Source organism: Psammomys obesus, unplaced genomic scaffold (genome assembly GCF_907164565.1).
Source record: "Psammomys obesus unplaced genomic scaffold, mPsaObe1.curated_primary_1811, whole genome shotgun sequence".
Lineage (NCBI taxonomy): Eukaryota > Metazoa > Chordata > Mammalia > Rodentia > Muridae > Psammomys > Psammomys obesus.
In genome coordinates, this window is record NW_026596129.1 from 1088348 (window position 1) to 1152821 (window position 64474).

Here is a 64474-nt window from a genome sequence, read left to right on the forward strand (position 1 = left end):
GCTCACAATCTAATAGTTTTGGGGAAGCTGAGAAAAGGGGAGGAAAAGGCAAGTACACAAACAACTCTAGTGCAAGGGTGATTATAGTGAGTGCCATAAAACAGACAGGAGACTCTGACTGGGGAAGAACAAGAACGCCCAAAACTTTATACAAACTGGGGCAGGACAAAACTACTATTCTCAGAAATATGCAAGTAGCACTGAGGATCAAATTCTACGATATCATTTCTATTTTTGAAAGTAAGTACCAAAACCAATGTAATGTGAACTACAGAATGCAAGTACACCAGGAATAGAGGTGTCACCAACCTCCTAATCTAGTGGGTCTGCTGGAAATAGTAATACACTTCTAAAATAGAGTAGAGTGAACTACAATGAGCTCATCTTATGAGTCAAATGCTGTTCAAAACAGGAACTACAGTCATATAGAAGATCATGGGTTAAACCCAGAGACTAAAAGGCATAGGTTTCCACCCACCTCAGTGGATGGAGTACAGTACCACATTTAGGCAGGCGTTCATGTCAATCAACTGGAATTGAAGCCAGGAATGCTGGGTGGATAGAATGTGAGGGAAGCCAGCAATGTGAGCCTTCTTAGGAAGCAGCCCAATTGTCAAAGGCAATTGGCTCTTGACAAATTTAAAAAGCACAGACCCACTCAAGCTAGCTCAAGGCAGTGGGGAGGAAGTCTATGCTGGGGAAGCACACAGACTGATGAAGGCAGCTGCCAGCCATCCAGGGACATACTGCCAAGTCTCCATTAGGAGGGGATCCAAGTAGCTCTAGACAGGCCAGCAAGAACACGTAGACCTCCACTCTGGTTCTATTTACAGAGGCAACTTCTTGAAATATCTTGTGCCTCCCTCAATGCCTCCAATACCAACCAGAAGCTTCAGTTTCTTCTTTTGCATTTCATAGTCCTAAAAGGCCAAGTCCATCTTTCCTAATCAGCTGGTTGCTGCCTTTGGGTCAGGTGTATGGGTTAGTTTAATTAATGTGGTCCAGAAGTAGGGTGGCAAGTCACATGGGACACAACAGGGCCACAGCCCAGGACTGTAGGCAGGGCAGGTGTCATGCCACTTCAAGCTCAAAATCAAGCACACAGAATGCAACTTCATGGGAGAAAGATGCCCACACTGTGATCTGGTGGGAATTATTCTTTAAATTCAAGAGTAGGTATGATACAATGAATTGATATAGTTAACCATAATAAGCAGCAAATTGGTAAACATTTGCTTTTTAAAAATTTTCAGCAAGTATTCAGACACTAATAAAAGCCACAGAGGATTTCTTTCCTAATATAGTAAAGAGATGGATCTCTATAGAGAGTTAGAATTCTATGTAATCTGGCTAGTCTCTATTCCCTTGCAAGAAGAGTATATGTGGTTAGAAAGAAAAGAACAATGAGGTAGATACACGAATGCACACACTGCAAGAAGCTTGTTCATGTTTGCATTGGACATAGCAGTACACCTAAAGGATCCAAGGAAATCCACCCCCGCATTACCCAAGGCAAGGAATGCAACTATGGGCCACATATTAAAGCCATACACTGACTGTGTTTGGACAGAGTGGCGATTTCACCACTAAATACCATTTAAAAGCTGATCCAACAACAGTCATGGAAAAGACAGTGATTTTTAGTGTTAACCCTAAAAAAAGGACTTGTTCAAGAGAAAAAAAAATTACAGAACCCAAACTAGAAAAACGTAAGGGGGCAGGATGGAATGTGAAGAAATGCCATGCCCCAGCTGGACAGTGACCACTTTGCTACCTTCCGAGTTAGTGTTATTCTAGATATTCAATAGTATTTTTTTTGTCAACCATAATAAATGATGGATGAGCAAGAAATGGCATCTCTTCAAGGTAAAGGTACCAGATTTTCTTCCTTGTAGACGTCAACATTCCTTACTCAATGACAGCTATATAAAATATGTCCTAACAACTCGCAATGAGAAAATTAATTATAAAGATGTGGGCTCACATCAGTTCACAAGAAACCACCAGAACTGAGCCCACAGAACGATAGGAGTTGCTGTGTAGCAACTGTTGTTTGCTTCTCTCCAGCATGGAGAACGCCTACAGGGCCACTTTGGTGTCCTGGGGCAGGGGACATTAGAGAGGCCTTAAGACCATGATCATACATGTCATTGTCAGTCAGACATTGCTTTCCAGGATGGGGCTGGAAGCCATTTTAGGCTATGTGCCACAGAGAGCCCAACCTCCCTCACAAGGTGCCATAAGGGCACATTTTCTGATCCTCCAACATCCCTCAGGGCACAACTAGAAACCCAGGCAACAGCCATGGTGTGGCCACATTCCTCACCTGCTGTTTTTTCTGAAGCAACAGCCCTACTGCAGGGTGATCAGTTTCAATTTCTGTGCCACACGGACTGTCGAGTGGCTTCTTGCCTTCTGATCTTGCTTTATTGCTCCCTTGGATATGGTTACTCCAAGCCCTGGACCAGACCTGGTGCATTCAGTTTCTGTGGCATGGCATGCAGGTTACTGGAGGAATACAGCTCCATTTCTCTCCAGGCCTATGCTGTCATCCCTCTTAGATGTGGCTGTAGGTAGTGATGCCAGAACACAGGCAAATTTCTCATTCTAGTTGCCCAAAGCATAAGCCACAAAACTTATTTCTCTCTCATTCCAGAGTCACTTGCTGGGAGGAGAATGGAGGTCACACATCGCCAGTCAGGTGAATCTTCTGTGTCTGAGAGGTTTCTTAGGTGGAGCTGCTGTTCAGTCACTCAGTTAAAAATAGTCAAGGTTCCTGATAGCTTGAAGGGTGGCTGGCTGTTGCCAGATCACATTTGGACCATTCTGTTGGTCTAGGTGAGGCTGAGCCCTGTTGCTGGTGGGTGGGGCTCTACTGAGCAGTCATAGAGTGCTCTGAGCAATATGTGACAGACATGTCTCTAGAGCGCCCCAGTGACCAGTTTGTATAGTCAAGTGTTGCCCATAGAGATTTACAGAGTCTGTATCTTAGATGAGGTTTGGGCCTGCCTTTCTGGCCCACTCCCAATCCAACCTGCCCATCTTGTATGTTTGCTTTCTTGGCAGGCAGGGGATTTAAGTTTTCTTTTGTGAGTAAATCCTCAAAGAAAATGTCATCATATTTAAGTACTGAAGCAATGAAAGTCACAAGTTAACAGAGAAAAAAAGAATTCAAGGATATGTAAAAACCTAAAGCCTGCACAACAAAATCTAATAAAAGTATTAAAAAACAAAGCAATAAAAATTGGAAAATAATAGCAAATTGATATAGAAATAACTACTAAATAAAGTCAATATAGCCGAAGATAACTTGATAACTAGTCAAAGGAGATGAACAAATAATTTGCATGCAAGAAAAGAGAAGAAATACTATTGAAGTCATTACATAAAAGATGAGACTAAGCAGTCAGGAGGCCTGATGGGGCCATCCCTGTTTCCGGTACTAATGAGCTGTGGGATGCCAACAAGTGGCCTTCACTGAGTATACAAATCTCCTTGCCAGGCAGTGTTCTTGCAGGCGAGGCACACTCCTTACAACAACCTTAGGAGGTCGGGATTGTGACTCCTCCCCGCTTCAAAGCTGCAAACGGAGGGCTGGAGAACTACCATTTATGTCTGATATCAGATAAGGATATTACAAGAAGGTAAAGTTGTCACTTAACCACCTTTAGGTCCTGAAGATGTCCCTCTCATTTGGGGATGTTCTCTCACTTTTTTTTTTTTTTTTTTAACAAAATGATACTGTGTGAGGACAAACCCCAACTGATGTTTGCTTTAGGTGCTCACAGGGGTCACTGGATTGAACTGGCTTAACAAAATGAGAGCCAAACCATGTTTATCTCTAGCCCAGAAGTTTGACTAGGAGTATGACCTGGAAATGATGTTTGAAAAGGGGGAAAAAAAAAAGCCTTTTTAAAGGCGATTTGAAAAAGCACCACTTTCAGTGGTTTTGTTGTAGGTACAGTACTATATAAAATAGACACAGAAAGTAATGGTTCTAATGTTATATTACTATGTTCTTATGGCTTTGGAGGAAACTTCTGGTGAGAGCCTTATGCAGGGATTGTCACAGTGCTACCATAGCTCAGATAGAGGTGACTGATGTTGGTGAGGTAAAAAAATGCACATTGAGAGTTAGAAACAAATGGAGTATGGTGGAAAAGTAGTATTCTCTAAATTAATATATTATTTCACATAATGTAATTTATATGTATGTATTACTAAATTAATAAATTAAATATTATGGCATTTGAGCATTCTATTTACATCCCTAAAATTTTATAAATTCAAGTAGGCCAAAACCTTAGGGCAATTTTTCCTTAAAGAAAGGTATCATCATATTGATGCCATTGAACAGGGCTATATTTCCCTTAGAGGTGGAGCTTGGAAAGGACCTCCCAGCTCCCTACTAGACCCCATATGCAGATTTCTCTTCTCATTTTGGATATGAGGATTGAAATACCTTGACAGTACTTTCTGCCAGGAAAAGTAGCCAAGCTATGTTCAAATGGTAAAAGTTACCCTCAATAGGTGTAATGGGAAACATTGACGTTTATAAATTGCTGGTGGCAGTACAATCATTTCAACCTCTCACACAATAAAATAGATAAGCACTGCAAAACTGTTTATCTCCTTTGACTGGGTCATGGACTCTGCGGACCCCTGCTCTGGGTCCCAGGGCAGTGTTTACTCCTGATGGGAGGGCTGGTGTTTTAGCAGCGCTGTGCGCCTCTTGAACACGCGGCCACACTCACTGCACTCACAGCGCCTGGCCCCACTGTGGATCCTACGGTGGCGGCTCAGACCTGAGCTCCTCCGGAAGGCCTTGCCACACTTTTCGCACTCATAGGGCTTCAGTCCACTGTGGATGCGCCGATGCTTGATGAGGTCAGAAGGCCCCCGGAAAGCCTTGCTGCACTCACCACACGCATAAGGCCGCTCACCACTGTGGATGCGTGCATGCTCCAGCAGGCTAGAGCTCTGGCGGAAGGCCTTGCCACACTGGCCACACTCATAGGGCTTCTCACCAGTGTGGATCCTCCGGTGCTTGGTGAGCTCTGAGCTCCTCCGGAACATCTTGCCGCAATGAGGACAGCCAAAGGGTTTGGCCCCGCTGTGGATGCGCTGGTGTTCTGCCAGGCCGTTGACAGCACGGAAGGACTTGCCGCAGTCATCACAGTCGAAGGGCAGGTGGCCCATGTGCATCCGCTGGTGCTTGAGAAGTTCTTGGCGGTCCAGGAAATCCCTGCTGCACGCCTTGCACGCAAAGGGCTTTTCCGAAGTGTGAAGCTTCTGATGTCGAAAGAGGTGGGTGTTGGCTTTGAAGGACTGCCCACACTCCTCACAATCAAAGGGCTTCTCTCTGCTGTGCACCCTCAGGTGCTGACTAAGGCCTGCATTCTTCTTAAACCTTTTCCCGCACTCCTCACACTCAAAGGGCTTCGCCTCCCTCTCCATTTGCTCCCTCTTTTCCAAGGCATCTTCCAGAGCCCAACTGGGACCAGGCAGAGACTGAGTGGCCACAGCTGCATGGCTCTTCCTGTGCTCATTAAATTCTGACACCCCCCTGAAGACCTTCCTGCAATCGCCACACTCCCAGCCCTTTTCCTCACTGTGAACCCTTTGGTGCTGAACAAGGAGCACTTTAAGGCGGAAGGTGTCCCCACACTCTTTACATGCAAAATGGTGTTCTATGGGCAGATTTTGTGGGCTCCCTCCCCTTCCCCCAGAGTCCCCATTCTGTTTGACCTCAGCGTTGGGGTCATTGGCCCTCGGGGAGCTTGTAGACACCATCTCTTGCAGCTGGGCTTCTTCACCCATCTTCTGGTAGGAAGTCACAGAGGTGCTTTCTACAATGATAAATGAGACACAACAGTCTACAGAGGGCCCAGGAGAAAGGATGCTCTCCATTGTCAATAATCTCCTCTACCTAAACTGCTGAGAACCAGGAAGCCATCAGAAGTAAGCACCAGAGGGAAGGGTAGAAGTTCCTGATAGTGGACATTGTTTATAAAAGGACCTGTGAAGAGAGCTTTGCTTTTTGCAAAGGGACAGTCACACCCTAGCCCCAGAGCTTCAGCTTGGCTCCCAGTCTCTAATCCTAGACCCCACAAGCTTAGCTAGTCTTTGTGAATGTAACTTCAACTCTAAGAGCTGAGTAGCTTCCTCCAGCTCAAATCAGAGCCTGCCCCCAAATTTCCTCATGCTTCTTCATGTTTCCTTTATGCTCACCAGGATGCTTAGTGTGATCTGTGCTGAGGGATGGAGCTGATACCAACAGAACTTGTCCTTGTGACAGCTGAGAGACCAAAACAGGATTCACAACAGGAACTCCTGTTAATGAAAGAAGGCAGCTACTGATGATATCAGTATGGAGGGATGGGAGTGGGGGAGCTATCAAAGGAGACCCCATCCAAATCCCTTGTGCCGTCTATGACCTTGTTATATAAGTCTTATATACAATTCAAACGTACTTTTCAAGAGTTAGATCCTTCTGGGGAGTGTAGAAAGACAGACTCTGGACCCCCTTTGCAGAGGTTCCAGGAACACATCTTACCTAAGCATCTTAGCCAGATAAACTTACCTCACTGTCTGCTCCCTACTACCCAAGTTCTTCCCAGACCTCTACAACTCTAAATCAAACCCTCAACAGTTCCTTCTTCTAAATATTCCCCACCCCATGCAAACACCTAACGGATAGATAGCTCACAACAATGAGCCCCAATCAACTGGCCACATGATTGGTATAATCTGTATGTGTGTTTGTGTGTGTGTGTATGTGTGTGGCGTATGTGCATGCATGAGTGTGCATATATAATGCACTATATTATATATGGTATATATACATGTATATACACAATGTATTACACATATATTGTGTATGTATTTGTAAAATATATTGTCTCAGTCTTATGCTATGCTCAGCATAGCATCTGTTCTGATCAATTTCATGTCTGACATATTCTTTATCTGAAGACAATATATTAAATTTCAAAAGTATTCTATGGGTTTGCTCTAATTTCTATTTTTACATTTATTTCTTTATTGTGTATGTAACTGTGTGGGCATGTTCATGCCATGGTGTGCTTGTAGAAGTCTGAGGACAACTTGCAGAAATTGATTGCTTCCTCCTACCTTATGGGTTCCTGGGGTTGGACTTGGTCAGCAGGTGCTGTGACAAGCACCTTTACATGCTCAGCCATCTAATCAACTACTGTTCTAATTTCTTTCAAGTGAAAAACTTGAATGGAGATCTTTCCATGTAATGAGGAGTTTGCAGAGCTGTTGCTGAGTATTCTCAATACAGAAGGGGAAAGCTAGATTGTATGGGGGTGACCATATATATTCTTAACTCCACTTTCAGTAGACAGTGAGTCTGAAGAAATTCTGGGGGTATCCTTACCAACAGAGGTCACAGCCCTGAAATATGTCAGCGCCTGCTGCTCCAGGTTCAGACTCAAATTCAGCCACTCCTGTTCTATGACGTGTCACGGTACAGTATCAAATGACACCAAATCCTGAAAGAAATCACACTGATAATCAGTCTTTTTACCTACTATGTAATGAGGTAGGGTGGTACCAGTGATGTCAGAAGTAAGAGGTCAGGGTCTGAAGTATTCACCTCTCTATGTATGTTCCTAATGTGGATATCTAACCACCATCCCAAGAAGTCCTAGAAAGAAAACATGATCACGTACAAAGAGACCCGGGCTGTCTGGGACTCCCACTGTCTTCCCAAAGGACCAAAATTCAGCTCTCTTCTGTCTACAGTGGGAATCATAAACACACTGGGCATTCATTCCTGATCATCCTGAGAAAAAGAAGCAGAGGACAGGTTCACACCCTGCTGTACGTCCTGCTGGTTGAGAGGCAGAGGCTGAGGTCAATATCAAGGAGCAGTGACAAAATCTCCAGCAAGGCAAGAGGGAAGCACAGCTCACTTGGGCCTCCAGCATCTTAAGAGGGACTGCCAGGACTTGGTTTCCTGGGACACTGTCTAAGGAAAGGCAAGACCCTAGGGAGCAGGTGGAGCTAAGGAAAGTGAAAAAAAGCTGTGAGTGACAACAGCCTTGTTTTTTGGTACCCTGGAATGACATTAGTGATTTCCTATTCCTTTCTTTTCAATTTTACAGTCTTGGCTCCAAGGCTGGCTCAGTGACAAGGCGGAACATGAATATGCCTGAGAAAACATATTTGAAACAGTAAAAAAGTAGGCTAGAAAAGAATTAATATAGAGGTAGACCAGAAAGAGGGAAGATAAGACAAACATATGCTAGCCCAGGTAGAGTCAGAGACAGCTACAGAGAGCTACTGGCAGGAAGGCTAGCTGTTAGAGACTTGCTGGGTATAGAGTTCTATGAACTTGATACTCATACTACAGAGAGAGGAAGCACACTAAAGAGAGTAGCAGAAGAACTGATGCAGAGATGGAGGACCTTTTTAATGGACACTTAAAACTCATCGGGACACTGAAAGGAGGAGAGGTGATAAAGAACAAAAACAACCTGGACTTCTTCACCAGCAGTGGGGTCTTTAAAAGCACACCCTAGATATTTTGGTTCTGTTGTTCTCCTTGTGGAGCTTCTGTTTCCTAAGATTCCCGGCACTCTCTCCAAAGTTTGGTTATGAGTCTCAGCATCTGCTTTGATACACTGCTGGGTAGAGTCTTTCAGAGGCCCTCTGTGGTAGGCTCCTGTCCTGTTCCCTGTTTTCTCCTTCTTCCAATGTCCATCCTGTTTTTCTTTCTGAGTCAAGATTGATCATCTTACCTAGGGTCCTCCTTCTTGCTTAGCTTCTTTAGGTGTACAGATTTTAGAATGATTATCCTATATTATATGTCTAATACCCACTTACAAGTGGATATCTGGGCATAGGGGTATTTTCTGAGACTGATACTCCAACCAAGGACTATTCATGGATATAACCTAGAATAGAACCCCTGCTCAGATGTAGCCCATGGCAGCTCAGTATCCAAGTGGATTCCTTAGTAATGGAAACAAGGACTGTCTCTGACATGAACTCAGTGGCTAGCTCTTTGACCACCTCCCCTTAAGGGGGGAGCAGCCTTGCCAGGACACAGAAGAAGACAATGCAGCCAGTCCTGATAAGACCTGATAAGTTAGAGTCAGATGGAAGGGGAGGAGGACCTCCCCTACCAGTGGACTTCGGGAGAGGCATGGGAGGAGATGAGGGAGGGAGGGCGGGAGGGAATGAGAGAGGGGGCTACAGCTGAGATACAAAGTGAATAAACTGTAATTAATATAAAAAATAGAATAAATAAAAATTTAAAAAGCATACCCTAGTATAACAAGTCATTGGGTGAAAACCATGAAGAACCCTCTCTTATATTACTCAACAAAATGGAAGGTTGGAAAGCCAGCAGGAAAAAAAAAAATGCTTCAAAGAAAAGATCTTCAAACATTACATTGATAAAGAAAAGATAAGAAATGTGTGTGTGTGTGTGTGTGTGTGTGTGTGTGTGTGTGTTACCTTTTTCTCCATATTGCAAAGTCAGTGAGCTACTGCAAGATCTTACCACAGATGTCTATATATTACAGGTCTCCCACTTTAGTAAAATCAAAGAAACTGCCACATAGTTCATGTTCTTTTGTCAACTCAATTCAACTCATAAATAAGTGAAAAAGAAGCATTTTAGCACTAGCTCAAGGACTACAGAAACCCAGGTACTCCAGAAAAACTTAAACATGCTATCCTAGAAGGGGTGAGTGGAAATTCCCATGTATGGCCATGATGGAGTAACAAGGAAAAGATCTAACATCATTCACAAACAAGTTGTAAACCCGTGTTCAATAATAGTTTTTAATACTAGGACAGTAAAACACAGGACCAAGATTCCCAGAAAAACAAATGAGGTGAGTCCTGTTATTGATTTAGTGCTCTGCCTGGAGACAATGTGCACATTAAAGGTATAGCAGGATGAAACCAAAAGAACAGAGCTTAGCAACCTCACCAGAAGCTTCTCAGGCTAGCATTCAAGGTGGTAGCAGCAAATGAAGGTTGCAGAGCAGATTTCAGAAAGCACTGTGCTATGTAGGAAAAAGAAATAAAAAAGATATGTGTAATGCTTTCCTTGAATCTTTTCTGACTACAGGTATTGAATGAAACTCCCAAGGACTGTAAGATGAACACTTCCCAGGACACATAAAGGTAGGGAGGTGTTCAAAGTCTGATTAACTCATATAGAGTTCTTATGACCCCTCCCCCAAGACATTCAGAAGCCAATACAGAAGGAACATTCCTCCATAGTATATCCTTACAGCCAAACTACAAAAGAGCCAAAGGCTCCAAAGACAATCTAACTGACCTACAAATAATTACTCATACCCAAAGTCTGTACACTCAAGGAAAAATCATTATAAGATCTAATTTCCAAAAAAAAAAAAATAATTATTGCACTGCCAAGAAACACAAAAATGTGACTTTGAACAAAGAGAATAAGCAGTCAATAGAAGAATCCAGAAATGAGTACTAGAACTATTAGCTAAGGAAAAAAAAGATCATTTAACTATGCCTCAGTACTGAAAGAAAAACAGAGACACCAGGGGAAATATAGGATATAAAAAGAACCAAGTAAATTTTTTACATATTAAATATATATATAAATAAATTTAAAAATTTATTTTTTAATTTATAAATAAAAATAAATAACTTCACTGGGTGTGATTAGATATGACAAAGATAGTTGAAACCATGAAGATCTAGACAATTAAGTATTATAATAAGAGACTGTCAACCAAGAATTCTATAGTCAGAAAAAAAATCCATTAAAAATGAAGGCAATCTGCCAGTAGCAGCTCTGTACCCATAAAATAGACCAAAGGAAATGAAATCAGACTTAGAGCTACACAAAGGCATAAAGAACACCAGGAATGTAAGGGAAGACATAAGACTTCCACCTTCTGTATTTCAAAATCTTTAAAATTTAGCTGACCATTTCAAGAAAAAGCAGTTGCTAAACATGAGCATGTGTTTTTTTTTTTTTTTTTTTACCAAGTTACCAAGACTCTGCTGAGCGCTAATATTCCAAAAGAGGAAAAGTAAGGGAAAAAGAAAAGATGGGACCAAATAGAAATAAATAGCAGGATGGCAAATGTAAACTCCATCACATAGATAGTTAAATTAAATATAAATGGACTAAACATTTCAATCAGAAGGTAGAGATTGTTAGATTGTATTAAAAAGGAAAACTATGTACTTTCTAAAACAGTGCTAATGATGCAGACATATTAAAAGTAAAAGCAAATAAGAGTACAGTGTAACCAATAGGAAGAGTTTAGTATAAATATACTGAGAAACAAATCTATGTGGAAAGAGAGCAAATGTCCAATATGCATCAGAGTTCTGAAGTTTCTAGTGAAAGGTTCTAGACCTCAAAGCAAGAAGAAAACTTGAAGGTTTCAATATACAAATCAACAGGTGCCCAGAATGAGGATAACATTTCAGCAGATTACAAAAATGCAAATTCTTCACAGAAGAAACAAAAGGATAAAATTTGATTGAAAACCCGAAGAGGAGAAAACAAATACACATATAGTCACATTTTCATAAAAAGAAGGAAAAAAAAATGAGTGACCAGCAGTCAAAACAAGCATACTGATTCAACATTTGTATAGCTATACAGGGAGAGAGACAAGATCTGGAAAGATTCATTTTCAGTTTCTTTAATGTGTGGATTTTTACCCACCAAGCTGAATTTCATCAGTATCAGAAAAGACCAATTTCAGACATCCTTTGATAGGGAAACCTGGAAAAAGACAGATGCTTAGCATGCCAGAGAACAGGGCTGAGATGGAGGAAACAGCAGGAAAAAGGCTCTTTTTGAAAATGTATTCATTTAATTTTATTAATTACAATTTATTCAATTTGTATCCCAGTTGTAGCTCCCCTCAACCCCTCCCAATCCCCCCTTCCTCCCTCTTTTCCTCCCATGCCCCTCCTCCAGTCAACTGATAGAGGTGGTCTTCCTCCCCTTCCATCTGACCCTAGCCTTTCTAGTCTCATCAGAGATTTCACCTGACACCCATCAGAATGGCTAAGATCAAAAACTCAAGTGACAACACATGCTGGAGAGGTTCTGGAGAAAGCAGAACCCTCCTCCGTTGCTGGTGGGAATGTAAAAGTGTACATTCACTTTGGAAATCAATCTGGTGCTTTCTTAGAAAATTAGGAATGGTGCTACCTCAAGATCCAGCTATACCACTCCTAGGCATATATCCAAAATATGCTCAAGTATACAACAAGGATATTTGCTCAACCATGTTTGTAGCAGCTTTATTCATAATAGCCAGAATCTGGAAACAACCAAGATGTTCCTCAATGGAGGAATAGATGCAAAAATTGTGGTACATTTACACAATGGAATACTATGCAGCAATTAAAAACAAGGAAATCATGAAATTTGCAGGTAAATAGTGGGAACTAGAAAAAAAAATCATCCTGAGTGAGGTATCCCAGAAGCAGAAAGACACACACGGTATATACTCACTTATAAGTGGATATTAGACATATAATATAGGATAAATATACTAAAATTTGTACACGTAAACAAGCTAAGCAAGAAGGAGGACCCTGGGTAAGATGCTCAATCCTCATTCAGAAAGGCAAATGGGACGAACATGGGAAGGGAGAGAAAACAGGGTACATGACAGGGGCTTACCACAGAGGGCCTCTGAAAGATTCTGCTTAGCAGGGCATTAAAGCGGATGTTGAGACTCATAGCCAGACTTTGGGCAGAGTGCAGGCAATTTTATGAAAGAAGGAGGAGATAGAAAGACTTGGAGGGGACAGGAGCTCCACAAGGAGAGCAACAGAAACAAAAAATCTGGGCACAGGGGTCTTTCCTGAGATTAATACTCCAACCAAGGACCATGTATGGAGATAACCTAGGACCCCTGCACAGATGTAGCTTGTGGCAGCTCAGTGTCCAAGTGGGTGCCCTAGTAATGGGAACAGCTGCTATCTCTGACATAAACTCAGTGGCTGGCTCTTTGATCACCTCCCCCTGAATGGGCAGCAGCCTTACCAGGCCACAGAGGAAGACAATGCAGCCATTCCTGAGGAGAAAGGCTCTTGAGGACACGTAAAAAGACCTGTATTTCTTGGATAGCCATATGTGAAAAACAAGCAAAAAGAAGGACCAATGTGAGATTATGGGCAGTCTATGAAAGGGGTGAGCAGAAAGTCTTAAGTACAGACTTCTTGGACCCCTTTCCTTAAGGTATCAGCAGAGGATCTAATGTGACCCCAAAGTTCTTGCAAGCCCTCCTACCCATTTTAGCTGACTGCCTAGCAAAAGCACTTCTCCAAATGTGTGAGGTCACCCCTAGTTATTCAGTGGACAAACCCTCTCTTTGTTCCACTGTGACCAAAGCAGGGTTTCTCTGGCTTAATGGATTCTTCCTGGTATGTGTTCAATGTCTAGTTTGATTTCGGCTTCCTATATTAACATAATGACCTGGTCATAAATTTATTACATGATTTTTTTTTTAAAATGCAATTCACTTCTATTTAATATTGGTGTTACCAAATAAAAGGGAGAGAGGTAAATCACATCATATATGCACTTCCAGTAATAAGCTTTAGCCTAGCACACAACTGCATATCCTACCACCCTTCCAAAATCCTTCACCACATCCGGACACAATGGCCTTCATGCAGATATTCAGATGCCAATGCCGTGACCCTCAAAGCTTGTGAATCTGCTAAGAATACCATCTCTTATCACAGGGGGTTCCTTCTAATAATTCAAGCCTTCATTCAAATGTCACTTCCTTAGAACCTCTTTATTCTCCAACCCTGGCAGTTTCCTCTAAACATTTTCACTAATGATAAATTGTCCTTTGAAGTTGCTTGTTTTTCTCAGGAAAAAAAAAATCTGATCCAATAGGACAGGGCCTTCTCTCCACTGGTTACCCCTAAATTCCTGGTCTACATAAGCAGATCCTGGCACCATGTAGGACAAGATGTATTGTGGAACTACAGAATCAATGTGAGCCAGAGTAGTGTGTTAAACGGAGCAAGCTTCTTTTTATAGAGCATGTGGAATGAATGTTTGGAGCTGTGTTTCCTGTCACATAATTTCACTATCACAACTAGAACTGGTTTTTATCACCACCATTTTCCAGAAAACAAAGAATGTACAACCCTATGTACCCAGGCCAGAGCCAGAAGATCAGCTGATAGTGACCACTGGACAGGCTTCATGGATATACATTGTTAGCTACCTTTAAATCAAACCATCAACATGCCATTGTAGAAACTCATTGCACACACACACACACACACACACACACACACACACACACAAAGATTATAAGCAAATTATCTACCTTTAGCAAATCCCACTGAAGTGTTTTCTCTTAATTGGCATGATTAACTGTTAAAGTCCTGGAACTACAATCCCAAAAGAATTGATAACTATCCTTCCTATATAGCAATAGGCATAGCCTTTCCTATACTAATTCATCCCAGGGATTTGGCTTGAGACCACTTTAGGTCCTAGTAGCTATGTGATGGCTACCCACAGTAACAGAGCACTTGAATACATAGAGATAATTTAGAAGGTACTCATTAAAACGAGAGGGAAAAAGTGAAGCCTGCCCAATTAGCTAAGTGTATCCTAAGTATAGGAAAATCATTTTAAAATGGTAACACACACACATTAAAAATAAAACTACCACTGATACTGAAGGCAACTGGATCACTTAGTGTCTGTGTTGCACAGCTAGTCCACTTTAGAATGGTGGAATTAATCTAGAAAAGAAGCTGGATGCTGTGATAACAGTGATAATCGCAGGTGTCCATTGCCTTCTGAAATGGATCTTTGGAGATAAGGTCTAAGCAATTCCATACAGGACATGAAAGTCATTGTAATACACCCAATGGGCACAGAGGGTAATGGTAACCTTGAACATAAGTCACTTTCATTCAGGACAGAAAAGCATACCCTGAACCCTAAACAATCTCCCATAGTATACTTGTACCTCTAACTAGGAAAGAAAGCTGAGAGAGCCACTGTAGAAAAACAAACCTCCAACTTTTAAGGCAAACAACACTTTCTTTCTATGGGAAACAAAGGCTAAGACTATGTGCACCCAGAACACAAAGGCTTTGTCAAGGTTAACTGCCAAATTTCATATTGGCTCTAGCCAAGTCCACGTATGCTGCACCTGTTTAATAAAAATCTGCTGTGAGAATACATGGGCAGCAATCATGTCAGTGTCAATTGCAAGGATGAGCAAGTGTGGATTCTAAAACACCAAAGCTCATTGTGGTGAGCAAATCTTCCTGCTTCAAGGCAATGTGTAAAAATTTTTTATAAAAGATATTGATGTATAGTCATTGATACTTTCACATAAGTGTTTACTGCAGTCCTATTTATAGATTCAGCCTAAGTATCCATCAACAGATAAGTAATATGGTATTCAGAAACAATAGTTTTATTCAGTCATTGCCTAAGTTTTTACTAAGCAACTTATTTGAATTTACTGTATGGGAGTATAAACAGTAAGGGAGCCAATATAATCATTTAATTTTTTGCCTCCCACAAAAAAAAAAAAAAAAAAAAGAGAAATTGAGAGTTGAATTCAACAGAGGCACAAAACAACCATTACCATAAAAACTGGTGGATACTTTTGTGCCTTTTGTACTTCCCTGGACAGATATTATCTTTCTGTGGCAGCAAGGCAGGAAGAGGCAGCAATGCCACTCAAGTAAGACCCACCTAGGCTGCCTCAAGTATTGAAACAAGAACCAGCAGTAGGAGTACCTTCATTACATGTGCTGGTTTAGGTTTTATCACCAACTTGACATAAACCTAGAATCACCTAAGAAGAGGGACCCTTAATCAAAATGTCCTGGGGCCATGTTTGGGAGAGATTTTCTTGGTTGATGGTTGACATTAGAGGGGATCATCCTTCAGCAGGAGGGCCTGAGCTACATAAAAATGTAGCTAAGCAGTGAATCAGAGTAAATTAGTAAGTAGTGCTCCTCAATGGTTCTTGCCCCTGGCTTTCCTCAGTGATGGATTATGACCTGGAAGTATAAGCCCAACAAGCTCTTTCCTCCACAGAACACAAAGCTTGTTCTGTACAATTCCCTTTAGGGCCAAGGCAAATGTACTTTAAGGTTACGAACACTTGAAAGAGATCTGATCCCAATCGGTGCCTTCAGCACCCTCTCACACACAGTGGTCTCCATATTTTCTTGCCAGGCATCTTCTTTCCCTGGTACTGTGTGTTTAAAATTGCCAGAATTGTTTCTGGGCAGGTAGTTCAGCAACAGTAACATATACAAGCTTCCAGAACCCAAATACTTCTTCACTATCTTTTACCCTACCCATGGGTCTTCCAGCAGCACAGCCTGCTTTACCATCAGCAGCCACATTATGCAAACACCTAGACTTACCTAAAAAAGACACATGGATGGCTCATCTCATTTTAGAACAGTGCCAAGAGATCAGTCCAGTAGTGAAGGTCTCACCTGTTGGGTTGAAATAACTTGGGTGAACAAAAGCAGGCTTATATGTGTACCTTCCAGAAACCCGTCCTTTTGGTGTTGAGTACTTAGGGTTAGGAAAAACTGTGTAACTAAACTGGTACTGCCAAGGTCTGGATGTGTCTCAGTGAGTCCTGGGGCTATAGGTACTCCTGGCCTTTATGTTCCCCAAAGAACCCCGCAGGCCAGGAGGTAGGCAGGAGGCCCATAGGCCCATCTTGTACTGTGAAACTTGGCTACTACTCAAAAACACAGAATCCTAAAAAGCTAAAAGAGATGATTGTCTTACGAGAAAAGTCTGTTACTCTTGGGATATTTGTGTCTGTGTCTATCTTTTTCTGTATGTGTGGGTGGGAAGGCATCTGTTTTCTCTCTCACTTTGCCTGAGCACCTGTCTCTGTTTAAGTTTTCCCTCTTTATTCCATCCTATAAAAAGCCAAAGGGTTGACCAGAAGGGAATTTTATAGTGTTTGTTATGTTTAATGGAGGAAAGATTTATGTCCCCATTTCTCCAAGAATACAGCACTGACATCTTTCTAAAAATCAAAATAAATTCTAAGTATAGAGCCATTGAGGTTACCCCGTCTGGATATTAAGAGTTTCCAAACTATGTGGCTGGTAGTAAGACTTCTGAGAAATCACACTACTTATATTTTTCTAAGGGGGTATATCATTAATAGAAAGCTAGAAAATCACTGTTCCATGGGATTCTAAATACAGATTCAGGACCATTTGGAGCAATGGACCAGGAGACTGTGTCAGACACTGTGAATCTCATTTCTATAACAATGTCTAGTGGGAGAGGGGGTAAGGCAATTGGTTCTACCTAGGAGAGGTACTATTCCACTGGTCCTATCTGAAATTTACTCCTAAAGGAAAATGTAGGGACTGAGGTTTAAAAGAAAATGTAGCACTAACCAAGGAGACTGGAGGAGTGATTGCCTCTAAGTCTAAGGCAGGCCAGAGGGTGTCAGCTGGCACAGGGTGGGCCCTCTGGGAAGAGGGCCAGGAATGAGGGGGAGGCGCTGAAAAGGACAATGGGCTTTGGGCAGCAGGCAAGTGGGAGTATGCTTGTGTGTAAAAAGACATGTAATTAATCACCCAAATGTAAACTGGAGGAACCAGCAAAGGAGTTTAGGAAAGGGAGCAATGGAGTGGTGACTAGAAAATGTGGTTCCCAGGAGGGCCACAGTAGAAGCTCTCCTCCTCCAGCAAGGATTCCCTTCTGCACTGCCAACTCTCTGCCCTAAGCAACATACCTGCTCCTATGCAACCACCCCTCAAATGGAAAGGCAGTTCTTCCCAGGCCAGAACCTTCCTCTGGGCCCTAGAGGTGCAACCCCTCCCCCACTCTGGGGAAAAGTCTCTCCAGCATTATGCCAAACCCACGGCCTCCAAGTGGCTAGAGGCTGTGTGTATGGGATCACCCCCAGCTCCTGACCAGTTCCCAATCCTTAGCATCCTCTAAAGAGTAGCACAGGCCTCAACAGATTCCCGCCTTTGACCACTACCCCCAGCCTTGCACGAGAAGGCCCCAGGGCCTTGCTGTGTCCACCCAATACCAGAGACCTGTCCCCTTTGGCTCCTGGCTTGCCCCAAGGCTGAGCAGCTCCCAACTCTGAGAAACTCCCCCTCCCCCGCATATTATCCCGCGGTCCATGTACTCACTCAGGCCCCCAGCACAGCCTCCCGCCACCCAGCACGCTCCCTCAGGCCGCACATCCTTGCTCCCGCGCGCGCGTGCGCGCGCGCGCGCATCTTTCAAGATCACTCGAGCTGCACATCCCTCCACACGCTCACCCGGCCCACGGTGACTCTGGGCCTTCGCAGAAGTGGAGCTGGCGTGGAACAAGCAGGCCCGGCGGGGCAGGAAGCGCCACGGAGCCGCGAGCGCCTGCCTGAGCCCTGGAGCCTGGAGGCGCGTTTCCAGAGCTGGGGCCAACGCCTGGGGTACTGAATCCGAAGCCCCGCCCCGGCCTTGGTCCCGCCCGGCCTGTCAGCTATGATTGGCTTGAAAGAGGGGTGGAACAGAAGGGGGCGTGTCTGGGGCGGGGTGAGAGGGGGAGATGGGATAGGTGAGACTGGGGGAGCAAAACTCATGGATCCTGGGTGATGGGTGTGGAATGAATGTAAAAATAAATCATGAATTGATTAGTGGTGGAAACAGTGAAGAAACTGACAAAGCTAGGACCTTCAGAATGATAGTAGGGCAGGAGGGCACTCAAAAAAAGTGTACATCGGTCAGAATCCCTCATGTGTGAGCCCTCGCTGTGCTAGACACCCAGAATACAACTGTGAACAAAACTAGACCCTCATGTCTATCCTAAGAACCACACATCAGGCACCTCAGAGCTCCTGTGAGAGTACTGTATGTGTATCAGGGGGGACCAATAAATAAACAGTAACCTGAATTTCAGAATAGCAGTTTATACCATGAATCCCCACGCAAGTGTCTTGGTTCAGAGGTGCTGCTGCAAGCAGTTGCCAGTTCACCATGACGTTTTTGGTCAACTTCACTGCTCTGCATTTGTATACGTACTTGTATTGCTATTGTATTTGCTTGTATTTATTTTACTGATGTACTTCAAAATAAGGTGCAGTTGCACTTTATTGCTTAAGTAATACACTTTATTACGAAGTGCTTCATCAAGTGCAGCATTAACTAGAGGTCAACTTTTTTATTGTCCTTCTATTTTTTTGAAGCCAAATTTGCATTCAGTGAAATGCACAAATCTATATGGAAAGTTTGGACAAATATCTTTCCTAAACCCCTCTCCAGACACAAACTATTATGAGAAGTCTGGAAATTTCTCATGCGTCCTATTCCAGCACATTTCCAGCACAATTCCATAGGGGAAGCCACTATTCTAAATTTTCTTACCATTGACAGCCTATTTGAGTCATTCCTATTGCAGGCGAATGGAATCAGATAGTATGTATTATTTTCTGCCATTTTGTGTCTGAATTCTTTCTTTTCCTCTGATATATTGGAGTTTTCTCTACATTTTTGAAATATGTTCCATTTCCTTTCATTGCTGAGTCATTTTTTTTTTTCATCGAATGGCTAGTTGATTCATTCAGTACTTATGATATAGGCTGTTTCCGGTGTAGGTTGCTTTTAGGAATATGAATCATTGTGTATGTTTTTGAGTGAACATATGCTTTCATTTTTCCTGAGTAAAAACCTGGGATCTCATACGGTAGTTGTATGTGTTATTAGCAACTTCCAGAATGCTTTTCAACATGGGTATGCAATTGAGACTCCTAACAGAATGTGTGAGGGTTCATTTTCCTTCTCATCCTAATCAACTGTTATTTTTATCCATTCAAGTGGGTGTAAAGTGATTTCTGTGATCATTTCCTTGATGACTAATTATATTAAATTGGTTTTATGTTTGAAGTGCTCATTTCTGTACCTTCTTTTATAATGTGCTTGCTCAAATCAGTTGCCCAACTCTACATAGTTGTCTTTTTCTTACGTGTTTTTGAAAATAAATCCGTATGTGTTGGAATTTAACATACAATAAGTTACATGTTTAAACTGTGGTAATTAAAATGTGATTCAAGCACCATATTTTGGTAAGGTTTCATAAACTTCATAACAAGTATGAAGTCTTCACCTAAACGAACTCAGTAGCATATCTATTACCCTCAAAGTTTCTTCAGCCCCTGCTAATCTATTTCTCCTCTTCCCCTATGGCCAGGTAGTCAGTGATTTGCTTAGTGTTGCCAAAGTTGTATGTATTTCCTAGAATTGTACATTGCTTCCTGTTTGGTGGCTTTCACTCAACAATTTGGTGATATTATTAGTCAGTTGTGCTTCTACAATAAAATAATTGAGGCTAAGTGCTATGATTTAAATGTGTACCTTCCAAGTCTAGGAATTGTCAATCGGATCATATTAAGAAATGAAAACTTCAAGAGATGCTACATGGGTCAAAGATGTTTGTTTGTTGTTAATTTTTCTTGCCATAATCTTCAGTAAAATATTGAGTAGAAGGTTGTAAGAGTAGACAACCATTTCTTGGTCCTGATTTTAGAAAGAAAGCACCCACTGTCAGATCTTAAGCGTAACATGACTTGTAGGTTTCTCACTGATAGCCATCATCAGGTTAAGAGGGCCGTCTTATTTCCTGGGAATTTAAAATAATTCTTTAAAAAATTCTGCAGTGGATTTTGAGTTTCTCAAATGCTTGTGTTGCAACTACTGTGTTAATTACCCAGTTTTTCCTTTGTTTGTTTATATGTTAACTTACATTAAGACTTGCATTTCCTTGAACAACTCTGGTCATGTATGCTATCTTTTAACATTTTTAAAGTCATATTGCTAAAATGTTTTTAGAGTGTTTTATGTATGTGTTCATAAACCATACTGATTTATAGTTTTCTTTTTTTCACTTTTTGGGACAGAGGCTCACTACCAAGATTAGCAAAAAAGAAAAAGAATAGTAAAGTAAATGCAAAATAAGTGCAAGGAAGGAGGTAGCAGAGACAAGAGCAGAAATCAATGAAATAGAAGAAGACAAACTAAGGAAAATGAGAAAATCATACATATATTCAAAACTAGCAAGATTTATAACCCTTGGAAGGTTTATTAAGGAAAAGGTGATATATTTAATCATTAGTATCAGGAATGAAAAAAATATTACCACAGATCATATAGGTGTTAAGAGAAGAATGACGGCATATAATGAGCAGCTTAACACCAATCATTTAAGAAGTTAGATAAAATCAACACTAGTCGAATTTCCGAACCCAGAAGCAAAATAAATTAAAATATGAATAGCCCTGGAGTTTGTAAACAAACTTAATTTTCTGTCAGAAAAACTTTCTAGAGGATCTGGGGAGATGGTTCACTGGGTAAAAGCACTAACTGCCTGTAGTGGCTACTCTTGGTTTTCAACTTGACTACATCTGGAATTAACTAAATTCCAGTTGCCTGGGTTCACCTGTGAGGAATTTTTTCTTAATTAAATCGTTTGAAGTGGGAAGGGCCATTTGTCATCTGTATCTTTTGAGCTGAGAAGGCCCACCTTGACTCTGGGCCACTCCTTCTGTTGTCAGCCTATACAAAGGACAGGAAAGAGGAACTGTATTTCCTTTACTTGCTCTCTTTCTTGCTGGCAAGTGCATTCCTTTACTGGCGTTAGAATCTATTTCTTCAGGATTCCAGTGTATATTGAAGACCAGCGGAGACACCCAGCCTCATGGACTGAACAACTACAAGATTCTTGGGCTTTCCCTTGGTAGACAGCCACTGTTGGACTAGCCGGACCACAGTCTGTAAGACATTCTAATAAACCTTTTATATATAGTATATATTTTTATATATAATAATCTTTTATCTATAATACTATGTTATAATATTATATATAAAGTCCTTTTCCTCTAGAGAATCCTGACTAATACACTGCCCATGTGTGAGACCTGAGTTTGTTACCCAGCACCTACCTCAAAGCATACCCAGTAGCATGAACATCTGTAATCTCAACAAGTCTAGGGAGAAGATGTAAAGCAGAGCAGAATTGCTGGAACCTTGTGAACTAGTTAACCTGGCTGTTCTCTACAGTGCCGAGAATTATTTGTGATTGGCATACTTTCTATTAAGAAATGTCTTTACTAAGTATATAACAAGAAAATTTAAAAGAATAAATAGGTAGTAGCATATAGAATATCTGACAGACAGCAGAACATCATCAAATCTGGTACCCACAACAACCAGGGGAGATGAGTGGAATAGGCTTTTTGAGAAAACATACAAAAAAGATCACCAAAATGGGGATTACAAACAATCTGCTTGGGGAAGTCCCATTGAGCCAGCCTCCGGAGTTCACCTTCAACAAGGTTACACACCACATGACAGTTTGCCAATATAACAAATGTTGCACTGGTATATACAGCCAGCAAACAAACAAACAAACCAAAAACCAACAATAATGAGACTCTGTTTCAAACAAGGAATTAGGTGAAAATGACAATGAGTTTGTCCTCTGGTGCCTATGTGTTCATGGAATCACATGTAAACATGCACACACATATGTGAGTGCATACACACACATATACGGTGCATTGTAGTGCTAGTTGTTAAAACTATTTGGGGTATGTAGGCCTCAACCTCCTCTCAACCCCCCAGCCCTCGGTAGGAGAGAGAAGGTTAGTGGGGAGAGGAGACACAGACCCCTTTACTTCTTCCAGCTATTTAGGGTCAAGGGGTTCTTTGAGGACTCTGTACCAATTCTTCGCCAATAGTAAACACAGCTAGCACTCTCCTCCACACCACTGTACCTGGAGTGTTTCTCTCTGCCTGTCTGCTCAAAACCACCACACCAAACTGCTACACACCACATGCCAACACTGCACGCCACCCTTTCTCTTTCTGGGCTCTCAAATTCATTTCCTTGGAGCTGTAGACCACACCGCTCTCTGTGCTGCTCCAGGCAGGGTGTTATCAGCACTACAAATCAGTAAGTATTAACCCAGCCACTCCACATTACCACAACATTGGTGGGATGCAGTTGAGCTTTTCTCATAGTTATAGCAAAATACCTGACAAAAGCAACCTAAGGAAGACAGAGCCAATTTTGATTCACAGAGTAGGAGGCAACTGGTCACATTGCATCTAAGTCAGGAGGAAGTGGGAAGCAGTCTCTTCACAGGAATAGAACCCAAACAAAGACAGGGCATAAGGTCATGATAACCATGAGTTCTGCACTTTTTGGTGCCATACATATCTGTAGTACCCCAAGCATCCATGGGAGGTTGTGTTCCTGTGGCCCAGCTCACATAGCCCACAGACTGTTCTTGCCTTCCATCTGTTCTTGGGTATGGCTGGTGGTCAATGCCATGCTGGCCAGGGTTAGGTTTCTTTTTGGCCTCTCCTGGGCAGTCACGCTGCATAGTGTCTTGTGGACACTATGTCTATACCCATTGTCCTGTTCTCAGTCAGAAGGCTTGACTCACATGTGGCACCCCTTTAACACAGAATGACAATTAAGATGACCAGCTTCTGCTGAAAATGGAGATAAAAGGAAGGTGATAAGCAGATCTGTTCAGCTCAGCTGTCCTGATTCCTGTTCTTGAAAATCCACCATTCAGAGGGTTCCAATCTCTGCATACCTGAACTTGGAGCACCCCATGATATCGTCATTCTGCATTCTGTATCATGGGACATTCATTCCCCAAACCCCAGCTCTCCAGTGGAGTCTGAGGGGGAAGCCAAAAGAGGCACTACACAAAACTGTAGTCAAAAAGATGGTCCTGCGTGTGTAGAGAAGAGGTGAGATGAAGCTGCATAAGAAGGCAAGGGCACCCCTGTCCCATGAAGGGCTGGTCAGTGGAGTCTGACCTTAGCCCAGTATGCATCTGACCATGTCCACCCAGAGTACTCAGTGTTCATCTTTGGCCAAGTACCTGAGAATATCCCACATAGTAGCAGAGCTGCCTATCCAGGTGACTTGCATGCATTCATGTGTCTCTGTCAGGTAGTAGTATCCTACCACCCAGCCTCAGTTAACAGCAACTATATGCTCTACTCTAAGGAGCCCAATCCTCAGCACCACTTGGTGTTCCCAGGCTGATACTTCCTGGGCTCAAACCAACCTGTTAGTGAAGGCCCTCACCCTTGTTGGGTGGCAGTCTGCAAAGGATTTATTTGGCTTCCAGGTGATATAATCCATCATAAAGGGAAGTCAGGGGAGGAACAAAATACAAAAAACCTGGAGGAATTAAAGCAGAAGCACGGAGAAGCCATGCTTACTGGCTTACTCTTCATGGCTCACACGGCTTGTTTTTTATTTTTATTTTTTTTTTCAAGACAGGGTTTCTCTGGGTAGCCTTGGTTGTCCTGAACTTACTTTGTAGATCAGGTTGGCCTTGAACTCACAGATATCTGTCTGCCTCTGCCCCCCAAATGATGGGATTACAGGTGTGCGCCACTGCACCCAGCTCACAGGTATTTTGTTTTTAAAATACCGCCTGTCCAGTGCGGTATTTCTCAAAGTGGAGTGGACCCTCCTACATCAAACATTAATCAATAAAATGCCCCCACAGACTTGCCTACAGGGAAATTTGATGGAAGCATTTTTGCAGTCGATGTTCCTTTTCTCAGGATGACTCTAGCTTGTTTCAAGTTGACAAAAAACAAACAAACAAACAAACAAAAAACTAACTAGCACAGGTGGTGATGGGCACTGGACAAGACTGAGAGCAACACTGAAGGCACAAAACTCACTTAGAGGTCTCAAAGGGTCATTGAGAAGACTGTTTTCGAGACTGAAAACAGAGACTCAGCCAGCCTCAAAGTGTGAAGCAAGAGTGGGGGGAAATGTCTCCAGCACTATGATCAGCACGCAGGTATAGAGGCCTGGGTGCAAAGAGCAAAGAGAGAAAGTGACAGTGAGGCACCAGGCTGGAAATGCACACAGGCAAATAAAACTGAAAGGTTTTGCACAGCACATGGGGGGGTGTCTTTAAATAAGCTGTGGAGGCATATTCAGTGGAAAAGTACACTAGAGTGGTCTGCATTAGAAAATAGGTTGCCAGCTCCAGCTGTTGCTAAGGGAACCACAGCAATCATAAGCTGAAAGCTGCTAGGAAGCAATTTAGAAGAGGTAAGAGTTGTCGATAATAGATCAGAGAATAACCTTCTACAAAATGGAATATATAGTCTCCAGATATGGACGTTTCCAGAGACACAGCATGGCCTGATATTACAGTCATGCCTATGAGGCTGTGTGCCAGAGGGGATTTGGCAGATGTGAAAGAGGTTGGCAGTTATCCTTAAACTTATGGAGATGATCTTTCTTTGCCTGGTAGGAAGTAAGTGGGAACAAAAGAGAATATCATAATGGTTAGATGTGGGAGAACACTCAGCTCAAAAATTGCTGACTGGGAATGGGAAGAGGCACACAGAAAGGCTGAAGGGCTACTCCCAGGCAACAGTTGGCAAGGAAGTGGGGATGGAAGTCCTACAACTGGAGGAACTGAGTACTCATACTCTGAATGAAGCTGGAAGCAGATTCCGCCCCCCACCCCAGGCCTTCCAATCAGAGTTCAGCCAGCAACACCCTAACTGCAGCTTTGTGAGCCCAGAACTCAAGGAACCTAAATAAGCCAGGCTGCACTCTTGACTTGGGGCAAGTTGAAATTAATAAATAGGTACTGTGTTAAGCTTCAAAGTTGAGAGTGATTGGTTATGCCAGGCTGTATTAGGTAGGTGACATGTTGTTCCCTTTAAAGTGAGGACTCTTCTAACACATGTTTTTCTTATTACTGCTAAGGTCATGAGGTGTATAGGGCTCAGTGTACCATAGTATCCAACTGGGTTCCTAGCTGAACTCTCTGGCATGGCTGCAACAATCCTTGCTTGGTCTTTTATTAATCTAAATTTATAAAATGAACACATTTGTCCCTAGCAACATTTTTTTTGTCATTGCAAGCTACAGTCAGAAGATTTTAAAATGTTAGAAGCGCCTTTTTTCTTCCTCTTCCATATTTTTTCCAAGTCTCTGGCACAAAGATGTTTGAATTGGTTCTAAAACTCTCAGGTCTATATTATTCTCCTTATCCTCTGTGCTTTTAGCAGAGCCGTCTTTAAACAATGTGAAGTCCTGTCTCAGCACAGCATATTCTATTTAATCAGCTTCAAACTGACCAAAGAGCTTCAGAACATGACCTTGGTCTCTGAAAACTTTCATACATTTACTGGCAAAACACACCACAACAAGCATTTGTAAGCTTTTCCTCTGGGAATCTTTTTTGGTTCTTCATTACCATGGATGGAAGTATTAAATTTGCTTCCTCAATTAAAGCCCATAATTTTCTCTTTCTTCTTTTTCCTTTATAAATGCTTCAACTTTGTTATGAGTTGAGTTGGATTTTACTTAAAAATATGTTAGAATCTTAACCCTGAGTACCTCAGAGTCTAATATTTACAAACCCATTCTTAACAGGATTATCAAGTTACTTTGAGGTCCTTAAGGTGGTCCTGAACACAGTAGGATTAGTGTCCTTGTAAGGAGAGGAAAAATTGCAAGTGTTTAAACACACACACACACACACACACACACACACACACACACACAGAGAGAGAGAGAGAGAGAGAGAGAGAGAGAGACAGAGACAGAGACAGAGAGACAGAGAGACAGAGACAGAGACAGAGAGAGACACAGAGAGAGAGACAGAGAATACTAAGGTCTGGGACAGATACTTTCAAAGAGCACCCAAAGAAAAATGGCTCTACCAACACTAATTTGGGGCATCAAATTAAGCAGTAGTAACTTAGCAATTCTCAAAACGAACATGCTTCAAAACTTTTGGTCTCATAACTCTTTTTCATTCTTGTTTTGTTGGTGTTAAATTGAGAGAAGATCTCATTATGTAGCCCTGGATGTCTTGAAACTTGCTATACAGAACAGGCTGGGCTTGAACACACAGAGATCTGCCTGTATCTGCCTACTGAGTGCTGGCATTAAAGGCATGCACTATGCCAGACCTAAAAGTATATCCCAGGCTAGCCTCAAATTCCTGATCTTACGCTTCTACTTTTTCAGAATATCTTACTGCCATGTGCAACCATGACTAGCCCCTTTTGCACTCTTATAGATTACTGAGAACCCAAAAGAAGTCTTATTTTATTGTGGGTATATATTCATGTGTGTCTTTAAGTATAGTACAAAATTTACTGCATTGAAGTAAAAAATGAGAAATTTTAAAATATTCATTTAAAGATGTCATTAATAAAATATACTAACACAATGATTTTATAAAGAAACTATATTAAATGAACTTTAGTAAGAAGAATTCTTTACCATTTTGCACGTGTATACGTGTTTGGTGTGCATGTGTGTGTATGTGAGTCCACATATATATGGACACATATGTATGTAGAAGCCCAAGGTTAATGCTTGGAGTCTTCACTTTACCAGCTGAGCCATCTCTTTAATTTTCCCTTTACATTTTTTGAGATTAATTTGATATATGAGAAGATAGTTAGATTTTCATTGCCATTTCTGACCAGGCTACATGATATCATACTTGGATAATCACCAGAACATTCCTTCTTACCCTTGAGAAAGAAGGAGAAAGCAAAAGACAAAACCATCTTAGCCTCACTCTAAAGAAATAATTAGTTTTCTGGTCTCTACCTCCAAAGGTCACAAGGACTGCTCAGGACTCTCCAGAACCCTTTGAGAGCTCCATTTTTACTCTGTACTTCTTAGCTTTTGTGCATACTGCACTGTTCCCAGTAACTGTTATCATTAAGTATGCATTTTGCATTTGTGGATGCTCATTGTTCCATGTGTCCTATATGATACTTCTGATTTGTGAACAATAGGCAGATACGTGGGTAGGTCAACATAATGCTAAAGGCTCAGACTTAAACAGTACTTAATCCAGGGATGTGGAGGAACATGACATTTATTAAACAGTTCTACAAGCTTCTATTTGTTACTGGGCATAAAAGATGAGCAGGACAAGGCAAATTCTCATGGGAAAGCAAGAATTCATCACAGAGACTAGATAAAAACAATACTAAATATTCACAAAAATGGAGATCATTGTCATTATGATAGCAATTAAACATCAAGGTTGCCAGGGAGGATGGCTCAAGGGCAGACTGTCTTGTGTGGGAATATGCGGAGGGTGTTCTTTGGGTGATTAGGGAAAAGAACATTCCAGATATGGAAAGGGGGATATTGTAAAACACGCAGAAAAGCGATGACCTTCACCAACAGGGCCCTGCTGGGTTAGTGTTGATGGTGTGATCAGAGAGGAGTTAGAGATCTGGGAATAGTAGATTATGATCATGCTTGAGCTTTCAGAACTGTGGAATCTTTTCAAGTTGCTATGGTGCGTAGGAAGGCTTTAGAACTTCTGCAGTCCAGCAAGAGTGCCGGACATGGTTGGTGGGCCTTTATTACAGGCCCAGCCTCCCTACCCCAAATTAATAGATTTGTGACCCTAATCAATGCTTTCTAGTTAACCATGTTTAAATGCCCATTTTCACCATCCATAGAATGACCATAATGAAGATGTCTGGTGGATATACATGGACTGTGAGTGGGAAAGTATGTGTAAAACACTCAGGCTGGTCTTCCACATGGAGATTTGTGTTAGTCCTTGTTTAAATTGGAAAGCACTGCCTTTGGTCCCCACAAGGCTTTTCTTGACAGGGAATTGAGAAGCTTGGTTATCCCTTATCACTCTGTGTGCTTGCATGTGAGTTATGGTGTATTTTAGCTCGATGAATACCATTCCCTCCTTTTCTTGGCACCTCACTCTCCACATTTATAGGATGGAAATTATAAAGAAATAGCTCAGTAGTCAGGGTGCTTGCTGTTCATGAATGGGAGTTCATGGGAGTTCACTGGGAGTTCAGACCCCTAGAACATGCATAAAGCCAGACTTGTTAGTATCCATCTATAACACTAGTAGTTGCACAGCAAGATGGAAGGCAGAGAAAGCTCATGGGACGGCCAACCTGGAGAACAAAATGGCAGACAAGAGACCCTGTCTCAAAAAGGTGGAAGGCAAGGATTGACACCCTAGTGTTGTGACTTCCACACATATGCTCATGAGTTCCTATATTCACATAAACATACACACAGATTATATATAATATATAATTTTATATACAATATAATGCCTGTGATATATATTTATCATATATATAAGTGCCTGTTATATATATATAATATATATTATAATAATAATATATATTATTATTATTTCTTCAGACTGCTACGTGCCACAGGCCATCACTGTGTACTACACTTTCTCTTTCTGGGCTCTCATATTTATATCCTCAGAGGCCTAGACCACACCCCTGTCTGCTGCATGTGAGAGGCTGTTACCAGCTGGCAAAGACCACAACCCACAAGAGACAATTAACAGGTATGAACAAACTAAAGCCCAGCTAAAATCCCACACTTGGGATTAAAACAAAAACACATTTACATAAGATAACTGAGTTTACAAAGAACCCAAAACTTCCATTACTGGTCATCAGCTGGCTTCCTACTTGTTTTCTTTTTATTCATTCTGGTTCTCCAGTTCATGGTATGACATGGCTCACATTCAGGGTGAACTTCTGTCCTCCTTTAAACCTCTCTAGAAATAACCCTCACAGATATACCTCCTAGATCATTCAAAATCTAGTCAGCTTGATAATGAAGAGTAACTATCACTCAGTTTGGTGGTTAGAGAACAGCGGGAGAAAGTAGATTCTGAGAAGCCTCTTTGGGTTTCTCAAGAGTTTATGTTGACATACTTGTGGCTGTTCTAAACTGGTAGGACTGGGAACGGATGGCTGTATTCTGTAACAATTTGACTGGTAAATTTGGCAGAAATTTGTCCAGATTGGATGTGTAGAGTGAGAGAGAAGTCAAGGATACCGACACCTCCCATCTATCAACTGCTGCTGATGGGACTAGGCACACACATGAATAATTTTACACTTCTTTTAACCACTTTGAGGTTCTAAGATATGGCTTCTGTTTTGAGGATGAGAAAACTAAGGTCTAGGATCACAAAGCTACAGCACCAAAGAGTCTGATTTTAGCAGCTCCGAACAGGAAAGCTTCAGACATCATCCTTTGCCTCTAGGAAATCAGACAACATGGCAGGCTTGGGATGAAGTAATAAAGAAAATTTAAACAAACTTGGTTTCTAGCAGACATTCTGAAGGAGATGCCTTCTATGGGGCTTGAAATGAAGAGATGGAATAGTTTGAGGCTAAGTACTAAACATTTAAAGTCATCTAAATGGAAGCACAGAGAAATGGCCAAGTGAGGGCAGAGGTGGAGATTAGAATGACACAAATGGATTATGGGTGAAGTGTCAGTACAAGAGTAGTTCTTAGGAGTGGTGCACTGAATAAAACCCTGAACCAACCTTTGGTAGGGTATTCCAAGTAGCAACACAGGACCAACTGAATTCTTTCAAGCTGTCTGATGTAGGAGATCCAGCAGTGACCAAACAAGAAAAAGCTGCTTCTTTGCTTTCCAGAGCTAGCAACACACAGACACAGACAAATAAGCATTAAGAATCAAATCTGAACTAAAACTTTTGGTCAAAAGATACACTCTGAATTAAAAGAATAGCAGAATGAAGAGCTAGGAAACACAAGGTAATGGGCTGCTTTTGCTATACTGTATATAGGGGGACCATGAAAGGTTTCTGAGAACATGACCTATGATCAGAGAACCAGAGAAAAGATGTGTATTAGTGCATATGTAGATTAGTCTATTCAAAGAATAGAACAGACAAAGGTCCTGTTGCAGGAGCCAACTGAAGTGAGAGTGGACTAATGCCTTAACAAGTATATAGCAGTCTTTTGTATTTAGTATTGATGTTCTTAATCTCATCCCCTACTCTTCAATCTCTGGAGCGGGATTTTGAGCAGATAAGCCTACATGTAAACTCCACTTTGTACATTTGTACTGACTATGCCAACTGGATTGCCTATGAAAGAAAACATACAATACAGGTTTGTTCAACAAATTTTAGAATCCCAAAATAAAGAGAGCCTTTTACAACACAGACTTAGGTGTCAACTAGATGACTCAGTACCAGGCACATACCTCTAAGCCTAATGATCTGAGATCAATCTCTGGAATGCACAGGGTGAAAGGAGAGAACTCCAGCATGCTTTCTTATGACTTCTGCATAACTGCTTTAACACACACACACACACACACACACACACACACACACACACACACACAAATGTGCACTCACATGATACATAGTAAACAATTTAATAGAACACAGAGTTAAAGAAGTATATGAAAAATTCTGAGAATTCATAGTCTACATTTAAACACACATAATAAAACTATCATTCCCCCCCCCCCAATCTGATCTAGAAAGAGAGTCCTTGAGTGGAACTTTTCTAGAAGACATAACAAGCTAAGTGAGAAAACAATTTCTTCAAAATGTTACAATTTTCTGAAGGCAGTAAAATCATGAAAGCATTGATTAAGATAGCTTGTTTTTCAGAAAAGCAGAAAATGTGTTATTTAGCCACTGCATGAGAACTAGAGTCTGTGCTTCCAGTGTGCAGCCCAGTGGGGTCCTGCTGAACAACAGTCCCTCACTAGTGTTCAGTCACCCTGATGTTGCCTGGGAGAAATGCCTCAGGGATTAGTAAAGCAAAGCTCTGATAGAGCATGAGACAGTTCAGTCATGTGATCTAATGGGCATTTTAGCCACTTGGTAGATTCATAATTAGGAGGTTTTGAGGAATAAAAGGTGGGGGCTAGTTGGAAGGAGTAGGTAACTGAGGAGGGCTTGTCCCTGCAGGCCATATCCTTGCCCTTTGCCTCTTTTTGCATTCCTTTTTCTGTGTTGTGTTTGGAAGAGATGCCCTCATAAGTTTCAGGCATTTGAATACTTGGTACCTACCCAGTTAGTGGGTCTTTGGGGGAAAGGTTAGGAGATATGGCCTTGCTGGAGGAAATAAGTCACTTGAGGTGGGTTTTGAGATTTCAAAAGACTTGTGCTATTGCAGTGCACTCTCTTTGTGTCTTGTCTGTGGTTCGAGATGTGAGCTCTCAGCTGCTGTTCTATCTGCTTGCTACCTGTTACCTCCTCTCTGCCATCATAGGCTCTAACCCTTTAGAACTGTAAGCATCAAATAAACTCCCTTTTTTCTTCTAAAAGTTTCCTTGGTCATGGTGTTTTATTACAGCAATAGAAAATTAACCAATACAGTCTGCCTCTTGCTCACCACAGTATGAACTGCTCTAGCATGCCTTCCCTGCCATGATGGACTGATACCCCCAAAACAGTAAACTAAAATAAATCTTTTCTTTTTGAAGTTGTATCTGTCAGTCATTTAATCAGAGATACACAAAAGGCACTAATACTGTACAGTACCAGTTCACATTCTCATAAACATTTAAAAGGAATTTTGACAAAATTGATTAACAATTGGTGGTTCATTTAAGAAGTGGCTAACAGATACTACACTATATATTTGGCTGTTCTATTGCCATGATGAAAAATCACTACTATGTATAACAATATATAGCAAAAAAACATTTAATTGAGGGTTTGCTTACAGTTTCAGACAGTGAGTTATTGACCATATGGTAGTGAACATGGCAGCAGACAGGCAGTCATGGTACTGGAGCAGTAGATGAGGGCTCACATTTGATCCACAAGTTGTGGAGAGAGAGAGAGAGAGACAGAGACAGAGAAACAGAGACAAGCAGAGACAGAGAGACAGACCGAGAGACAGAGAGACACAGAGAACACCTGGGCTTTTGAAACCTTAAAGTCTATCCTCAATGACATACCTTCTTCAACAAGGACACTCCTTCTCCGACCAAGCTATACCACTTCCAACAAGGCCACACCTCTTAATTCTTCTCAAACAAATTTACTAACTGGGAACCAAGCATTCAAAAGTATGAGCCTGTGGAGACCATTCTCATTCAAACCACCACATTAGTCTTATGGATGTACTATACAATTTATTTAAAATAGCATCAAAATTCTTCCGTGTACTGGGCACTCTGGACTCAGGGTGAAAAGGTGTGGGTGGGCACTCAGCAGCCTGAGACAGAAAGTTCTATTTGTTTGACATCAGCCTGGGCTATATTGTGAGTTACAGGCCAGCTTGACCTGTGTATTGCAAGACCTCAACTTAGAGAAAAAGAATCCTACCTTACATTTTATTTAAGCCTATAAAAACATGCCTGACACTTCTGCACTACAGAAAAGAACAAAAAACCTTCTCCTCCTTATTTCCTGCCTCCTTCCTCTCCTCTATTTCCATGAGTTAGGTGCACCTTGGCATTTTTCTAAGTTTATAAATGGATTCAAATAGTGATGAGGCACATATATTCTCTTAAAACACTTACAATCCCTCCACAGTTTCATGAGACATGAAAATGCAGGGTTCAGCATTCTTTTCCTTAAATTGAGAAGAGCACATATTCTTGGTCACAATCATTCAGCTATACCATGTGGTTCACAAGCAGTTATCAACAATATACTGGATATCAGTAAAGGCCTGAAATTACAAACAGATAGAAGTCAATAAGATAATCAACTTCTCATCCCCACAGGGAAGGCCATCTTTGGCCTCCTTATTACTTTAATCACATTAATAAGACAAATGCCAATTCTCTCTCTAGATGAAATTTGTTCTCACACATCTTTCCCTGTATCTTAAAAATAAAATCAGACATCTTTAAGTACATCCTAGAGATTTTTTCCCCTCAAACTTCTGTCTCATAAATTCAGCCTGGAGAGACTGAGCCAATACCTTTCCTGTCCATAGTGTATCTAATGCTAATCTCTTTACCCATACATGGCCAATGTGTTTCTACTGATAGAAAAAAATCACAACATGACCCTTTATGTCAGTGTTCTCTAGAGTAACAAAACTTACAGAATGACTCTATATATAATATATGAAATTTATTAAAATGACTAATCAACATTGGCTACTTATGTATGTGGAAGGTCTAAGAATCCAGTAGTTGCTCAGTCCACAGGCTGTATGTCTGAGCTGTTCTTCAGCATACACCAGAATCCCAAAGAAATAGGTTCTAATGCTAGTGAAGGAATGGATTTGCTAGCAAAGGCATAATGAAACAGGCAAATAGAAAAAGTTTCCCTCTTGCATACCCTTATATATGTTTCCAGCAGACGTGACCCAGATTACAGGTGGGTTTTCCCTCCTCAAAAATCTGGGTTAAGGTGTCTCCTCTTACCTCCAACATCTCTGTTAGAAGTGGATCTTCCCACTTCAAATGACCCTGTTAAGCACAAAATCCCTCACAGACGTGTGCAGCCATTTGGGGTTTTAGTTAATTCCGGCATAGTCAAGAACTTAGAATAGCTACCACACTTCTTCTCAGAACAGCAGTATGCTGCCTATTTTTTTATTTTAAATTTTTATTTATTTCCTTTATATCCTGATTGCAACCCCCTCCTCTCCTTCCAGTCCTTCCCTTGCACACCTTTCCTGCATCCTCCCCTCACCTTCTTAGAGAAGGGAGAGGTTCTCCCCCTGGGTACCAACAGACCCTGGTACATTAAGTTGCTGAAGGGCTAGGCACATCCACTCCAGCTGAGGCCAGACAAGGCAGCCCACCTAGGGGAATGGGATCCAAAGGCAGGCAACAGAGTCAGAGAGGGCCTCCGCTCCAATTTTTATGGAACCCAGATGAAGAACAAGCTGAACATATGCTACACATGTGTAAGGCAGCGTAGGTCCAGCCCATGCATGCTCCTTGATTGGTTGTTCAGTCTCTGTGAGCCTCCATGGACCCAGGTTAGTTGACACTTTAGGTGTTCTTGTGGAGTTCTTGACCCCTCCAGCTCCCTCATTCATTCCCCTACTCTTCCATAGGACTCACTGAGCTCTGGGATAAGGAAACCAACTCACCCACAAAACCTTTGACCCAAAGTTAGCTCTCACTACAAGATGTGCAGAGACAAAAAATGGAGCAAAGATTGAGGGAATGGCTAACCAAAGACTTGTCCTACTTGAGGCCCATTCCATGGGAGAGAACCAATCCCTGATACTGTAAATGTTACTCTGCTATGCTTGTAGACAGGAGCCTGGCATAACTCCTCTGAGAGGCTTCACCCAGCTGCTGATGGAAACAGATGCAGAGACTCACAGCCAAACATTAGACAGAGTTTGGGGAGTCATATTAAACAGTATGCTCCATATTTTAATCACTTCTGTTCCATGATGTGGTACTGCCTCTTCCTGAAATCTGAGAGATCATGAAGATTCATGGAACTGTGGCTGATCCTCTCTTTCTGGTTTCTAGAGTTTAAATGGCCATGCAGGGGATTATGGACAAGACATTCACAAGGATGTTGATACAGTAGCATTGTCCTCCTAGTTTGGGTCTGAGATGCCTCCTAAGATGAAGATATATCACTTGGGCCCACAGTCCTAAATTTTCTTCATAGAATTGCTGTTGTCATAGTGCTATACTTACTATGACTTTAAGTTGCATGTATATACTTTTTTCCACTTTTTCATAGGAATATTAGAATCTATGTGGCAAAGTCTTGAGAAGTTTACTGACAGGAATTGTATTGAATCCACAACTCAGTTTTAAGCAGGACTGATATTTTGTTGTGTTGAGCCTCCAATTTTGTACAACTGGTACATTACTATATTTACATATTCTTGGCTTTTGACTTGAACATATTTACCTGCATGGATTTCTTTGTTGGGGTTGGCAGTCTCTCCAGTGTTTATATGGTGCCTGACACTGTGTTAGGTTCTAAGGACCTGGATATGACTAAGGCATTGTTCTTGACCCTGACAACTGACCCAGAGCACAGAGTCATGGCACTGTATTCCCTGCAGGCATTAAGAAAGCCCAACTCATTATCTTCCCCACACCCCAATTACAGTGACACAAATTTCAGTAGGAATCATTGGTCATCTCCATAGTCCATCTCCCAGTTCTGACTAGTGAATTGCCTCTTTGCATCCATCTGATACCCTGCTATTCTATCCTCTACCAGATTGAATTTTAGAATATGAAGCCCCAACTCTGCCACTTTCTTGCTGAAATAAAACAAAATAAAACAAAAACAAAACACTCCAATGTATCTCCTCTACTGCCTTGAGATCAAGTCCATGTTCCTCAATGAGATTTGAGTCTTTTCTGTGAGGCAGGGGTTGTAGCTCAGTTTGTACAATGCTTGACTATCATTCATAAAGGCCCGAGTTCAATTCTCAACCTTAAATAAGCTGGGGGTTGTGGCACATGCCTGTAATCCCAATTTTACGGAGGTAGAAGCAGGAAGATCAGAAGTTCAACATTATCCTTAATTACATAAAGTTACAAGCCAGTCTTTGGAGACCTGTTTCATAATAGAAAAGACAGAAAGAAAAATGAAGAAAATATTTTTTTCTGTTCTCTGCAATGTGATTATGCTTTGAATAAAACTCCTTTCCTGCCTTCACTACCCTCTCTCAAACCCTGTATGTTAATTGAACTTGTGCCTTCATGAATGATAGTCAAGTGTTGTACCAACTGAGCTACATACCCTTTCTCACAGGCTGTCTTCTTTTCACTTTGTATTTTGTGACACAGTCTGTATGTTATCAGGGCTGGTCTGAAACTTACTCTGTAGTCTAGGAAAGCCTTGAATTTATAATCTTCCTGTCTGTCCCAGAGTCCCAGTTAGCTAAGAGTACAGATGTGCACCATCACACTTGACTTGTTTGTTTTTAAATGACCATAGCTCTCCTAGGCACAAATCCAAAGGGTTCCATATCCTCCTACATAGATGCTTTCATGTCTGTGTTCGTCACTGCTTTATGCACAATAGGCGGGAAATGGCATAGATGTCCATGAATGGATGAATTGCATTACATATACACAATAGAATTCTATTCACCTAGAAAGAAAAATAAAATCATGAAACTTGCAAGAAAATTATTATACTGAAAAAATATTATACTGAGTTAAGAAATTCAGATTCAGAAAGACATAAATATCACATTTTCCCTCATATGCAAATCCTATCTTCTAACTGTTAAGTGTGGGCATTTCTATGAGAGTAAGTGTGGGGAGAGGCCAGGTAAGTAGAAAATGCCTTATGAGGTAGGAAAATCGAAAAGAGGCTTTAACTGAAGGGATAGTGAGAGCAAAAGAACAAAAGTACATGGGTTCAGGATATTGGTAGCTGAAAGGTAGGTACATCAGGGAGCGGGGGTAGGGAGATGGTGGGGAGGAATGTGTCAGGAAGTTTCAGAATAACCAACATCATGAATGGGTAAAAACGCCAAGAACTCCTGTAAACCTGTATGCTCAAAAACAAAAAACAAAAACAAAACAACCCCCCCCCCAAAAAAAAAACAACCCAAAATTTCATTGCAGGATCATTTGCAATAGCATAAGATCTGAAACATCTGAATATTGATCATTGAGATAGTAGTTTTATCATCATGGCCATTTCAAAAATGAATTGCTATTCCATGTATGGAAGACTGTGAACATTTTACATGGGTCTGGAAGTAGCAAAATACAGGACTATGTTCATTTCCTGTTAACATTTTCTTGTTTTTTAAATGAAAAAGAATGCATTTGTACAAGCATTGAAATAACACAGGAAATGCTTCTCCTGCATTACTATTCCTTTTACTGCAAGCCTGTACAGCATGAATGGAAAAGACAGCCTTGTTGGACCTCCATTATTCTCTGCTTACCTCATTCATTCTCCTAGGCCACAGTTTATGGCATGCCACGACTAAGGATATTTCACATTCCCAGCTTCCAGCCTAGCTGTTGGCACATTGTAGGCTGCTTTAAAATTGCTTCTTGTGTGAATGAATGAACAGGTCTCTGTTTATATTAAATAGGCTTTCATTTAGATAAACACTAGAATTCTGTAGTGTATCTGAGTGGAATAATTCAATTTACATTTCTACTTCTCCATAGCTTAGGAAAGAAATAGTAGCAATGTTCTTACTTTAAAAATATATTATTTATTTTTATTTTATGTGTATAGATATTTTGGCTACATGTATATCTCTGTACTGTGTATATTCCTGGTGCTTGCAGAAGCCAGAAGAGGGCATCAGATTGCCTAGAAATGGAGTTGTAGACAGATGTGAGACACCATATAGGTGCTGGGAATGAAACCCAGGTCCTCTGCAATACAATAAGTGCTCTCAATTACTGAAACATCTCTCTAATTTTTGTTTCTTCTTTAGAAAATACCAGTTTTCCATCAGTCATGATGTACAGAATGTTTCCAATGAAAGCTTTCTAAGTAAAACACTCATAGTGGTCAGCTGAGCTGGGGAGACAGAGCAGGGTACCCGAAGAGTCACTAGGCTTGCATACCAAGTCTGAATCTCACCTTGGACCTTGGGCCCAACCAAGCCAAGTCACTTTGCTCAGTGAAGTGATTCACAATTCTTTTAAGTAACTTCTAGTAGGTCAATGATGTAAAATAGCAGTCACTGAATTGTGTTATGGAGCTTTATCTAATGTTCCGATTTTTCTCTTTTAGAGGATAGTTGCAAGTCCTGGTCATCTATCTAACCCAGGAGACATAGATCCCTAATTCTCAGATGGCTGCAAAGCAGAAATGTTACTACCAGGTGATTTTAACCAGGTGTCACAATTTTTATTCCTCAGAACCCCATGATTTCTTTTGTCTTTAAGCATGACAAGAAATGCCAGAATGTTAAAAGTGTAAATGTTTAGCTAGCATTTAAAATAATTTAAACTGTGGTACCTATGCTACCATAAAGTTACCGTTTTGATTATGTTCTGATTACCATCACCACCACCCACCTTTAGAGCTTGCTCATCATCAAACACTCCTGCCTGATGCTGTCCCACCCCCTGAAAGCCACTGTGATGGCTGTTTTTGTGTGTCATCTTGACACAAGCTAGAGTCATCAGAGAGGAAGGAGACTTGCTTGAGGAAATGCTTACATGAGATCCAGTTATAGGGCATTTTCTCAATTAGTGATAAATGGGGGAGGGTCCAGCCCGCTGTGGGTAGTGTCATCTCTGGGCTGATGGTCCTGGATTGTATGAAAAGAAAGGCCAAGCCAGCCATGAGGAATAGACCAGTAAGTAGCACCCCTCCATAGCCTCTGCATTACCTCCTACCTCCAGGTTTCTGCTCTGTTTGAGTTCCTGTCCTGACTTCTTTCAGTGGTGGACAGTGCTATGGTGGTGTAAGCCAAATAAATCCTTTCTTCTCTAGCTTGCTTTTTGATTATGGTGTTTTGTTGCAACAATAGAAACCTTTACTAAGACAGTCACCTTTCTACCTTTTGTTCTTATGAGTTTCACTATTTTATGGAACTAATATAAGTGGAATCAGATAGTACTTGTCCATTTGAGAGTGAGTCTTTGAGCTGCACAGTATCCTCGGGGGTGATTCCTGTGGCAGCCTGTGGCAGAGTTCCATTTATTTTGAAGGCTGACTCATCTTCCACTATGTGTATAGATCATATCTGGATCGTTCATTTCTTCATCACTTAGATTGTTTCATCGCTTTTTTTTTTATTGCAAATGATACTGCTAGGATATGGCTGTACATATATCTCTCTGAGTACACATATCAGGTTTTAATCTTTTGAAGTATTTACCTAGAAGTGCACTTGCTGGATCAGGTGGTCTCTATTTAACACTCTGAGGAGTCACAATTCTGTTTTCTCCCTTCTTTAAATAACTAGCCCTTTAAAACTTTGAAATGAAAATAAAATTATTTTAGTAAATTAATAATCCATTGGTTATGTACCCCTGATTTTCTCCCCAGGACTTATAATAATGACTAAGTCTTGTCATGAGAGCAGCATAGAGCTAAATTTCTAGAATGGAACTAAAGTGAAGGCTGATACATAGTAAGGGAGCCTGCAGGTTTGCAGCAGCTTTCAGGTAAGAACACATAGTTTTTGTTTTTTGTTTTTTGTTTTTTTCTATTCTCAGAGAAGTCCATGATCCCAAAGGCTGTAGATGTACTTGGCTAAGGGAAGCTTTGGTTCTCTCTCCTTGATTCCCAAGCACAACTTTCCAGCCTCTGACTATGACCTGCCTTCTGTGTATTCTATGGCCTGGCCTTCTGTTGGGACCACAGCTGCTCATCTGAGGTTCACCGAGCCCATAAGTCTCTCACATTTCTTCCCATCAATGACTTTGGATGTCTAGTCACTACTGCTTGAAAAGAACAAACTTCATTTGTTTGTTTGCCAGCCATTATTTCAGTTCCTGTACATTGTGGAGAAGATATAGTGATGATCCTCTTCTCATTCAACAATACCCCAGTAGTGGGAAAAGGGAATTGTATTGGTTGCGAATTGAACATATTCGCCAATGTGAAAGGTAATCAATCTGTCACTATGTTACTTATGTAGTAATTATAACTAGCAGGTACTTGGGGGATGTTGTAGATTGAATTATGTCCCTTTAAGAAAGATAGCCTAAACCTGCAACCCATATAACTAGAGAGGTCATTATAGAGTAATGGAAAAGCAGGATAGACCTCCATAGAAAGGATAAATAGAATAGATAATTATGGATGGAAGAATGAATAATTACAAAGGGAAAGGAATGTGAAGATAAAATATATACAAGTACGAAGGCCATCTGAATGAAATAGCAAAATAACAGTGGAGACAGCCCCAACTGGACATCTCTCATCACCCAATGAAGCTTCCAGTGCCAGGTATGAGTTACATCTGATCAAACTGTTGGCCAAAGGGGCCCTTGGGAACCTTCAAACAATCCACGTTGTTGTCAAAGCTATTGGTTGCTCTCCACAAACTGACAACAAGGCTCTACAGCTGAGGACAATGCCTATAAAACTCACTGAAACAGAAGAAGTTGACCTGGTGCCTATCTATGTGCTAGTGTTCAGAGTATGTGAAGGTACTCTGCATGCTACCAAAGGAGAAAGGTAAACACCAACCCAGCTACAAACCCTTTCATCTACAACGATGATCAGCCTGCAAGATGTGCCACTACAATAATGGTACAAACCTTGTGGAAGAAACCAACTAATATCTGGCTTTAAGGCCCACTCCATGAAATGGAACCCATTCCCAACACTGCTTGAATGGCCAAGAACCAGAGACAAGGTAGGCCAGGGAATTGGGAGAAAATAAACAGTACTGTTCTGCTAAAGGAATATAACAACAAAATGACTTTTAATGACATTCGGCTATACTCATAGGTCAGTGTTTTGTTCAGCCATCATCAGAGAAGCGTCCTCCTGTAGTTAAGTGGAACAAAGACAGAGACTCACAGATGGACAAGGTACAGAGATTAAGAGAATTTGGGGGTGAGGGCTGGAGCACTGGCTGTTCTTCCAGAGGTCCTGAGTTCAATTCCCAGCCACCACATGGTGGTGGCTCATAACCATCTATAGTGAGATCTGGTGCCCTCTTCTGGCCTGCTGGCTCACATGCAGGCAGAATACTGTATAAATTATAAATAGATAAATTTTAAAAAAAGAAGGATATGATGAAGCTGAGAGTTCTAGAGTTCCAAGGTCCCCCCTGAGCTATGTAATGAATTCCAGGTCAGCCTGAGCTTAAAAGAGAGAGAGAGACAGAGGCAGAGAGAGACAGAGAGAGAAACACACACACACACACACACACACACACACACACACACAGAGAGAGAGAACTTGGGACACTCAGTCCTGAGTGGGATGTCTCCTTCAATTTCCTCCCCTCACAGATCACAGAAACCTACAAAAGAGGAGTCAGAAGGATTGTAAGAGCAAGAGAGGTTGAAGAACAATAAGGAAACAAGGCCCTCTAAACACAGCAGGGCCAGCATACATGTAAACTCATAGAAAGTGTGGCAGCATGCACAGAGCCTGCATGGCTCTGCATAAGGTGGTGTCCCAGCACTAACATACATGAACACAAACCTCTATCCTTAACCCCAAACCTACATCCAATTGATAGCTGCTCACAAATGAAAAACCAGTTCTTTAAAATGGATTCTACAAGCCATCCTTAAGGGCAGGCCACATATCCAGCAGTAAATGGACAACAGAAAATAAACTCAATGACATCTTTGGAGGTTCTTTATCTCATAGTTTTGATGGGCATTTTTTTTTTTTTTTTTTACAAAAATCTTACAGGTTCTTTTTGTATATATTTTGGCTTCCAGTTTTGTGTTTTTAGGACATTCTTTTGTGTACAAACCTGTGTCTCTGCATCTACATAAGTATCTTGTGCTTTTTGTCTCTTTTTCTTCCGTTTGTTTGTTTTATCCTAGTCTATTTTGCTTGGTTTATCCTATTTTATTTTACTGTTTTTCTTTATGATGCCTGCTTATTTTTTAATGAGGGACAGAAAAGGTGTGGATTATGATGGAAGAGAATGTGGGAGGAACTTCAGAGGAGTTGGTGGGGGGAGAGGACACCTCAATCAGAATATATTCTCAAAAAAATCTATTTTCAACAGGAGAAAGGATAAAAGAAGATATGTCTAGTCCCCAATACCTCAGATGCAACCTCACTGAAGATAAGATCTTACTAGAGGTGCTCAAATTCAAGTAATGAAAGTTCTCTGTACTCCAATATGACCAGTGCTTTTATATAAAGGGGACATTTGGGGACAGAAATGCATATGTAGGGAAGATGATATGAACAGATATAAGAGACAGCTAGCTACAAGCTAAGGAAGAGGTCCAGGACATGTTGTTCCCTCACAGTCTCTGAAAGAGTTAGCTTGCCACATCCAAATCTGTCTCCAGAATGCCAGAAAAAAAAAAGCTCTCTGTTGAAGCCTGTGAGCCTGTGGTACTTTGTTATGACAACCTCTGGACATACACAGAGGGAGGGTCTACTGAGAAACATATACATGAGCTGAAAGGTGTTGAAGCTACAGGTTATAACTGTAGCTCTAGCATGTGTTGAATGTGTGGAGAGTGTAAGATATGCACCAAGAAAATCTGATTTTCTTCATTAAATTTTGTAAATGATGGAATAAAGTTTGCAAGGCAGCATATAATAGCAATACCAATAAGACTCAATCTAGTGAAAATGAAAACATTCCCATTCATATACAACTGTTTTTTTATTCTAATTAATCACCCACAGTAACAAGCACATTCTCAGAATTTGTTCAAATGATATTAACGTGGAAAGTACAGTTCCAGGAGCTATGGAGAGACAAATATGGTTAATTTGCTTCATATGGATAAGTAGAAGGCCAACAATCACTCCTTTCAATAGATCCTGTATTAGTTTTTGGTTGCTGCTTGTATTAGTCAGAGCTCTCTGGAAGAACAGATATAGAACAAATAAACATTGCAAAGGGAATTTATTAGATTGGCTTACTTGATACATGCTGGGCCGTCCAATGGTGGCCATCTACACACTGAAGAGGCTGAGAACCTGGTAGCAACAAGGCTAGAATCCTCAGTAGTACCAGTCTGACACTTAAGGCCTGAAGGATTCCTGGAGAACTGCTGATATTTAGTCAACTTTGAAAGACTAAAAAAAAAAAAAAAAAAAAAAAAAAAAGCTGAGTTCCCATGTCAGCAATGAGTGGTCAAGGTGGTGGTGGCAACAGCAGAGTAAATCCACTAGCTAAGCATAAAAGACAGGCAGGCAAAAAAAAAACAGCATCACTTTTTGTCCAGAACCCTTTATTTCTGGAGCACCCCTGGAAGGTGCTACCAAATCTACAGGTCTTTTCCCATAGTAAAATACCCCCACAGACCCAAAGTTGACTTCTTAATTGATTTCAGACTAAATCAAATTGACAACCAAAATTATCCATCATTCTGCTGTAACATAAGAACACAGATTCAGTGTCTAGTCTTAAAATTATGGAGGTCTTAGACCTCTGTTGATGCTATTGGGCTACAAGTGAAGGTGGAAGAAGAGCTGTATTCTTTCTCGAGGCTGAGAACCTGTTCCTTGACTCTTCTAGCTTGTAGATTGCTTTCATTTCCCTTGCCTTATAGCTGCATCATTCCAATCTCTTCTTTTGTGCTTACGGTTTTGTTTATTTTTTTCTGATGTGGAGCTTCCTGCCTTCTCCTTCACTATTTGAAGGCTCTTGTGATGATATTTGTGACTCTTCTACTATGTAAGGTAATACATTGCCAAAATGCCTCCTGCAATGGAAAACAGAATGGTAAGCCTTTAGGTGGGAGAAGTATGATTTGTTTTAGGTAAAGGTGATGGTTTTCAGAAAGAAACAAAACAAAAACTAGCATTTTACCTTTATGTCAGTAATGTTTCTCAAAAAGTGTGATCTTGTATCAAACTTGATTCTTTTGTTTCTTTTTCCCCTTGATTTTCATTAGCATATTGTAATGTGACTTTCTTGGACCACCAGCTCCCAATAATGACACAGAGACCTTTTATATTTCTTATGAAAGCTTGGCCTTATCTTAGGCTTTTCCCCAACTATCTTTTGTCTTAAATTAACCCTTTTATACTAATCTACATTTGGCCATGTGGCCCATGACCTCTTGGTCTTAGTCCTGGTGTTGTTCCTCTGTGTCTGGCTGGTGAGTTTTCCCGGCCTGATTCTTTCCCAGAGTTCCTATCTCTGCCCAGAAGATCCAGCCATGTTCTTCTGCCTTTGCTATAGGCGGTTCAGCTCTTTATTAAAGCAATCAGAAGGTGAGGACAGTGTATGTTTAATCAGCATTTGAATAATACAAAGACAGCCTTTACACAGTGCACAAGAGATTATCCCAACAGCATATTTATTGTGCAAAGCAGTAGGCTTGATTACAATATTTTCACATGTGTATTTCATATTTTTCGATCACATCTCCCACTCCTATTTTCGGATCATGTTCCTAACTCCCCAGACTTAACTCTCCATCTTTGAAAAATAATCTCCAAAGCTTACACATCTTGACAAGGAAGCAAAGCCCCAATGGAGACAATGAGAAAGTGTCCAGCTTTCTGATCTCCCTGCTGAAGACAAGGAACACTGAGAAAGTCAGACGGAAATCATCCGTTATGAAACTGCCATGGCAGAAGAAATGATGATGAAGTGATGCTTCCCTAATCTTGGGGAAATAGTTTCAAGATTTCTGTTGCTTTGCAGGTATAAACAAATGATACTCTTTTTCTATTCTAACTTATTCCCTTTTCTTCTTAAAAAGCAAAACAGAAAGCCCAATTTTGAAACATTTTACATAATATCAATTATTCCAAGTGATTGGTAGTGTCCTGTGATGAAGCCTGGGTTACCCAATGACATTTCTTGCTGATTTTAGTTCTGGTTACCTCTCCTTATGTCCATGACACTCCCATTTTTGAGACATATTTGCCATGCTAAGACTAGCCTTAGAACTCTCAATTCTCCTGCCTCTGCCTCCCAAGTATAGAGATTGCAGCTACATGCAACAAGGCTGGCTCAGTCATTATTTTTAATGCTTAGATGTTTACTTTCTGGGTGATTTCAAGAGGTAATTGTTGTAGTTTAAAAGTGAAATGTCCTCATATGTGGAATACTTAGTCTCCATGTAGTGACCCTATTTTGAGAACTGTTGTAATCTGGTTACTTCCTTGATAGTGTTAGAGGCTGTGGCCTAAAATTGTGATGAGATCCTGATGATGGAACCCTCACGAATGGATTAGTGACCTTGTAGAAGGGACTCTGGATGGCAAGCCTTTATGTCATAAGGCCATAGGTATATGGTGTCATCTATGAGAAAGCAGACTTGCTGCACTTTTGAAATCTACTGACATAATGATTTTGACCTTCTCAAGCCTCCAAACTGTGAGATATATTTCTGTTGTTTCCAGGCCACACTGTTCGTGGTATTTTGTTCTAGTAATCCAAAGTGTGGGAATTGGATACAAGTTAAAATTTTCCCATTTAATTTGTTAATTTTCAAAACAAAATGTTGCTATTCTATCATCTAGTAACTTCCCGAAGTCAACTTTTGTTATGTTGAACTTGTAGACTTACACATGTGTTTGTATATGTAATTAATTGCACTGCAATTCTTATTTAGCTGAGATGGCTCATGTATGAGGAGCTCATTCAGGTTATTACCCAAGACTTCTGAACTAGCCATTGTTGGGAGCTAAAGAGATGGCTCAGCAGTTAAGAGGTTTTATTGTTTTTGCAAACACCTTTAGTTCCCAGCAGCCACATTGTGTCTTATTGTAACTCTAGTACTAGGGGATCCAATTCCCTTTCCTGACCTTGACAGGCACCAGGCATACATGAGATGCACATACATACATGCAGGTAAAACACTCATATCATATGCATAAAACAGATAAATCTAAAGAAAAAAGAACCTAGACATATTTGGGCTTTTGCTTACCTGTTGTTTCTTTTTATTTGTTCCTTGTTTGTTTCTACTTGCTTTCTCTTGTGTTTTCTCCTCCTCCTAATCTGAAACCATTTTCCAGATTAGAGAACACTTTGCTGGATTTTCTTTCAAAAACTTTTTTAAGTAAGGAATATAATTTCTAGAACAATCTGGGTCCTCCAGAGGTTCCTGGGTGCTGTGTTCCTCACTTCTTTTAGGCTTCTATAGTGTTTAGTTCTAGGAATCACAAGCACACTTGAGAGATTAAGCTATCTTATAGCCTCCAGAGAGCCCCTGGTGTGGCCTTACCAGGACACAGAGGAAAAGGATCCAGGCAGTCCTGATGAGACTTAACAAGGTATGGGCAGATAGCAAAGGAGAAGAACGCTCCTTTTCAGTGGCCTAGGGGAAGGGGATGGGGGAAGAGGGAGGGAGGCTGAGACTGGGAGGAGTTGAGGGAGGGGGCTTCAATCAGGATACATAATGAATAAATTGTGAAAAAAGATTAAATTTTAAATTTAAAAAAGAGAAAAAAAATCAGGTCTGCAGAGTAATTCATGTACTTAGCAAATGTGGGAATTAGAATATAACTTACATAAAACTTACAGCAATGAGAACAAAGGTAATTTTCCACCACAGTAATGAAAGGATGCTGTAAACAGTGTTTGCTCGGTTGGCCTTTTCTTGTTCTTTATTCATTCTAGGATGTGTTGTATAGAGCTACTACTCTGCGGCATGTACGGTAAACTTTCTCATTAGCCTGAAACTTGTTGAGTCAAGGAAACATTTACTTTTCCAATCTCCTTCCAGTAATTTTGTTCTCTTGAAGTTTATTCTTGTACAGATTCCTAAGAAAGGTAACACCATTCTGCAAGTTCTTGCATGCCCATGAGGCTTTGCTGCATTCACACTTTGAAGGTGAACTTGGCTGGATTTTAAATCCTTTTCTATGATCATCCCTACCCTGACTGCTTTTTTTTTTTTTAATTCCATTTTGTCCAAGAGCATTGCTTTTGAACACCTTAAGGAGAATTTAGTTTTCTTTCAATTATACACTTAACCTCTTTGGCTACATAGCCAGACTTGTTTTTCTCTAAAGTTCAGCATGTTATACCTGATTCTCAAGACCCCAATAAGATCACCAGGAGTTTAGTCTGTTGCAAAACACTTGAGGGTCTTTATTCACAACTTGAGCTGGGTCTGTCACAGACACCAAGGCATTGGTATCCAGCTGAGAGACCCAGCTCAGGATTGAGGGTGATTAATAAGACTCAGTCCCTCCCAGTGCACCCAAAGCAGGGGGATTTCAGCCTGGCAAGTAACAGGGAGGCTACATTTCAAAACTATTTGCTGTGGGAAGGCGCCCAAAACCAAAGGTTCTGGCTTTCTTTGTTTTCTCTCATTGGGGGAGAGATGAATGGCTGGCCTTGGGCTTCAGTTGGAACACCCTGTCCCGGGCTGGCCTTGGGTATCAGTTGGAATGTCCTGCCCTGGACTGATAGACTATTGCTAAGGAAGAGGTCTAGTTAGTTCAGTTAGTGCTAAGAGCAAGGCCACCCTAGCCTGTTTCCTGGCAACGGTACCTTTAATGAGCAGAAAGGAATGCTTCAAGGTCAGTTCTTCCCTGCATTTGGCACAGGCCAGCTTGGCAGGTTATGTCTTAAACTCTCTAGCTCAGTACCCCCAAAACTTAATTTTTAATTCTATGGTCTCTCAATCACTACAACACAATTGGGTTTTGCTTGTTCTGGGCTAGTTCTCTCAGGTACATTTCTATTTGTGATTTTGAACACCACAGGAAGGTTTCACTGAATTAGACATTTTCACGTTTGTTCTTTTCACTTGCTTTATTTTTTATCTTTGGAGATGTATATTATATGCAGCATAGAAATTTTTTGTCTGCCTTTTATATTTGTCATCTCTCTTGAATCCTCTTCCTCTCTTTGCCATTTTGTTTTAAATGTGCAACCTGGTTTCTTTATCTGTTTCACTGAAGACAACAACATGTGTACAAATGTTTGCCTATATGCATGCCCAGTGCCTACGGTGTCTGGAAGAGGATGTTGGATTCCTCAGAATTGAAGTTACAGATGGCTGTGAGCTCCCCTGTGGGTGCTGGGAAGCAAACCACTCAAAGAGTGACCAATGCTCTTAACCACCAAGCCATCTCTCCAAACCTCTGTTTCTTTTGAGGCATTATATGTTGTGTTTAACCACTGTCTTAGTTTGGCTTTTACTTCAGTGAAGAGATACCATGACCAAGGCAACTCTTGTAAAGGAAAACATTTAATTGGGGCTGGCTTACATTTTCAGAGGTTTAGTCCATTGTCAACATGGTAGGAACATGGCAACACACAGGCAGACATGGTGCTGGAGAAGGAGCTATGAGTTATACATCTTGGTCTACAGGCAACGAGGAAGAGACTGTGTGCCACACTGAGTGTAGCTTGAGCACATATGAGAACTCAAAGCTCACCTACACAGTGATGCACTTCCTCCAGCCACACCTACTCCAATTTATATTCATACCTACTTCCAATTTATATTCAGGACTGCAGAGTAAGTTTATGTACTTAACAAACATGTGGGAATTAGAATATAACTTACATAAGACTTACAACAATAAGTTGTAAAAAGGCCACACCTCCTAATAATGTCACGCCCTATGGGCCAAGCATTCAAACCGCATGAGTCTCCGGGGAAATTCCTACTCAAACCACCACAGTCATGTATGGTTCTTTTTTAAATGTAATCTTTTTTTTTTTTAAGTCCCATCAGTTTAATAACAATAAAAAAAAATGGAAAACTGAGGGCAATGGAAGTGACCCCTAGGCAGGGGCATAGGGATATCTGCTCATGGCACCAGGCCTGGCTGCTGTTGCTACGAGGTTGGGGGCCAGCGATTGTGCTGTGGGAGCCACAGCCATCTGACTCAGGACCTTTACTTCTAGGTGTGTTCAGCTTCTGCATGCCCCGGATCTTGTCCAGCAGGCCAGAAATGAAGGCCTCAGTGGGTTTTTAACAGTCAATTAACAGCTCCTTGACTCTAGCAGCCCAGGTGTCATCACTTTCCATGTCCAAGAGGTCATCCACATCTATCTTGCGCTCAGGATCTCTTCTTCCTGGCAGTCGTAGAGACGTGTGAGCTGGCTGTTCTAAGATCCACTCCTCCACGTTGAGGCGCTTCCGTAGCTCCTTGATGGTGTCCTTCCCTTGTGGTCTCACCAGGCCATCGTCATCTGTGCCCCCTGGGCCTTTGCCTGCGGCCCCAGGGGAACTCTGGAAGTAGATTCGGGGCCCTGTGTTGCCACTGCCCGGCCCGGGGACAGGAGCACCCAACGCCGAGCCCCCCCCCCCCCCGGGGCTGCTGTCCGCCATGGCGGCAGCCGGGGCTACAGGCGTGCTCGGGACCCTCCCTGCGCCGCCGCCTCCAGGCCGCCCAATGGCTGGCTCCTGGCCGCTGTCTCCGGTTAGGTTGTGGGCTCTGCTCCGCGCTGCTCCGCGGCGAGGGCGGCGGCGGGGGTGTGGGGGAGGTGGGGGCAGCTGCAGCATGTGGAGCTCCCGGGCTTGGCCTGGCAGTGCCCTGGCCCTCCCCACCGATCTGCCCGCCCTTTGTTCCCCTGCAGCCGCTTTAAATTTAATCTTATTTACTGAAAATTAAAACAAACAAACAAACAAACAAACAAAACAAACAACTCTTAAATTTCACCAATGTTTACTTTCTAAATCAATCACCCCATTTCTGTGATTTTATAATTCTGATGTGCGGTGTTCCTTCATATCTTGCATTATCTTCCCTTGGTACTTGATAATTGAACCTACAGCCTTACACATGCAAGGCTACCACTGAGCTACTCTCTAGCCCTTTCTTACCCATATTGTATGTTGAGCAAATCTTCCCCTTTCTTACCCGTCTACCTCGTTTGCCTAGACAATTATACTTCTACTTTCTTTAGAAATTGTTTCTCTCAGCTTGGTGTGGTGGCACACGCCTATAATCCCAGCACTCAGGGAGGCAGAGGCAGGCAGATCCCTGTGTGTTTCAGGCCAGCCTGGTCTACAAAGTGAGTTCAGGATAGCCAAGGCTACACGGAGAAATTTCTGTCTTGAAAAAGAAACAAACAAGAAAGAAATTGTTTCTCTCTCTCTCTCTCTCTCTCTCTCTCTCTCTGTGTGTGTGTGTGTGTGTGTGTATGTGTATCTACTCTTTCCTTTTTATTCTTCTCCCAAGGAACATAGACTAATCAGACTAATCAGGTTGTAGGATCTTAGTCTTTTGAAAGCCAAGAATGACATACATGATTGGTTTTATATCTTTTCTCTTTTCTGTCTACTTTCAGCCAATACTGACTCATTGCTCCTTTCTTGGTTCCTACCACCCCCTATTCTAGATATTTTATCTTAATCTTTTCCCAGCCCACTAATAACAAAGTCTTAACATCTGTTTTCATGGTGGTTGTTTTACCTTTTGACTCAATACAAAATAACTAATCCTGTACAGCTACTGTCAATACCCCTTCACATCCTAAGATGACTGATAATTAAGGGGTGTTTGGTTTTTTGTTTTTTTTTTTTCAAACTCTTCCAAAGGCTTTATTGGTGAATATGTTTTAGAAAAGATGATCCATTTGTTCAGTGGAGTAAAGAGCTCTGTCCAGTGATCCATCAATAATGCTGGAAAGGACCTGGTTTTTCTACCAGTATTCATATTCCCAGTCATGAACACAAAGTCAGTTCTTCAGGCTTAAACCATACACTCATATATTTCTTAGCACTTTTAACTGACGTGCTGCCAACCTGAATTTAGAAACCCCCTTGAATGGTGCCTGGCTTAGAAACAACAGGATTGGTCTCTCTCAGCATCAGTCCACCCAGCTTTACCACATTTAGCTCCTCCCATGGCCAACATGGGCCCTAAATTCATGTACTTTACCAGCCTGGGGAGGAAAAGATGGTCTTTTGGGTTAATGTAGTACTGCTTTAGGTGCTCACCAGAAGCCCAAAGGAACATGGCCATAACAAGGAATCCCTTCTGCTTGAAGCCCTTGATGATCTTGTCCACCAGCCAGCACTGTATGCTTTCTGGCTTGATGACAATGGAAGGTGTGGTTGAAGTTGGCCATGGTCCAAAAGCTAGTGGATCAGCCTGTGGTGGCTTTGAGGAGAGACTGGAGCCATCAGTGGGCCAGTGAGGTCAGTAGAAGATGGGCACAGGGCAGGGGTGATTATTACTATACTTTTAATTTTTGAGAAATGCTTTCACTGTTGCCTAGGCAAGCTTTGGGTGTATGATCCTCCTGACTGAGACTCCAGAGTATCTGTGATTACATGTCTGTTATAAGCACACACAATTTGGATTATTCTCTTAATGACTTTATCCTAGTTTAAAACAAGGGAGTCTAGAAAAGTGTTATTCTGCTCTTTCCCCTGTTAGTACTTTGCATAAGATTTGCCTTTGATCATCATTTGTTAGTTCATTTTCACATGAAGTGGAATTTGTTTTCTTGCTCTTGGGGAAGAACTGCATAGCACAGGCTGATTGTTTCCATTCACATATGTGGAGCTCCCTCTTCTGTTGACTTTGAGAACTCTGCCATGCTGATAATTTCCTTTGTGTTCTCCAGTGCTTTTCTCTCTCTCCTTGAGTGGTGGGGTGAGAGGGTGGGGAGTGTGGAGGGGTGGCGATGGGGGGGTGAATGGGTGGGTGGGTGGGGTGTTTTTGTTCTTTGACACTATTCTCAACTCTCTGCATCTTTATTTTATCCAGTGCATTCAGTGAAATCACCAGCATTCCTTCTGAAAGAAAATTTTGAGAATACATTGAATTAAATTCTTCCCAGCCCTTTTAGACCTACTGTGTGTTGACAAACCCCTAAGTTATTTGGAGTGTGGGATGTTCTTATCTGCTGTTTCTCTGTGTCCGAGTCTTTGAGGTCTCCCAGGACATCTTCTATTTATTATGATTCCTGGGTTCTTTCCCTTACCTGCTCTCAGGCTTGCCACTGAAGATTAGCACATAGAAATCAGATTTTCTAATCTAATTTCATTAGAAAACAGATTTGTGGTGTCTAAAAACTGATTTTTCATGCTTCCAAATTTGTTTTGTTTTAGTTCCTGCATCAGTTCTGCTGCCCCTGAGAAAGGATGAACATGATCTTCCCTTTCAAAATCAGGCACTGATTCTTTGTGGTGGGACCTTACTTTGGGGACCAACACTTGACTAGAAACTGCTGGTTGTCAGGATATCCACTGTACTTCCTGGTTTATCATCTGTGGTATTTGTTTTATTAAGTCAGAGTACCATTCTTGTCTCCAGTTAGGTGAATGGTGCCAGGGTGCCCTACTCAGGTCACATCGTCATCTTCTTTAGCCTACAGCCACCAACCTGTTCTAATTTACAGTAAGCTGGACTTCACATCCAAAGGAAACTCAGGCTCCATTAAAAAAAAAATCCAAGTCCCATTATGTTGTTTCCTCTTTGTGTCACATGTCTGCTCTCTGCCAAGTAGGAAGCCTCTGGAGAAAGCTGATGAGGCTGGGAGCCCTTAGTTCATTTCCTTTACCTTCCTCAAGCTTGCAGGGTTATTTTTTCTATACTGTTGTGGATTATTTACATATAAAATCTTTTTTTTTTCTTTTTGCCTTACATTGACCCTTTGAATTTATTCCAAATACGTGAAATGTGTATGCAACACTTCCTGATTCATAGATAAAGAAGTAAAGCTACAAAGAGGCAACCAGCAAGTTAAAGTAGCTAATTACATGCATCTCCAGTATAGTCCTTCCAACTTGTATCTGTTAGCATTTATAAAGAATAAGAAGAGTTGGCATGATTTGCCATGGGAGTAACATTTAATCCTGGTAGGGCCACTGAGCTACCAGGTATCAGCTACCAGCTGGTGTACTATGACTATACTTCTCTCCTAGCAAAGCTTATTGATTGAGTGATGCCAAGATAGAAAGGCTAGTCACTTCATAGCAGATGTAATACAACTTCCTTGATGGCTAGTCCCACTACTGAGAATACAAGCACCTGCACCATGCTTGGTCTTCTGCACAGGTAAGAGCTCACTGCATAGAAAGGAAGGGCAGTAATTAGCATCAAGGCCTAATGTTCACCATTCTCCAGTAAAATAGGAAGGGAACAGATGTCATGAATCCAGAGGCACGGGCAGGAGGACACATGGATATTTATAGGGATTCAGCAGAGAACAAGGGGATTAGTGGACTCAGGTGCTTATAAGGTTGTACTTCAGGGTCCACAGAGGCACTGATTCAGTGGCCTATCTCCAAAACACATCAAGGACTGTGATCCAAGAGGGAGAAACAGGACCATTTGGGAGGTAGGGCAGGCCTGCTTCTCATTAGTACACCCCAGGTGTCAGTAACTCCAAAGAATGAGAGGGCCCCCGGCCAACACCAGAAGTCTGTGATCTCAGAAATGTGAAAAAAGCTGAGATAGTAGTGTCTGCTACTGCAGACACTCAGCCCACGGAATTGGCACATCTTTCTCATTAAGAGGATGTAGTCTCTAGGGGAGTGGAGGATGGCTGAGAATGTAAAGTGCTTCCTGCATGGGGTGAAAACCTGAGTTCATTACGTAGTATTCATTTAAAAGAAAGGCAAACTGACAGGTATGTTTAATCTGTGTGCTGGGGTAACAGAGACAGGAGGATTGAAAGAGCCACCTGGCTACCCCTTCTAGCACAATCAGTGAGCAACACCTTCAGTCTGAAATCCAGTCTCAAAAAGTAGAGAGGAGAATAACTGAAGAAGACACCAGATTTTGACCTATGACATCTGCACACTTGTGCACACATTCAGAGACAGAGAGAGGAGGAAAAGAGGGAGGAAAGGAAGAAGGGAGGGAGAGGGAAAGGGAGGAAGGGAGGGGAGAGAGGGAAGGAGAGGAAAAGATTGTAAAATACAATACACTATGTTCTTTCAAAACAGACTATCTCCAGGGTCACATTCATTTCCTTTCTCTAGCTTCAAAGAACTGCCTCAAAACACACATCTGTTCCTCTCCTTTAATGTGAGCAAAGGGGGAGGTAATGGAGAAAACAGGGGAAGCCAAGCAGACCCCATTCGTAGCACCCTAGAGAGAAGAGGACAGGAAGTATGGGGGAGTCAGAGGCAGGGTGTCCTCAGGAACCTGGCGTGCTGTCTGGATGCATGGGGTCCCTGCAGAGAGTGCGAGGCTGTGCCTAGCTAGCCAGTGCTCCACATAGGGCTGGCAAGGTTCCAGAGAGGTACACCCACGGGACTTGTGTGCACTGGGGCACGGGACAAAGAGGGCTAGGCCTAGCCTGAAGCTGACAGGATCTGTCTGTCTGTAGAATCCATCTAGACATCTGCACTGTCAAACAGGAAAGTAAACATTTATTTCAAGGTAGGGAAAGAAACTTTCAGTGAGGAGCTGTCCCCGCACCCATAGCACACCCCACAGTCTCCCCGATGTTCCTCTTTGGAGGTGCTTCCTGTTTTCTGTCTTGGGAGTTGCAGGAGGTGATGGCTGAAAAAAGGAGCTCCCTTCTAAGGAATGGGTGCAGAAGGGGCCCTGGAAGCCCTGGCTGCTGACCTCTTTCGGGCAGCCTTTAAGATGGTCTTGTTGAATAGCTCTTTCTCACGGTAGTGCACTGGTGGGCCACGGAGGTACTTCTCTTCTGCTTCCTTGTAGCTGAGCTCATCCAGGGCAGCGATAGAGCAGATGATTGCTTCTGGAAGAAGAACCTCCATGGTAAACCGCACGTTGTCTCCTCTTGTCAGCGAGAGCAGGGCCTCGTCTGCTTCCTTGGATATTTCTTGCAAATGCCTGGCCACAAGATGCAATTGATCCTCATCCTCCAGGTAGGTCTCAATGCAGAAGACTTCCCTCCTTGATTTCCAAAGATCGTCCAGCCACTTGGACTGTTTTCTGCCCTTCATGATGTCCCGCAGGTGCTGGTCGGCTCCCTTTCTCTTCACAATGAAGTCCACGAGCTTCTGGTTGGCTCTGTCCCAAGCGGCCCTCATACGGTCGGGTAAGAGTTTCTTGTGGGGCCTCTTTCCACCCAGGGCCGTCTCCTCCTCCCAGTCTTCCAGATCGGCATAGCTCACCTTGGGGAAATCAATATGTAGTTCCCCCTCCTGGATGCCTCTCCTTAGTGGGTAACTGGCTTGGGCAGTGTAGTAGTCCATGAAGGAGCCCAGGAAGGAGCCACAGGCCAAGCCCTCTCTGTAGTGGTCGATCACGGAGAAGCACCAGCTGATGCCCTGTCTGTACTCTCTGCTGGCTCTTTTCATGAGCGATATTTTCTCTCCACAGTCCAGATGTTTCAGCTTGTGGAGAGGGACACGGACACCCCTGTGCTCAAACTGCATGTTGCCTTCAATCAACAGGACCCTCGCCGCCTTGTCTTTTTGGCTGACACTCTTCACCACTGCTGGCCAGAAAGGAAGGTCCTGAAATTTGAACCAGACCAGCATTCCTTCTTCAATAGTATTTGGCGGCTGGGCAGAAACCACCTTGGTGGCTTGGCCTCCTTCCTGAATCCCGGTCCCCCTCCCCTTGAACTTGGTGTTAGTCGCCTTTGAGTGCACCTGAGGTTGCATTTCTGGGAACCTGCACTGTGGACATGGCACATGGATATTCCTTTTCTTGCTAGCAATGCGGAGGGATCTTCGCAGCCTCGGGATTGGAGGCATGCAAGCTGTTGTTGCCCTGTTTGCAGCTGGCCTCAGGGTTCCTGGGCCGGGGTCTTCCTTGTTCTCTGGGAGGGTGGTCTTCCCTTGGACTCCAGTAGCCCAGATCTCTAGGCCAGCACACCCTGTTTGTTGCTTGAGGGCTTTGGACGAGGTTGAGAGGCACCTTGGTGGCCTAGAGGCAGCCTGCTGCTCATTCTTAGCCTGGACACCCTCCCGGGAGGTTGGGGCACTCAAAGGCCTGAGCTTAGATGTGCTCAGCTTTCTCATTCCTAAATTATAACCAGCATTTCCTGCAGTTGCTGAGTATCTTGACCCCTCTTTGATGCCTCTTAGCACATTCCCTTGCATCTCAAAATGTGGGGGCCCAACAGCAGTGTGTGCCTGGGCTTTCCCCCCTTGCACGGCGGGCACTTTCTGTGAGCCCATCCGCAACACAGGACCCTGGCAGTGGTCCTGCTTTCCAGGACTCCTCTGGGAGAGCTTTTGGTCTTTCTGGTTGTTCCCTTGGAGCTGCAGGCACTGGCGTAGGCTGGAGCTGGCCTGCTCTTTCGGAACCTTTGGAGAAGTCGTGCTGGTTCTCCGGCCACCTGCCCTTCCTCCTTGTAACAAAGAGGCTCCCTCGCCCAGAATATCTAGTGCCACCTTGAGTGCTCTCCTGTATGCCCTGGTCTGCCCTGGAAAGCTACTGCCCTGTGACTCCTTCCCTGCTGAGGAGGCGATGGTCACAATTTCAGACTTGGTTAGGGGCCTTACCTCGGTGCTCCTCACTCTTATCTTCTCACCCATAAGCAGGATTTGTACCTCCAGGAAAGGGGCCCCTCTCCTCTTACTATGGGCCGAGGTCCCGGGTCTGGACAACACCCTTGCAGGCCATAGCTGACCCTTCCAGCCACAGAGCACATACTCTGCGGAGCCCATGGTGACAGGACTCTGGAGCTGTGCTGATCACAACAGGGTGACCTGACCGCCTTGGTTGTGGTGGGCACTGTGACTGCCTGCTGGTCGTCTCTGGCCAGGCTTTCCTGCCCTGTGGTGCTGGACTCCCTCCAGAATCTGATAGAGAAGCTCCAACTGATTTCCCTTAGGGTTATGTGGGCGTATCCTGTAAGATGGGAGAAGGAAGCAGAGCTGCATTAGGAAGGAAATAAATAGGCTTTAGCAGGCATGGAAGCCTTAAATCGGTGATGTGAGGCAAGAGAAATGAAGGAAGCTCACAAAGTCTGTTCTACAGATGTGGGAGAAGATATGCAAAGGTTCCAGAGCAGACATGACACACTTGTAACAATGTTGTTCTCCACCCAGAGGCTGGGGTGTGGAACTTCCTCCCAGAGAGGTGGGTATCTTTACAAGGGCTGTGCATTTTCTTGCCCACCCAGTAAGTACCTTGGGGATCCCTGGGAAGCCTCATTTTTCTCTTCCCTAGGGAGGTAATCCCAGGAAGTCTGTGGACAACCTAGTACATGAGCCTTCCACACTTGTGTGATTCCAGGTTGAGCAGCGAGGAGGTGGAAAACTCTTCATGGTGATTCACATAACATGGCAATCAAGGATGGCTGCTCATAGCTTCTGGCCACTCCCCCAGCCCCCCACCAATCTTTTAGCTCAGATCTGTTTGTTCCCAAATCCATTTTGGACCTCGCTATGGGATCAAGTGTCCACAGGACACACGTGGCGAGAGCCCCAAAAAGAAGACACTTCTTCACTGTGGAGATATGCTTACTAATTGGCAGACTCAGTGATGTCAGATGGTGAGCAACAGGGTGATAAGTCTGACAGGGTGACAAATGTCTCTGTTAGAACTGTGCACCATCCTGCTGCAATGTCAAGGCTGTAGTAGACCCTGCACACCCACATCTGCCTGTGATGGGCACTGATCCTCCAACAGATCCGAGACCACTTACCTCTCCTGGCTACAACTACTGTGCCCTGATTTTAATCCATAAAGTCTTAGACAGTTGGGAAATTAAAGCAGCTATTTGATGACAAGGGTGGTCACTTGCCCATCCCTATGTCTAGTAGTATCCAATATCATCGGTAGCATAGCTCTCCCATTCATGTTCCTCCATATTGTGCCTCTCAACATAGTCCCTTCCCCTTAGGCTTCTCAGTGCAATCTCATACCTTTCTTCTCCTCTCTCTGTCTCTTTCTCTGTCCCTGTCTGTGTGTGTGTGTGTTTAGGGTGGTGGCTACTCTGTTCCTGACTGCTTCTGCCTTGAGCCAGCCAGTTTCCTATCAGCTGTGTGCATGTCACCCATGCCCGAGGGGAACCACATCTGTCTGATCCCCAAAAAAGTTTCGCTGTGCTTGCCAAGAGGACTATAATGCAGAGGAAGATCCATGAAGGGCTCACATGCCATCATTGCTCACTGTTCACACCAGGATGCAATTTTGATTCCTGTCATTACCCTGGCACCACAAGGCACAGTGAGACAGTGCACTGTGGACTCTTCTTGGGAACTCCCATTAACCTGCGTACCCTCTGTGAGTATGGGCACACAGAGCATAGGGACCTCAGACCTTATCCTAGGAATTCCTAACCTTACAGAACTGTGGGGGGCAAGTGAGATTCTCCTCAATCCCTCAGTCTTTCCCTTCCCACCCTCTGTATCCATAAATAGCTAGTGATATATCTAGTCCCCCTATTCACTATGCAAATGTGCAGAATCTCTCCTCTTGCATTCCCATCCAAGCCTTACTGACTTCAAATCTGATTTCACAATGCATAAACTGGCTATCTACATAAAGGAGGCTAGCTGTGTGTCAGGCCACACCTGCTGGATGATGCAATACTAAATGTGTATGGTGGAGGTATGGAGCTCAATTTAGGGATCACCAACAGGAACCCTTCCTCGGATGAGGCTGTGTCATCTCACAGGGCTGGCTGGCTTCCTCTTATTCGGCCCCCTTGGAGTCCTGGGCCTTGTGACACGGGTGTCTCCTGAGGGACACAGAGGAAAACAAAAGCCCCTCAGTTACATTAGGCTGCTATCTGCTGGACCTTCCTCAAACAAGCCCTCTAGCAAGGCTAAATGAGCACCATCAGGCCCAACCACGACCCCATCATCCAGCCACCACGCCTCAGAGGGCACCCTTAAAAATCACAGATGGGAGAGTTACACTTATAGAATGCACCCATGCAGGCCTGCACATGCCTCAGGCAAGACATTCTCAGACCCACATACTTCAGTCAGAAAACATTCCTGGGAATACTATGTGTGCACTCAAGCCCACAAGCCAGGGTATCCACACAGCATCTGTAACTCAGTCATAAAGAGATGTGTGTGCACTCATATCAGGCCACACTCACTCCCACCCCCACACAACTTCAGTGTGTATTCTGTCTGTGTATGTCTGTTGCTCCAGGGCATATAAAAGTCTTTGCCTTTCCTACAGCCTGCTTAAATGTTATCTGTATTGCTACCTGCCTCCTTGTTTCAGGCAAGGCATTGCCTGCCTCAAGACCACTATTTTCAACCAATGGTTTGCTGACATTTCTGTGATAGTTACCTTTCTGGTAAAAACAGCAATATCTTCTCCAGAGGCACAAGGAGAAGTGTGAGAGATGTAATCCTGAAATCTGTCTCAGCACGTGCTTCAGCCCTGGGACCAAAGGCCTTCTATTAAGAACTTGCACACAGTCTCTGTGTGTGAAGTCTAGTCACATTTTTTCCAGATGGGACCAATGGCTTCCCTGCCTGTGAAAAGACAGACACATGGGTGGGGGATCAGTCTGGTGAGAGGGTGCAAGAAGAGCACAGTGTATATTGCTCACACCCAGGAGCAGAGACACACAGAGGGATCCAGATGTGCTGGTGGGTTACAGGGGAAATGCAGCTGCACACCCTGTAATGCCCAGCTGGTGCCTAACCCAATGCTGAGCACTGTAAAGTCTCAGACACAGACACAACCTCGTGCCTGTTGAGGGGACAAAGTCTGCCCGTTCCTCGGGTGTTCATACTGTCCCGATTTATTTTGTTAACCTCAGTCTGCCTAAGCGTGGCCAGTATAGAGGCAGCTGTCTTTCAGAGGCTTTTTTTACTTCCTCTGTTAGGTATCCAGGCCTACAGAGTATCACCACTTGGCATCAACAATCCTCCAAGGAAACTGCTGCTCAGAACCTGCCTCCCACTCCTAAATCCCAACCCCAGCCCCAGAGGTGCTTCCCCCCATTTACCTCCTCCTTAAATGCCTTCTGGCTTATCTCTAAGACAACAAAAGCCACAAATATCTAGGGGTAAGGAGCTGCCGCACAAATGCAGTTATTCTGTCAAGAGCACAAGTGACCATCATCGCCAAACAGAAAGGAGGCATCCATTTACATGTGTTGGCGAACTATGCTTTCAGGGCCTGAAATGATAAAGCTGGCACCAAAGGGTTGCTACCTGAGAACAAAGAGACAGGGCTGGGTCCTTGGGGCTTCACTTCAAACAGTGGTAGTGAGAACCTCTCCTGTCCTATGAATGAGCACACAGGCTCCCAGGGCACACTCACAGGGTCAGCTCATACACTCACACAGGTTGGCTGCAGGCACCTACCTATGCGCTTTGCGTGTCTCTCTAGTGATCTCACCTCTTCAGTCTGTGAGTATCCTTCGCAAATGCATCAGTAACCAGGAAAGAATGGCTTGTCTCCGTTGTCATGGAAACCACAGTGTCATCAAAGACCTTCTTTCCCAGTAGCCAGTTCTCTGTGGAAATCAGGAAGTACTAATTCATCCAGGAGGCTGACTGTTCATTTACATCTTTGTCACCTAGTTCCCCCATTGCCCCTGCAGCTGCAAGCATGAAAAAAAAGTAAGCATGCACACACTACAGAAGATGACGCTGCCATTCCAGGGTGCAGGGCTTTTGATCACAGAGGGACAAGGCAAGGCAAGAGATGACAGGTTCCAATCTCCTTCTAATATAATAAGATCAGGGGCCATGTCTGAGAAGGACATCTTTTCACCTACCAGAATTCAGAAGGCAGGCATGTTGCTTCTCCAGGTGCAAATAAATATTCTAGGACCTTGCCAGGACCTTGGACCTGCACAAGATAGAAAGTAGCTCAAGAATTCAGGTGGCAGCTGCATCAAAAAAAAAAAAATCCCTCTTGAATCTCAAGCAGGAAGTGAACAGATCAAACTTCAAATGGTAGAAGCCTCAAAGCCCGCCCCCAGTGACATATTTCCTCCATCAGTGCCACACCTCCCAAACAAACCCCAAATCAGTGCCATCTACTAGGAAGCAAATATGCAAAAGCCCCAGGCTGTGGAGTATGTTTCATTCAAACCAACACACTCATACACACAACACACATACACATACACATCACACACATTCACAAATTCACACACAGACATACACACAGTTGCGTACTCACACACACAACAAATGCACACACACACACACACACACACACACACACACACACACACACACACACCACGTGCGCCGCCTTCCCCGCAACCTCTTCAACTGGCACACAGGAAACTGTTCCATTAAGCTGTCCCAAGGCATGACTACTAGTCTATGCACCCATCCCTGTATCCAGTGAGATGTTTTCTCAGCAGATTAGATGACACCAGCTTGGAGAGTTCACCCCTTCAGGGTCTTTATATTCTGCCTGTGGCACATACAAGGATCCTTACAGGAAGTGCCTTTTGTCTGACTAACTTGACTGAAAATGCTTCCAACATTCGTGGAGTGGCAGTGCATTTCCTTCTTAGGGCTGGGTAGTATTCTGTTGCTTGAGTGTACTATGCTTGGCCTATCTCTTCATCATGAGGGCCTAATTCAGGATCTTTCCACTGTGCCTGGGGCAGCTGTGAGCTTTTGCATATTGCTATTTGCTCAAATGCCTCTATTCAGGGGTGTGGCCCATAGATATAGGGGTCCAGTGACTGTGTGATGGGCTGATGTAGCATTTCCCATTCTGATGAACACAAACGTCCTCCCCGCAGTAGATAGGGCATTGAAAATTCCCACAGCAACAGGACCTTGGGAATCTTCCTGTGGTGAACAGTTCTTAATTTCCTTCCTAAGTAGTAGAGTAGGGGCTGGATTTAACTGCTGTCATTGTATGCTTCTTGCATTTCCTCAGGCCAGATATCATGGACCACGTGTTGTGAGCACCCATGCTCCATGCGTGCACGGATGACTGGTGGTGAAACATGGTGCACATAGATCCACAGCCCTTGGGGGAGGACAGTAGGACCAGGAAGTGTCAGAGCCCAAGCTGAATGATACTGTGATAGACAGGAGTCTCACTTACCCTTCAGATTGGACAAGCTCCTGAAGGCAATCAGAAAGGGGGCCTGAGTACTACAGTTCTAAAAAGGCTGGCATGACACAGTACTGTGGGCAGGGGACTAGGGGACTCCTGTCTCTGACCCTTGTGTACTTTTGCAGTCGTCACTGGACACCTGGATCCCCCAGAGAAACTGCCACGAGTGATGCTTAGACAGGAGGGCCTTAGTGGGGCCCAGTGTACTTGCACAACCACAGACACCAGTCAAGCACTCACATCTAGCTCCAAGTTACACTCCTGGATTGCTGGGTGGGGGTCACTTAGGGGCACCTTCAGCTAGTCTCTTGCATGGCCAGCACCTTTAGCTTCTGCAAGCAAGGACTAATCCTGGAAAAGTAAGGTTTCTGTGATAATCCTGAAACATTTCTGTATAGGTGATTAGGAATTAGGGCCCATGACGTGACATCATGGCTCTCCTTCCACCCTGGAGAGGACAAACCCAAGAAGGGCTGCCTGGGAAAGCTTTGTGAAAGTTCCAGGGACTCTAAGGAGTGGGGAGGAGAGTGTGCATGCTCCTGCAGAGCTCAGGGAGCTTTCACAAGGCTCTCTCAGTACCCTTTGGGTACTTCCGAGGTTCTGCATAAATCCATATTTCCACATGTGAGGGTATTAAAAATAGGGAGCAGAGGTGTTTGGGGCACTTTTGGCCCTTCCTAGTTGAGTTCCCAGTTTATGCATGCACAACTGAAAGCTCCAAGACAAGCATACAGGCTTTAGAGGGGTTGGGGCCTGGTGGGGTGTGTGTGTGTGAGAGAACAATGGAACAGCATTGCTCTCCAGGCTCACACACAACAGACATGTAGAATACTTTCCTGAAGTGAGGAATACCTGACACCACCCTGGAGGCGAAAGAGGGTCTCAGGGATTGTGTTGAGCTATGTATGTCCCTGTAGGTGAATGACTAGGTATTGGGACCCAGGATAGTCCCTGAGGTGGAGGTGTGGAGCCTGAATTCCACAGTGGAGTGGAGGAGGCCAGCAAGGGCAGTGTGGGAAAGCTTTGATACAATGCAGGGTGTGAGCAGAGCGGGCAGGACAGCATGTGTGCTCGCAGGACTAGGGATCAACTACAGGGCCCTTGCTGAAGACCTTGGGCACAGAACACATTCATCCAGGTCCACACTTCCACAGTTGGACTTACTTAATACGGGTATGTAGGTGTTTCAGGTCCTTCCAGGCCTGAAGAGCACAATTTCCCATTTACACATGCTTGATTGCAGGTGGGCCTAACCAAGAAAAAGTAGCGGATAGGCGCTCGTATCATGTGTCCTTGCTTTTTCACAGAGGCCGAATCTTTTCCAAAGGGAGGCACAATTAAGCCGTGACTACCCTCCCACGGGGAAGCAGGGGTTCTGGGCAGCAGTGGGGAAGTGTGTTCCTCTAGGTGAGTGAAGAGGTATTATGACCCAGGGTGGATTCCTGAGGTGATGTTTAGGGCCTGAAGTCCACATGGAGTGACCTAGGCCCCAGAAGGACAGTCTAGGAATATTTTGTGTGGGACACAGGGTGTGAGAGGAGTGGACCAGGCAGCGCATGTTGCCTGGGGATGTAGTTGGGGCCTTCCTCATGGTCCTTTCTGAGGTCTTAGGGTACTACACATGTTCTCTCAAGCCACACGTCCACAGGTGAGCCTATTTAAAACGGGGTGTGGGTTTATCAGGTCCCTTGCAAGCCTAACACAGCAGTTTCCTTTTGACGCATGCGCGACCCCAAGCCTCAAGTCACACCTGCACAATTTCCAGCTGGACCGCAGAAAAGAAGGATTGGCCAGTCTCGCGCGCACACACACACACGTTTTTTCACCCTGTTGTAACACTTACGGAAGTGACTTTTCATAGCTGTGACTACCTTTGAAGGTAAGAAGGGTTGGGGGGGATTGCACTGAGGAGGCCTGTTTCCACAGCTGACTGACTTAGTATCGGGACCCCAGGGTAGGACCCTTCTGGAAATGACTTCACATTAGCTGTGCCCACCCTCGAAAGTGAGAGGGATTTGGGGGGGATGCGGATGCTATGGGTTATATCTCTGTAGCTGAGTGACTTAGTATTAGCTGTACCCACCCTCCAGGGTGAGAGCGCTTTTCTTTTTGGGGTGTGGGGATGCTGTGGGTTATACCTCTGCAGCTGAGTGACTTAGTATCAGGACCCTTCAGGAAGTGATGTCTTGCTAGCTGTGCCCACCCTCGAGGGTGAGAGGGGATTTGTGGGAATGCA

General features: G+C 43.0%; 2 protein-coding genes and 2 pseudogenes across 4 annotated transcripts; all 4 read right to left on the minus strand.

The window, feature by feature from the left end:
* Positions 1 to 4301: 4301 nt before the first annotated feature.
* Positions 4302 to 18423, minus strand: Znf275 (zinc finger protein 275). Of its 2 annotated transcripts, none has more exons than XM_055591842.1 (5): positions 18316 to 18423; positions 16426 to 16500; positions 7403 to 7517; positions 6232 to 6333; positions 4302 to 5849 (listed from the first exon to the last, which is right to left on the minus strand). In XM_055591842.1, the coding sequence occupies exon 5, from the start codon at positions 5818 to 5820 to the stop codon at positions 4687 to 4689; it is 1134 nt and encodes a 377-aa protein (XP_055447817.1). In that variant the 5' UTR covers positions 5821 to 5849; positions 6232 to 6333; positions 7403 to 7517; positions 16426 to 16500; positions 18316 to 18423; the 3' UTR covers positions 4302 to 4686. The 2 variants fall into 2 exon arrangements, with proteins under 2 accessions (XP_055447817.1, XP_055447818.1); XM_055591843.1 differs by lacking the exon at positions 18316 to 18423 and adding an exon at positions 18184 to 18207.
* Positions 18283 to 49838, minus strand: LOC129665274 (uncharacterized; annotated as a pseudogene).
* A 1164-nt stretch (positions 49839 to 51002) lies between these two features.
* LOC129665275 (nucleoside diphosphate kinase B-like) lies at positions 51003 to 51409 on the minus strand (annotated as a pseudogene).
* Positions 51410 to 54610: 3201 nt separating this feature from the next.
* Positions 54611 to 60567, minus strand: Pwwp4 (PWWP domain containing 4). 2 transcript variants are annotated; one of them, XM_055591809.1, is made up of 4 exons: positions 60510 to 60567; positions 59482 to 59669; positions 58812 to 58912; positions 54611 to 57075 (listed from the first exon to the last, which is right to left on the minus strand). In XM_055591809.1, the coding sequence occupies exon 4, from the start codon at positions 56889 to 56891 to the stop codon at positions 54822 to 54824; it is 2070 nt and encodes a 689-aa protein (XP_055447784.1). In that variant the 5' UTR covers positions 56892 to 57075; positions 58812 to 58912; positions 59482 to 59669; positions 60510 to 60567; the 3' UTR covers positions 54611 to 54821. The 2 variants fall into 2 exon arrangements, with proteins under 2 accessions (XP_055447784.1, XP_055447783.1); XM_055591808.1 differs by having other exon boundaries at positions 58746 to 58912.
* Between the last annotated feature and the right edge of the window lie 3907 nt (positions 60568 to 64474).

What these genes read in the sequence shown, in the direction of transcription:
- Pwwp4 (XM_055591809.1), bottom strand. Translation starts at nt 56,891, where the DNA reads ATGGGCTCCGCAGAGTATGTGCTCTGTGGCTGGAAGGGTCAGCTATGG.
- Znf275 (XM_055591842.1), bottom strand. Translation starts at nt 5,820, where the DNA reads ATGGGTGAAGAAGCCCAGCTGCAAGAGATGGTGTCTACAAGCTCCCCG.